This window comes from Pinus tabuliformis, chromosome 9 (assembly GCF_031772625.1).
Source record: "Pinus tabuliformis cultivar Carrire ecotype Pingquan chromosome 9, CPIR1, whole genome shotgun sequence".
Lineage (NCBI taxonomy): Eukaryota > Viridiplantae > Streptophyta > Pinopsida > Pinales > Pinaceae > Pinus > Pinus tabuliformis.
The window spans coordinates 1,507,549,846-1,507,621,934 of NC_142307.1; the positions used below are offsets into that span (position 1 = coordinate 1,507,549,846).

Here is a 72,089-nt window from a genome sequence, read left to right on the forward strand (position 1 = left end):
TGATCTTCAAGGTTCTTTTTGGGCTGAATTCCACATTCTTAACTCGGAGGTAGGTCGGATCAGCCACATAGAGATCAACTAAAGGATTTTCTTGGGTTTCCTCCACCAGCTCTTCTAATGGCAACACACTAGGTGGTGGATTCTGGATCAATTTTTCAATAAGATAATCCTCGGTTTGTGGGGCGCCCACGGTAGCTTCTATTGCACATAGTGGTATGGAAGAGATTTCACCCTCATCTTTCTCCTCCAACCAGAGAGGTAAATCATGGTCTAACAATGGTTGGGCAAGAGGATATAGGACTAGCTGCTTCGACATATGCCCATTCTTGATTGTCATGTTCCCAGCTCGATAACCAGTGTAGGCATCTGTAGTAGCCAACCAAGGTCTTCCCAGGATGAGAGGATACTTAGTGAGCTTTTCCTTTGGTTGGAGAACTAAGAAATCAATAGGGTACTCCCAAGAATCGATGGAGAGCATTACATCTTCCATAACCCCCTCAGGGGTCACGGTGGAGCAGTCTGCTAACTGTAGTACAATTGTGGTCTTTCTCAGGGAGCCCTGAAGGTTGAGCTTGAGCATAGTGCCATTGGTCATCACATTAATGGCAGCCCCTAGATCAATCAGGGTATCGGGGATTATGGTGCCATTGATGTGGACATCAACTATAGGACTCCTAGGGTCTAGATATTTCAGATAGATTACCTACCCCAACATCAGGTTGGACAGTTGTCATATGACATTGATAGTTGGGGCATCTCTCTTGCGCATGCCTCGGTGCCTGAAGCACTTCTCCTTGATCATCTTGTTGTATATAGACACATCTTTTATGGCTTGGAGAAGTGGTATTTTTATACATAATTGTTTCAATTCTCCTGGAAGTTCAGTTTCTTCTGGGGTAGGTTGTGTTGTTCCAGTTAATCTCTCAAGAAAGGGTGGAGTGGTCTTTGATTCAATTTCCTATTTTTCTTCCTCATCCTCCTTAGGGGGAGGTTGGTTATCTGGGAGAACCTTCCCGAATCGTAGGTTAATCTCTTGAATCTCCATGGGGTAGGTTGGGTGTGATGTTTCCCCACTATATACCTATTGCGCCTATCCGTTATTGGGGTTTGGGTTCGATTGAGCAAGTATTTGAGGTTGCCTTGGTGGAGCAGGAGGAAATGGTTGTGGTTGAGCAGGTGGTGGTGGCAAAAGAGCGGGAGGAGAGTTGTACTGGGGCCTCCACCCCTAATGAGGTGCATTCCTCCTGAGAACATGGCTGAAAACATAAACATTAGAGGAAATGGGGAGAGTAGAGAGTACCTTTCCTATCCGGGAGACCAATGGGGACACTAAAATTAAAAACATAAATCCTTCAGCCTTACCTCACTTCCATGGGTTGACTACCGAAGATCTTGGTACCCTCTTGTTTGAATTTGTTGTTCTTTGTCGAACCTATGACTATGCAGAAGATGAGAAAAAGTTGAAACTGTTTCCTTCTACCCTTAGGGATGTAGCAATGCCCTGGTTCATGGGGTTACCTAGAGACAGCATCACAACTTGGGCTCAGATGCAAAGCCTTTAAAAAATACCTCAGGAGTTGCAAGAGTTGTCCCAGGAGTGTCACGTGGGTGAACCAAGTTCGATCCCCGGCAACGACGCCAAAAAGAGTGGTGAGCACCAATATTGCAGCGATAATGCTGCAACTCCTAGGGCTTCCTTCTTTACTTTTATCAACCCGGTAGTTTGTAACAAACTTGGAAGCGATGGTGCTATATGTACAAGTACTAGCTCTTACTACAGGCTGTCACTTGGTCAGCTGGTGCAAGTTCGCTAGGAGCTCAAGCCAACCTCTATGAGTTCTCAGAAGAAGCTTTTAACTGTGATGAAAGAAATCTAACTCTACAGGGGCTATTCTACTTGCAGAAAGAGAAGGAAAACTGAAATGTAACGCAAACCCTAGCAAACCGTACTTTTGAAAGGAAAGAGATGAAAACTAAAGAAATGAGTGTCATTGACTATTGAAAAGGTAAATTGAATTTATTCAAGCTAATTTTGAAAAGAAATGATAATAAAACATCTTTTTGTGTTTTTGAGTGTTTTTATGTGAAATTAATATGCTTGTGATTTATTGGGCTGTGAGTGTGCAGAGGTTTGGTGGCAAAGGAAGATGGAGTTGACTTTGGCAGAGTGTGAGGGAAGTGTGGAGAGGTCCTAGGAATCCCATAGTACCCTTCTAAAGACTTACATAGCGATCGGACTTCGAAAAATCACTCACAAGAAATTCTACAGGAGGCTGCGGGGGATCTACAAGAGGAATGGTTTCTTGCTCTTCTTTTGCTATAGGATCTTCATATATCTCTGGTGGTTCACCTATAGGTTCTTCTGAATCACGGCCACTGAAGAAGAGAGAAGGGTGACTTAGTGATGTGGTGGGGGTGTTATGTAGGAATTTTCCTGAATTGTCTCTGTTCCTACAAGGCATGAAAGGAAATATCTTTTTGGGTGATTTTTGTTTTTTTTCTTCTGCTTGTACCTACAAAAATGAAATGGATTGAACAACAAATTGCAACTACTGAAATGAACTTGCTGAAATGAAATTGTAGAATTAAAATGAAAGCAAGGAAACGATTAATCTACTTTGTTGGAATGGAAATTGCAGAATTGAATGAAAGCAGGAAAGGTCTAATCTACTTTGCTGAAATGGAAATTGCAAAATTGAAATTAAAGCAGGAAAGGTCTAATCTACTTTGCTGAAATGGAAATTGCAGGATTGAAATGAAAGCAAGAAATGACTAATCTACTCCTGCAGAAATGCAAATTGCAGAATTGAAATGAAACAACTACTTTACTTTTACTGAAATAAACTACTTAGCAGAATGTTGTAGTAGAAAATAGAAGTAAAGCAGTAATCACAAAATACTCTGACACTTCCCTAGAAACAGCGCCAAAAAGGGTGGTGAGCACCAGTATTGCAGCAATAATGCTACAACTCCTGGGGCTTCCTTCTTTACTTTTATCAACCCGGTAGTTCGTAACGAACTTGGAAGCGACGGTGCTGTATGCACAAGTACTAGCTCTTATTGCAAGCTGTCACCTGGTCAGCTGATGCAAGTTTGTTAGGAGCTCAAGCCAACTTCTATGAGTTCTTAGAAGAAGCTTTTAACTGTGATGAAAGAAAGCTAACTCTACAGGGGCTATTCTACTTGCAGAAAGAGAAGGAAAACTGAAATGTAACGCAAACCCTAGCAAACCCTAATTTACCTATTAACCCTACTTTTGCAAGAAAAGAGATGAAAACTGATGAAATGAGTGCCATTGACTACTAAAAAGGTAAATTTCATTTATTCAAGCTACTTCTGAAGAGAAATGAGAAGAAAACATCTTTTTGTGTTTTTGAGTGTTTTTATGTGAAATTATTATGCTTGTGATTTATCTCATTGTGACTGTGCAGTGATTTGGTGGCAAAGGAAGATGGAGTTGGCTTTTCCAGAGGGTGAGGGAGGTGTGGAGAGGTCCTAAGAAGTCCCTAGTACCCTTCTAAAGACTTCCATAGCGATCAGACTTTGAAAAATCACTCACAGGAAATTCTAGAGGAGGCTGCAGGCGATCTACAAGAGGATCTACAAGAAGAGGCCGAGAGGTATTTTTGGAATTTTGAAGGTGGTAAAATGATGGGAAAGGGGAACTGAAGGCTAGATGAAGGTGTTGAAGTGTCTATAACTTTTCAAGGAGGATCAGGAATGAACGTGATGGTTGGATTTGTTCAAATGGCAAGAAAACAAATTTATGGAGAAAAACACAGAAATTAGGGCAGATTGGCAAAATGTTGTGAATTACTTGGGAAATCTATGAGAAGTGAGTTGGTGCTGGCTGATTTATTGATGTATGGTGGGTTGAGGTGACCTGCAAGAGATCTGCACATCTACTCACACAAATTGTTCAAAGAAAGGACAAAAAAAACTGAAATTTCTCTAACTTGACCTAATTTCTCACCTACAAATAGAAAATGTTGAACAGTAACCTGTGAACAGGAAAACATGCAGATAGATCTATGGTAAAATAAAAAGAAATGATCTAGGCAACTGAATTTGAAAAAATATCAATCTTTCCAAAAAAAAGTATCACACTAGCAGTTGCATGGATGAGCAAAAATTGTGCTTTTGGTGTCAATAGTAGTGCCTTGACCTCAAATCATAGTCCCGAGAAGGGAGAAAGGAGATTAGGGCCTGCTGTTGGCCTTTTTGAATCTTATTCTGTCACTGTAATAACCTACTTGAGCAACTTAAACAAAAACAACTACGCTAACCATAAAAAACAACCTAATCTAACAAAGTAAAATGAATCTATGCAACAGAAATTAGCTCATGAACTGAAGCAAAAACATACAAGTACAAAGTAGGAGGTGTTGGGCAGTTTGAGTTGGGATCTAACCCAAGAGCTTCAGCCCTATGAGAGAGATCAATTCTGGCTCAAAAAATGTTTCATCTTCATTATCAAAAACAACAGTCACATTACATAAAATGTTCTCAAAAAGGAACTGGAAAATGAGCTGAACACAATACTGCACCAAAGTGCGAAAATATACTAATAACTGGCTAACCTACTAAGGCTCTAAGCCTCCTTATTTATACAAATGGATTCCTCCAATAGTCCTCCTAAAATCAAGGAACTCGGCTTCCTAGAACTAGAGATAAATAACAGTCCTACTTTACTTGCTCGGCTGCCCCTTGGAATCATCAATGTGGACCTTTGTGCTCTGAGTTGCTGATGGAGGATTCGAGGAAAGAGGTCATAAATGAAGGAGACACCCCCCCTACAAGTTCTCTTCCCTGTTTTCCTCGAGTTTTGGCTGCCATTTGCTGATAAATCCCTTGACTCTGTCCAAAATTAACCAAAAAATCTGCATGAGGCACATATTAGACTACATGGCAAAATGACTAACCCAATTCACTATATTAGCATAAATATATTTAAAAAAAAGCAATAAACTAATCAGAATGGTAGATTAAGTCAAAATAAGAGACAGAATGAGCCAATATAATTACCCATTTCTGGGGCTCATCACTTTCCTTCACCTCTTTTGAGTTTTAACCTTGTTAGTTTGAAACAAAACTAGCGAACAATACTCCTTCTTTGCACAAGAAAATCTAGTAAGCAAAACACCAGTGCTCTCATACCAACTTGATCTGAAATGGAGAAGATTAGTAGTGTTGTGCTAATTCCCCATTCAGAATAAAACCCAAGATGGTTATCATTTTCTTATTAAGTACTTAAGGATTCACCATTTGCTTCATTAACTGATTCCCATGAGAGTTTCTTATGTAAATGTTATAAGCAATTTAACATGAAACATATGGTGAACATTAATAAAATAACAACAAAGAACATCAAAATACAACACACAACATAGAGATTTGATGAGGAGTTCACCCCTCCTGGGCTACGTCTCATTAGTCTAGCTTTCAATGATTGGGCCTCTCTATTATGCTCAAAATCACAACAAAAGTGTGTTTACAATGCTCAAATGCCTATGAAACCTATCTCAATGACTTCATAAATCCTAAAAAATGGCTATCTAGCCTCTTTTTGCAATCAATTTGGTAGAAAATTGAAGAAGTTATGACTTCTCCTAGATTTCCCACTATTTGTTCCACAATTTGCTCCACATCCAGCATGATCCTACAAATATGCCCCACAAATCGCTAATTGGGCGAAAATTTCGTCATGCGGCAGGCCATAATCTATCAGCCGAATCACAAATCACAATCGGCAAGGACTGGGAGGCTTAAGGTCTGTGAACATGATGGCAAGGTGTGATTATGATTGCAATGTGCGCGGACCCGAAGGGAGTATTAACCAGAGCCTATAACCTTATCGCATTTGGAATATCACGATCAGAGGAAAACCAATGGTCTCGGAATGCGGGATTGTGCATTATTGTGATTTGCGATTACGATATCGCATCGCAACCCTGATCTCGCTGGGTCCCAATTCTGTCATACTTCACTCCCTTCACTGATGTGTGATTATGATTTATCGCATCGCAACTCTTCCCTACTAGGGGGCCTATTATTTAACACGATCTTCCTACGAGCTTCAATTTTGATATGCGAGGGCCAATGGAAGCCTACCACTTGGCGCCTTCTCATTCGCTGAAGGGCTTGCCAAGTCATCCAATCTTGCCATGTAAGAAAGTGAAAAATGAACTTTGACTTGCTCTAACTTCTGCATACGAACTCATATTTGAGTGTCGTTCGCACCGTTGGAAACAGAATGATGGTCTCTTTAATATGAAGCCGAGTTTAACAAAATTCTAACACTTTGATTTTTGAACATAATTTTGAGCACCTAATTAGTAGTAGAGGGGTTGTGTTGAGTGGATTTTGGGAGGTAAATGCTCTGCACTTTGTCAGCCTATTACTATTTTGTTTTTAGTTAATTTGAACACATTTTTATCTAGCGTCTCCCTCGTCTTCTCTCTTTCTAATTTCTTTCTCTGGGCTATTGTCGTTTTCTACTAGTCCTAGTTGGGTTTGGCTGTGTTGGGTATATTAACTTGCAGAGTGGGGTGGTCAAGCTATTTGAAGTTTCTACTTTCCTTTTCTAGCGACGTAATTTGGCTAGGGTTGGACCAGCACACAACCACCCCTGATAAGTGTGGGTTCTGTCTTGTTTTTGTATGCAACTCCCCTCCTATGTGTTAGGACTTTGGATCTTTTAGATGGGCTTCAACGAGCCGCTTCTTTGGGGTAGTCGTGGTCCTTTTTGGACATTCAGTTTCGAATTGTTTTGTGCAATCAAGCATGCCTCGTCAGAGATGTTGACCTCACTATGGGAGAGGGCAGCAAGGCCCAGTGGTGCACCATGCTAATAGCCATAGCTTGTCCATGGTGGACTCGATAAGCATGGAGCATGAGGGGGAGGTGGACCATGCCCATGGGCAGCTCCCCGGGACATGTGGATACACTGACAACTTTGGAATCAATTGCTGAGCAATTTGAGGAGTTGAGGCCAGCTTGGATATCCTGAGAGAGCATAGATATGAAGATAGAAACAAGCTAGCGGCTTACATGCATGACATTCAATTCATCTTAAATGAAATTTTGGAATAGTTGGAGAACATTCATGGGAACCAACATTGTACTACTTACATGATTTGGAGGCCCGAGTAGAACATATTGATTTTCACATGCATGAGAGATCCAGTCTATTTGCAGCACATCTCGTGCTTCCTCATGAGCCACCTCCATGATATGATGCTCACAATTTTTTTGTTATTTTGTCTCCTTTTTGGTTTGTATGGATTATAAGCCTTCCAAAAATAAAAATAGTGACTAAAAAGAAAAAAATAAACATAAAAATACAAAACATAGAATACTAAAGCATAGAAGGAGAGAAAAGATTTAATCCTTCTTCCCATTGCTCATGTTGAAGCAAGTCAAACTTTCTCACCATTACAATAACAAATTTGCAACCACAAATTTCGCGCTGATCAAACCATCAATTTTTCTCGTCATATTTATGCTTCAACGTAAATTTGTGGAGTCGAGCTCACTTTTTTACGAATGACGAGGGTCCCCCACAAGCAACTTTTCGAAACCTTAAAATCATAATTGCTCTTCGTTCCTCTTCCGTGTTCTTCGCAATACCAAAAGAAAAGAACATGATGACCTTGTGATATGCATTATTGAACCCAAATGTTTTGCCCTACCCGAGATTGTTCTATGAACCTCGGCGCGCAGGGCATTTTAATTTTATCATGTTTTAAGTCAGTTATGAATATTAAATTAATAAATTGTTGTGACAGTAACAGCCATTTAAAAAAAAAAGCAGCAGCTGGAACACGGCAAGAAGCGAGAACCATCCATTCATTCATCGACCAAAAGGAGGACGCGGCTGGGACACGGCCAGAGGCAATGTATTCAAAATCATGTGGACCACAATAACTTTCAAAAGTTCGACCTTTGAACAATTTTATAGTTATTCTCCCATTGTTTATCTCTGCGCTTTCGACTTTTGAACAATTTTATAGTTATTCTCCCATTGTTTATCTCTGTGCTTTCGACCTTTGAACAATTTTATATTTATTCTCCCATTGTTTATCTCTGTGCTTTCAAATATGCAGTGGGAACGTACCTTTCAATTAACGACGGCTACCGTACACGTGAAGAAAGTAACGACGTTGCTGGGTTACTTCACTGACATTTCTGGGCTAATATTACGCCCCCCTTTAAAGTTTTAAACTTAAAATTTTATAATTTAAATTTTGAATGGTAAGTTATTATTATTATTATTTAATTTTAAGTTTACAACTAAACAAAATATAAAATTTGGATATGAGAATCCTTTGTGTGTGAGACAAGGGACTTATTTTTGGGTAGCTATTTCATTGTTAAGTCTAAGAAGATCTACATACTCTATCGCTCTTGTTTTGAAAGTTTCACCTCTTATAAAAAAGCATGCTCTTAATCATTAGGCCCACTCAAACTTGGAAAACTCTAAAAATAAAATAAAATTATACAAAATATAAAAAAAAATATTCAATTATAAGATAAAAATATAAATATAAATTGTAATAATATTAAATTATATCAAATTTTGTTATTTTTTTAATATATATTTGTTAAAAAAAATTATTAATTTTGAATTATAATATATATTTATATATTCAAAAATATATTTTAAATAATAATAATTATAATTAAAAAAATATTAATTACAACTACCAATATTATGTGGTTATAACTTTATTAATACATTAAAACAATATATTTCCAGCGTTAAATTTTGTACTTTATTAAATCTCATAAAAAACATATATGGCCCAGTCTATCGATGTACTATTTGTCATAATGACAATAAAGGAAGGTTCGTCGTCTTCGCCCTTTACGTCGTTCACCGACAATTAGTCTGTAAATAGCTTAATCCTGGTATGTTCAACTCCAGCGTTAAAATTTTTCCATTTTCGCTAATTCCATGCTTAGACCGAAAGGTTAGCAATACTGTGGAGAAGTAATAATGTATTTTTCCAAAAAACCATCATAAGGAGGTGCTCTCACAACGCATTTCCTTAGCTTTGAGGATGAGGTATGCCACTTCTTCTGCGGCACAAATGTCGTCTACACCTGCATGTGCTGCTTGCAAAACCCAGAGAAAAAAGTGTTCAGAAGAATGCGTGCTCGCGCCATATTTTCCTCCCGACAGTACCGACGAGTTCCTCCTGCTACATAGAGTTTTTGGTAATGGCCACGTCATCAAGCTACTCAAGGTTCGTTCCACTGCGCCAATGCAGTTTTGGTATTTATGTCTTTGATATGTGAGGTATACAGCACAGTAGGCAATATATAAATGTTAATTTCACAGAGAAGCATTCAGAAAAGCCAGATAATGGTCCGTCCATAGGAAGCAATAAACGGAAGTCATCTATCGATCCATAGGAAGCAATAAACGGCCTATTATCAAGCTTCTAATCCCTCGGGTTGGATCTCTTTGAAGTCCCATCCACTAGGACAAACCTCTCCAGATCCCATGCGTTTAATATTGATTTGTTTTCTTTTTCAGAGGTTGTAAGATTCATAGCTTTAGATGAGGAATTATAATATTAGATATTGATTATTTTCATACAGGCCAGAAGGCTCTAAGATATACTTTTCTATTTAGAAGAAGAATTGTACAAAGTTTACATTTACAGTTTTTTTAGTTTGTTTTATAAATGTTTTATAAAAAGTCTATCTTAAACTAGGGAGAAGAATTATATTTTTAAGCTATCTACTGAAAAGTGAAAGGGGTACACATCATGTTCATGTGGTAGAAATTGAAATACAATAAGAATAAGATTTTTTCTACTAAATAGTGAAAAAATTACAAATATGTTTTATATTTAGAAAGTATTTATAAAGAAAAAATAAATTATTTATTATCAATTAAGGTGGCCTTTTTATCAATAAAGAGGTTGCTGGCATAATTCAAGTGGGGGAGCTGTTGATGGTGTTGGACCCGCCAACATTCAGGGGATCTCTCTGATATGAATTCCCAACTAGATCTCACACCGTTTGATATAGGAGTCTCAGTCGGTACGATGGCCTAATTGTCATTCTATTAAAGATATGTGTTAGCTCTTGCTTGTCAGCACATGAGAGTGGTTTATTTAGTCTTAAAAGAGTGAGATCCGTGTGCCTGGTGAGTGCTTAGTATCGCTTGTGTCAAGGTTCTTTCACTATAGAGGGAGAGGGTGAGAGTGAGTCTCAGGTTGAAAGGGAATAGTCCCAACTCTATTAGAGACACACAACACAATAATACATGCGCAGCTTCCAGCGGAGTAGTCCACACGGATACGACAGTCGCAAACACAAAGTGAAGAGATAGCACGTACAACACCCAACAGAATAGTCCACACGAGTGTGATGGTTGTTATAACAATTTTGCGAGAATAAACATGTCAAGTGTCCAGCAGAATAGTCCACATGGGCGAGATAACATTAACCACTAATACAACACATTTCCAACAACATATGTACTAAAATATCCGAAATAGTTCAACTATTTTGATACAAGTTAAAGCAACATGCATTACAAGCGTCCAAAGAATAGTCTTACAAACGAATCGAATACATGTGTGAAAACGTGTTGGCCTGTAGTGGGGCGTTGGAGCCAATACTTGCTCCTCGAAGAAAAGACTATAAATTCTCAAGGCTATGTGGGAGGAGCTAAGGTGAAAATTCTTTTACATGTGCAAATTAGGGTTATATATAGCCAAGGGTGAACTTGACCCTTGTGACTCTTTGACTTCCTTCATAACTATTTGACTTACATGACCCTTCAACTGACATGACTCTTCAACTTTGTATGTGGGTCTCTTGGATTTCCATGTTACATTAAATTGATTACAATAGTATGGCCCACAATGGTGATGTGGTTGATATGACTCATGACATGACTCGACATGATAGTGTTGGTATGTTCATGTTGATGGTGGTGTCTATGTCGAGCTGAAGTGATGTTGAGTGATGAGTGTGCTCTTAGTGTATAATAGCTTCACCTCCGCATAGAAAGGTGTGCAGAGTCTTCAATGGTCTTGGTGTTCACTTAATTTTGCACGTGCATGTGTCACCTTCACTGGTGCTTTGGCATGCTTCATGTGTTCATACGTTTGTGAACGAGTCTCCTAGCATGTGCTCTTTGTTCATCCCATTTGTTGTCGCACCATGTCTCATCCATGTACTTGTATCTACAATCACTTATGACAAGACGACATCAAATCCAGAAATCTCCTATTCTACCATGATGCATCATCTTCCATTTTTGAGTGTAGGTGACCAAGAGTGAGGACAATGCTTTGAAACTGTGCAGAGCACATTTCAGTCTGGGATGTGGGGTTCCGGAGCACTGCCAAGGAAAATTGTGTATAGGCCACTGGGAAGCTAGGATAAGCAGTTCGGAACATCAGTGACATTCTGTGGGATCTGGCTCAGTTGGGAGGCAAAAATGCGCAATTTTTTCAAGGAGCCAGTGCGGGCAACTGTGAGGACATTGGCAGTGAAAACTGCATAGATTATCAGGGGAGGATCGAAGCATGCTACTGGAGCTTGCTCGTCAAAACTGCGCAGAACTGGGAGGCAGATATGCATGACATGCCTATGAAGCTTCCAGGCTAAGTGGGGTGTCATGCAACTAGCAGACAATCCAAGAGAACTGTGCAATTTTCGGGAGGAGGAGCAGGTCGGCTGGTATGGGGACAGTGTCACATAAGTGCACAATTTTTAGAGACAATGCAGTGACAAACAGTGGGTTCCTGTACCTCATTTCTACATAAATTTCTTTAGTAAACAGAGGCGGGCATGCTGATAGCTTATGCACAACTTTTTGGAGGAGTGAAGCCCGGGGTCGCTTTTAGGTCAAAATTTTCGGTTGACCAAACAGAGGCTTGATGGATTGGTTTGCGGGAAACACAAATTGAGATGGATTCTCAGGCAACTTCTGCACTTTTCGGGGTGACAGTCAGCCAGGTCGACTCTAGGATTGTGTAGAGCATGTTGAATTTCCACGACCTTGGGCCTAGGTTAGAGTCTTAAAATCACCGACTCTACCAAACCAAGAATCTCAACCATAAACTACTTTGCATAGCATAATAAAATAGCAACGAACACACATGCACATAATATAGGCAACGTTTTACAGTTTTCAACCCAACTTTGTTATATTAACAACATATAATACAATAGTATAGAGCTTTCATGCCAAGGATAATGGCCCTTAGTACAAGATACAAAAATGGGACTTGGTGTTAGTCCATCGACAACCAATCTATCCTCAAGAAGATACTCTGGTCATCTAGCTGTCACATGCTCTTTCATCTCCTCTTGTTCGTACCCTGTACCTTCCCGATCCTTTAGCTCCCAATCTACAACTCCTACCTCTATCAATGCTCCAAGTCCATCTGGCCTCTAAAACTTGGCTGCCCAATCAACTCTCTAGTTGTGCCTTTGTCCATCAAGGCCACAACACATCGAGACTCCTATCGAGTTGTTCACAGCTCCACCTATGAACAACTCTCGATCTGCCCACTGCTGCTTCTGAGCTACTCAGGGACTTCAGCCAACTATGGTCTTCCTGCGCTGCTCCGATGAAGACCAACATAGGGCAGGGAGGGTTGCCACCTATCATTTCAAGTTGTCCATCTCCCACAATGAACACGGGCTAGAAGGGCTTCCCATCATCTACTGTATAATTCCTTCTCCACACATAAGTCTCAAGCTCCACAACTTCTCCTCCGGTTTGTCAACCCTTGAGCTCAACAACTGCCTCTCTCACAACTACCTTTGTCTATCAAGGTGTTGCTCACTGGGCTCCAACTTGGGCAGTAGCAGGTTGTCTTCCAATAACCCATAAGTGCCTAATCGCATCCACACTTAGTCTTCTCTAACACTACCCTCCAATAGTCCATGAGAGACCAAGTCCACGTTGTAGCATACTCCTAGTTAGGGCATCCCCGCACTTAGGAAACCCTTACACATGGCTTCCCACAGACTTCACCAATCCACCCTTTGCTTCTGCAATAGAGGAGTTATTGCACAAATTTGGGCGCATCAATATGTCCTTCACCTAGGACATCATCAACTCATCATACAAGATTCCATCTGCAACTCCTTCTATTTCTATCCTCTTGCCTCTCTCTTCATGTTCCTGTTGTCACCTTGGCTGCTTGGTAGACTTCCCAATAGTCCACATTGGCTTCTCCAAACAACTCCTAAGGTCTCCTACAACTTCACATCAAACTGATCCAAGTTTGGTCATAAACTATGACCAATGCTTTCTCCACACGCTTCCCTCCAAGTCTATTGCACCTGCTATCTTTCACTATGACTGGTTAGTGCTTGTTTTTGCTGCAACAACCCTTCATTCAACCCACAAATCAGCCTTGAGTTTAATGCAGCCTAGGAAAGTAATAAATCATTTCTTGTGAGTTGTTGTTATGGGTGTATGGTAGCCCTTAAAAACTCAATGCAGGCCTATTTTGGGAAGCCAGGCCCGCGACCTACCTCGGTTGGCTACGACCCTCCAACAGCCCACCAAAACAGTCCCCTTCTAGCCCTCAAACAGATCTGCAATACTTCCTAGCAAGCTTGATCTTCCTCCAAGATAACTCGACCCCTCTACTAGCAACTTGAACTCCCAAAATAGTGAGCCTTGACCCTTAATACAGTCGCTCTTATAGATTGTTCCTTCCTCCTCCTTACTACTGCTAAGGCAAAAGAGAATCTCTCCTGTTGAGCATGCGCTGCAAAAAATGATGATTCAAATGCCTCACACTCACCTCTTATTTATACTCAATAAGAGGGCTCCAAAATGTCACTTTCTAGGGGTTATCCAACTGTCACATGCCTAAAATATCCTTAGGTCGACCTTAAACATAAGTCATAACTTGAACAAATTACTTCAAAAATTCATAACTCCTCAACGACAACTCGGAATCGGTGATTCTCGTTGTGTAGAATCATCTCGTCGGGAGCTATCATCTTCATCCATCACATGTCAAAGACTCTTCATGGTTTTGGCGCAAACATCTATGGGTGAAAAACCCCAAGCTTGGGTCTCAAGCCCACAAGCCCATTTGTAGCACTTCGACCTCCAACCCTCAAACATCAGGGCTTGGAGTACCTCCCAAGTTACAAAAAAATCAACAGTGTAGACTTCCTAGGACGCAACGTCAAGCTCTGCGCAATTATGGGCAGCAGTACTTGGTCACTAAGGGATGATATTGCACAGTACAGCTTAGTGGAGGTCTGGCTGATGGAAGGTGGTCTGATCAACAAGTCTTCAACAAAATGACTAAGTGTGTGAGTAAGTGGACTTGTGTATACATGACCTTGCAAATACAAACTCAATATGACATGAAGACAAGACACCTCGAACCAACAAGACCACATATACTCAGTGTGACTGACTAAAGGGTGAGAATGACAAGTGAGACACTTGAGATAGATCGTTGAACAACCGTGACAACACTTGTGCTACATTGCATACAACTTCGTGTGTGAGTGCGACAGATGCTTACATAGCAAATACAACTTGTACACACAAAGACATACCTTCAGCATAGCCATAACATGACTATAAGCATGACATTGTGACCAACATGCTAAAAGATGTCTCATGAACAGATATCCAGAGTATGAGTTTTCAACGAACATCTTATACAGTCATAAACACAAGGTGAACAGCTAACATGTACAACACCCAGCAGAATAGTCCACACGAGTGTGACGGTCATTATAACAATTTTACGACAATAAATCTGTCGAGTGTCCGATGGAATAGTCCACAGGGGTGAGACAACTTTAACAATTGATGCAACACATTGTCAACAACATTTGTACTAAAACAACCGAAATAGTTCAATTTTCTAAATGCAGGGTGAGATAACTTTAACAATTCATACAACACATTTCCAACAACATATGTACTAAAACAACCAAAATAGTTCAATTGTCTTAATGCAAGTTAAAGCAACATGCACTTAGACAAGTGTCCAAAGAATAGTCTTACAAATGAATACAATACATGTGTGAAAATGTGTTGGCCTGTTAACAGGCTTTAGAATTAAGTGAAAGTTCCTAGACACAATAGTACACCATTACATCACTAGGCCTAATAGTGGGTGTTGGATCCACTACTCACTCCTCAAAGAAAAGACTACACACTCTCAAGGCTCTGTGGGAGGAGCTAAGGCGAAAAGTATTTTTCATGTACAAATGAGGGGTATATATAGCCAAGGGTGACCTTGACCCTTGTGACTCTTTCACTTCCCTTAGGGCTATTTGACTTACATGACTCTTCAACTTTGTATGTGGGTTTCTTTGACTTCCACGTTACATTATATTGATTACAATAGTATGGCCCATAGTGGTGATGTGGCCAAGATAACTCATGACATGACTCGACATGACAGTGTTGGTATGTTCATGGTGATGGTGGTTTCCATGTCGAGTTGCAGTGCTACTGAGTGATGAGTGTGCTCTTGGTGTATCATAGCTTCACCTCTGCATGGCAAGGTGTGTAGAGTCTTCGATGGTCTTGGTGTTCGCTTGATGTTGCACATGCATGTATCCCCTTCGCTGGTATTTTTGGGATGCTTCATGTGTTCACCCATTCGTGAACGAGTGTCCAAGCATGCACTCCTTTTTCATTATGTTTGTCGTCATGACATGTCTCATCCATGTACCAATATATGAAATCACTCATGATGAGATGACATCAAATCTAGAAATTTCCTAGTGTACAATGATGCATCATCTTTCATTTTCAGGTGCATGTGACCAAGAGAGAGGATAAGGCTCTGAAACTATGCAGAGCACATTTTAGGCGAGGATGAGGGGCCTCGAGGCACTGTTAAGGAAAACTATGCAGAGGTTACTAGGAGGCTTGAATGAGTAGTCCAAAACAACAGTGACATTTTGTGGGATCTAGCTTAGATGGGAGGTAGAACTGCGCAATATTTTCAAGGAGGGAGTGTGGGAAACAGGGAAGACAATGGCAGTGAAAGCTATGCAGATTCTCAGGGAAGGCTGGGAGTAGACTGTGGGAGCTTGCTGACAAAAACTGCGCAGAACTAGGATGTAGACATGCAGGACATGTCTGCGTAGTTTCTAGGCTGAGCGAGGTGTCGCGCAATTGGTGGAAATTCCAAGAAAACTTTGTAATTTTTAGGAGGAGCAGTGGGCCGACTGGTAGGGGGATTGAATAATAGAGCTGTGCAATTTTTAGAGATAGTGCAGTGACAGGTAGCGGGTGCCTATCCCTCATGCCTACACAATTTCTTTAGTTAGCGGAGGCGGGCATGCTGACAGCTTCTGTGCAATTTTTTGGAGGAGTGAAGCCTGGGGTCACTACCAGGTCAAACTCTTCAGTTGGCGAGTGAGAGGCTTGATGGATTGGCTTGCAGGAAATGCAAATTGAGATGGGTTCTTAGGAAACTTCGGTGTTTTTTTGGGTGACAGTAAGCCAAGTCAACTCCAATATTACTCAGTGTAGATTGCTTAGGAGGAAGCCTCAAGCTCTGCGCAATTTTGGGCAGCAGTACTTGGCCACTGAGGGTTGAGATTGCGCAGTGCACCTCAACAAAGGTTTAGCTGATGGAGGGTGCTTCGGTCGATAAGTATTCAGAAAAATTACCAAGTGTGTGAGTAAGTGGACTTGTGTATACATGACCTTGCGAACACATACTCAACATGACTCGACGAAAAGACACCTCAAACCAGCAAGACACATATGTACAATGTGACTAACCGACGGGTGCGAATGACAACTGCAACACTTGAGATAGATCATTGAATGACCGTGACAAAACTTGTGTGACATTTTATATAAATTCGTGTGTGATTGTGACATATGCTTACATATCGAATACAACTTGTACACATGAAGATGAACCTTCAACATAGCCAGAACATGACTGCAAGCATGACATTGTGACCAACATGCTAAAATATATTCAGTGAATGGAAAGAGGGTGTCAATACTTGACATGAGCTCATGGGATGAGCTCGAGTGTTTGCAACATCAAGGAAAAAAACCACGGAAGGCTCTGAAGTTGGATGTAGGCCAAAATTTTGGAGGGTGTTACAGCCACTACAACACATGAAAACACACTAGTTGAATACTAGTTTCTCTGCTTTGGTCCATTGACAGCATGGGGAATTGGTTTATCAGGAAGTATTGAATCACTGTGCGGGTTACTTCGGCTTCCCCACTTACCCCATGGACAGACATAGTTCACCTTTTTCCAACTTAGTCAAACACAATAACATGTTTCAGCTTGGTCACAATGTTTCGAAATCGGGAAGGGTAGTTTGGCTCGCGATTTTGAAGTTTTCAGAGTATAAGTTTTCATCTCTGGTGTTGCTCCGCTGCTAGTAGGCTTGGAAAGTACCCCGATGGAGTCATGCTAAAACACACACATTGCTCCACTACTGGTGAGCCTGGTCAATACCACAGTGGAGTTGCATTCTTCACCTCTTTGCATAGGAATCCTTTCTCTTCTTTCACCTTTGTATTTTTAAAAGAGGTGTTGCACAAAAAAATTTCACCATGAGTTTCTGCAATCTATGTGAGTCTATCACCACTCATACTTACCTCCTTTGCAAGTCTTAAGCCTCAGTTCCCCAGTGGAGTCACCATTTTTTTGGCCGGATAAATCGTTCTTGCGGACAAGACCGATCTCCCTAGTATCAACTGATATCTAACGACAAGCAAAACAAGAAAATCTACCTTTCTCTAAATATATTGCAATTTATAAATAGAAGCCAAGAGGTGTTTTAGACCCTACCTTAAGTCCAACGCTAGTTTGTGGCAGCCACGCTTCGACCGTCCGAACAAGTTTCCTTTTAAGAACCTACAAACACAAACAAGCACGCATCAAATAACACTTGCATAGCCAATATAATAAATCATATTCATCATGATGATCAAGGAGTCCATTAAATAAACCATAGAAGACAACTTATTGAGAAAAATAAACTTGATTGTATTAAATTTGAAAATAAGAAGAACTTTACAACCATGGTGCCTTGATGTTGTACAAGCTCCTCCCAGGATCCAGACAAGAATCTCCTCTACTTTGACAAGCTTCACTCTCTTCCCAACAAGATCAAAAGGTATGTAATCTCTCCTCTCAAGCTCAATTAGGAAGTCTAAATTCCAACAACATCCGTCCGTTGGAATCGAGAACCGTCACCTCCAGGTAATCCACATCACTTTAATCTTGCATTTCAACTGTTTGAATTTTGTTTTTAGGTTTCTATTTTGATTTTTTAGAGAAAAATTAGGTTAAAAGGCCACTCAAGGGGGTCCGCAGGCACAACATGCAAAACCTGCGGACCCCGAATTTTTCCCACATAGGAAAGAGCCAGGGGCCCGCACCTGTTGTTTAGGCAGAGTGTGGACCTATGCACTGTCTCTAACTTAGAGAGTGCGGACCCCGTGACATAGGTTTTATAACTTGAATTTTTCAATTTTCGCCCAAAATCTTTGAACTAAGATACATGTTCTAATCCGCTTTTTCTTTCAATGTAGGATATACAAAATGCTCAGTTGGCGGGAATGGGAGCACGAAGATGTGGATGCTGTCGCACTAAATCATCAACCCTCAATAGATGCATTGAGGGCATGCGGGCTATATAAATTCTAGGCCTACCTAGCATGAGGGCCCAAGTAGACATTTTGCAGTGGCTGGTAGACAGATGGAATATACAGGACCAATGTTTCATTATTGGTGGCCACCGGCTCGAAATGGAGCTAGAGGACATTTACTTCTTAACTGGTTTGCCCAAGAGAGATGAACGATTGTCTCTATTTAGGACTAGGCCAGGTGGCCAGTCTGTCGATAGTCTTCGACTAGATTTTTGTAATGACCAAATAAGGGACAAAGGGATTGATATCAAAACCATCTCCCGTCCTAAACTCATAGTGATTGCATTTACTGTCACCAAACTCTGCGGAAGCACAACACTGCATGTAGCCACTGGATCCCAAATGCGTATGGCAGTAGACTGTTATCGAGGCACCATCTTCAACTGGTGCGAAGCTGTGTTGGTGAATGTAAAAGGCCAACTGACTAGAGCAAAGAATGGACAACTAAGAAACTTTGGATATGGTTTCTTAGTTGTGAGATTTGGTCTAGAGAGGGTCCCGATGTTGGTCCCACAACATCTTTCCGTTGGAGCTGGACTTCCCCGAGAGCCCAAGCTGATGCGTTGGGTTGCAGTTATGGCCTATCATCCTGAGGAGGGTTCAGAGGTTGTTCAATTTCCTCCTGAGTATTTTCATTGGTTGGAGAACCAAGTTTTCGCGATTCAGGATTTTCCTTATGCTGGGATAGATTATCGTGGTGACCCAGACCTGGCTCTTGCACCAGGAGAGCAGTGGGATGACTCAGGTAAAATCATCCTCAAAATTTTCTAAGTTGGACTCATCCGAAGGATGAGCTTATAATCAAGGAAATGTTATCCTCCTTAAGCTTTTCAAAAATAAAGAGGTACTTGCCAGAAATGGTGGGGGAAAAGAGAGAAAAATGAGCCTGTTTGTCATACTTTGTGTCTCAGGAAAGCATTCAACCACTCTTGAACACGACACTTTTTGTTCACCTGGGATGGGAAATCCTTTGCCTAACAGTTAACCAAACCATATTGAAAGTCTTCAGTCGGTTTATGGGTATTAGCTTTGGATCAATTGTCACCAAACCATCTGCAGTGTCATTATGTGTTCAAGAGGTCAATGAAAATAAACCATTCATCTGCAAAATATCTGTCATCCATCTTGGCCATCCCTGAGTTAGTCCTTGCATATATATTTCTTCAAACTTGATCTATGATTTCATGTTGTGGTCTTGCCTATGACAGATCACTTTCTATCGACTTCAACTCATTATCTAGAAAGATGATCTAGAAATCGTTAGTACCTTGGAATCTGCATGCCTCAATGGTAGGTTTCTCGCCTTCGACGACAGGTTGCATCATTGGCCTTCAATCAAAGGATTCTGTGATGTGTTCGACATCAACTCATTTATTCACATATCATGGATTGTAATGAGTACTTGGAGAGCCATTGACATTACTTGTGGTTTCTCTCACACTTGTTAACAGTTTACATCATTGACTGGTAATCAAGTGGTTTCTACCATGTTCGACTTCGACACATTCATTCACATGGATAGAATTGTACTATTTTGGGAAGTAGAAATCAAGACCCTGGATGTAGTTTCCACCATCCAGGCTGCGAGGAATTTTGTTATTCATTAACATTGGACTATTCATAAATAGATGGTTGCATCCATACTGTGTCTACATATGTCTATACTTGTGATGTATTACAAAATCATTCATGTATCAGAGAAGTTTAGTTAGTTTTCTAGTAAGTTTTGATCTGAGTATGGGAATGCCTACCTCAACGATGATATGTTCACATATATATATTTTGTATTGAATGTTTTTACAGGTTCCAACCAGGCTCTCCACTCGATGATCTTCGAAATGATAAAGTATTTCACTCTTCTTAGATGAAAAATACTATCCTCATATACTACAGACTTCACACTTTAGGGGGCAATCTGTTGCACAAACAATTGTCACCATGACTTTCTGCAATCTGTGTGAGTCTATCAACACTCATACTTACCTCCTTTGCAAGTCTTAAGCCTCAGTTCTTCATGTAAAGCCTTGAAAATGAGAGAAAGCCCTTAAAAGGCTCTAAAACTCTGGGCCTGAACTTTCTCTTAGCATTGCCTGCGGTCCCGCACCCACTGGTCATGTCCCCTGTGGACCTACCCATTCTGTTTCTAAAGGAATGGGTGTGGACCCCTGTAAAAGTAAAAAAGGTGGAAGTTTATTCTTAAAAACTCACTTTGGGTGAAGCTTCTAGAGGGAATCTTGCGATGGCAAGTTCGCTCCTTGGTGGTTCATGCATCACATTATGGAAGGAGCTAACCCCTTGATGTGAGGAGCTTATCCCTTTGAAGGAGGACTCTATCCCTTCATTGGTGGCCCTTGTAACTTCCTTCCTCTGCACTATAAAATGAGGCATTGGGTTGGTTACTAGGGAGGTTGAAAGCTGAATATTTCTTAGGGTAAACATTTTTGGAATTTAGACTTCCTAATTGAGCTTGAGAGGAGAGATTACATACCTTTTGTTCTTGTTGGGAAGAGAGTGAATCTTATCAAAGTAGAGGAGATTCTTGTCTGGATCCTGGGAGGAGCTTGTACAACATCAAGGCACCAAGGTTGTAAAGTTCTTCTTATTTTCAAAGTTAATACAATCAAGTTTATTTTTCTCAATAAGCTATCTTCTATGGTTTATTTCATGGACTCCTTGATCATCATGATGAATATGATTTATTATATTGGCTATGCAGGTGTTATTTGATGTGTGCTTGTTTGTGTTTGCAGGTTCTTAAAAGGAAACTTGTTTGGACGGTCGAAGTGTGGCTGCCACAAACTAGCATTGGACTTAAGGTAGGGTCTAAAACACCTCTTGGCTTTTATTTATAAATCACAATATATTTAGAGAAAGGTAGATTTGCTTGTTTTTCTTGTCGCTAGATATCAGTTGATACTAGGGAGATCAGTCTTGTCTGCAAGAATGATTTATCTGGCTGACAAGAGGACTGTGCATAGGAACTTATTTATTTTTTCAGGCAGAAGAGGAACCCGACTTATTGAGAGTAGAAGAGGGTGCTCCTTCACAAAATCATATAATACCTCTGATATAGGTTTTCTCATTTATATTTTCCCCTTCTCCATTTCTACTACTTGGATGAGCTTGAACACACATAGCAGATGACTGAGTACAAGCATGGGATTTCCGAGTGTGGACAGAAGCTCATGGTTGGACCCCAACTTCCCTTGCAGACAACTCATATTCAAGAATTCATCAGCCGAAGGTTATGACCAAGCATAGAGAAGGTAGATGTAGGATTGGCCAAGTGCCGCAGTGTCACAAGTCTCTTTGGATCTCAGCCACATACTCATTCAAAAGATAGAACCTAGTAGAGGGAAACACTTATTGAAGAGACCAAAAATAGCATGATACCAAGCAAACAAAACAAAATGGAGAAAAAATACTAAAGCAAAGAGAAAAGACAACAAGTAGTAAGTAGACTATGTACATGGCACGTGGTGTGGCCCCGACTTATTGAAAGTAGTGTTTTATATCACGCCGTTGACAGGAAGGTTGTCAACCATCCTGTTAAGTGATTGCAGATGGTATGTGTGTGGGCCAAGCTTCTCCTTAACAGTATACAGACTAATCCACAGGGACTGGAACTTCGTATGTTTGCCTTTGTCTTCATGGGGTTTCTCCCACTTCAAGACTAAGCAACCCACATTGAAGTTAGTGTTCCCTACAGACTTCTTGTCGAACAATCTCTTGATACGGTTCTGGTGGAGTGTGAATTTTTCTTTTGCTTTCCTCATTTCTTCCTGCAACTTGTGAAGTGTATCCATCCTATGTTGAACTAGCAGAGAAGGCTTGCCTTGGGATTCTCAGGACAATTTGAGTGAAGGCAAGTAGTTGTTTGGTGAAATGATGGCTTCTTTCCCATAAACCAGAGAGTATGGCAAAGTTTTCATAGAGGGTTTGGGTTTTATATGGTCACCCCATAAAGAATTCGTCAAAGTGGAGTGCTAATTACGTTGTTTAGAGTAAATGGTCTTCTTGATAATGTGGATAAGGTTTTTATTTGTATATTATGTGATACCATTTCCCTATAGCTAGTAGTTAGATGAGTGTTTAAGCATGATACCATATTAAAATGAAAAATGATAAAGCTTTAAAGATGAAAATAAGTTTCATTGTCAAAGACAAGTGATACTGTAACGCCAAATCGTGAGATGATGTTTTGTTGGAGGAAGCTGATGACTTTATAGTCATTTACTTGCTTAAGAATAACTACCTCTGTCCACCGCATGAAGTAACCTGTAGATGTCAAGATGTAGCGGTGTTGTTTTGACGAATGTGGGAAGATTTCGCCAATGATGTCCAAGATCCATTGTTGGAATAGTTCCATTGTTGTAGTAGGAGGCAACAGGGCTGTTGACCTTCGCGTTCTATCAATGCATCGCTGATTGACCAGGAACTTGCGAGCATAGGCATGTATATCCTTAAAAAATGTGGTAATTAGAAACCAGCTCGCATAACTTTGTGTGTAATGGTATTTCCCACGAAGTGGCCCCCGACCGGTCCGTCACGTAGAAAATGCAAGACCTTCTCTGAATCATGTGCCTCTAGGCACGTGAGAAAAATTTCATTACTGTGCTTTCTATAAAGCACTCCATGCACCAACTGATAAGTAAAGCTTTGAGGCGAAGTGACCTCTTGTGTATCATGGAGAAATGAGAGGGTATGGTTCCATGTTCAACGTACTGGTGCACATCTTTGTACCAAGACTTTTTTCATGAAGTGGGCAATGCTCGCTCTACATCGTACATCTTGATTTATTGCTCCTAGCAGGCGAGCTCTTTTTCTTCCTCTTGTGTATGGATTGCTTCAACTGCGAGTTTGCAGATACCATGACCATTGAAAATGTGAATTGGCTTGATGTCAAGATCATACTCTTGCAATCCTGTCATCTAGTTCACATTTCTTTCACCCAACTCTTGGTGTACAAGACGTGATCAGACTGCTGGGTGTGGCACAAAGACTATGCAATGGTTCTTTAGCAAGTAGGGTCTAAAGTGTTTCACCACTTTGTATACTGTGCATTCTTGTTTGTCAACGGTGGGGTAGTTGAGTTCAGGTTCCTGCATTCTTTCTCTCATGAAGGAGATGAGACATTCGTCATTCATCTCATCCTTCTAAGTGAGCACTAGAGAAAGCAAGTTATCTGAGGTGAAGATGTATAACAAGAAATCTTAGTTAAAATCTGGGTTGTAAAGTGCAAGCACATCTGCTATACCATGCTTGATACATGGGAATGCATTATTTTCCTTCTTACCCCAGTTGTAGACTACATCGTTCTTGATCATGTCTTGCATAATTTTCACTATCTACGCATAATCTGAGATGAACTTCCAGAGGAAGTTTATCTTTCCCAAGAAGGACTACATGGCTTTCTTATTGGCTGGGTGAGGAACCTATGTAATGTTCTGAACCCAGTTCAGATCAACTTTGATCCCACTGTCGGAAATGATGTGCCCAAGGAGGTTCCCCTTAGACACCGCAAATATGCTCTTTTTGGGATTGAAGGAAATCCCATATTTTCAGCATCGGTCGAATATCTTCTTCAGATGACATATGTGGTTTGACCATTTTCTAGAAATACAGTCACGTCATCAAGGTACACCACTACACTCTAGCCGATAAGTCCACAGAAGGCAATGTCCATGATGTGCTGAATGGTTGCGCTTGCATTCACGAGCCCAAATGGCATGATCTTATAGGAGAACATACCCCACTTCGTACAGAAGGTATTTTTAAGTCTATTAGGTTATGCTACTAGAACTTGGTTATATCATGAAAAACCATTGAGCAAGGAAAACATTTATGCCCCAGATACTGTCTGTAAAATATGCTCCATTGACGGCACAGGGTAGTTGTCTTTGTCTGAGGCGCGATTCAAGTTTCAGAAATCAACGCATAAGAGGATCTCCCTGGACTTCTTATGTACAGGAACTAAGTTAGAAACCCACATGGAATGACAAACTCTGTAAATGATCTGTGCATCCAACAACTTAGTCAGCTCTTTTTGTATGAGGGGTTCAAGTGACAGATGTACTTTTCTCAGTTTCTACTGAAATGGCTTGACCCCTTCTTTGATCGGAATCACATGTTGTATTATTCGTGTGTCGTATGTTTTCAGATAATTCTATGTCCATACGAGCACATCCTGATACTGTTTGAACAAGCAGACAAAGGCTTGTCACTCCTGCTGTGTGCAACACGTACAGAGATTGAAGCAATTCCGATCATTTTTTGTTCTCAAGTTGATCTATTCGTGCATCATGGTGGAACTGTGGGTTTTGTTGTTCCTTGGCCCTTGGAAGTTATTCTGCAAGTCATAAAGTTTTTTTAGAGATACCACACCCTTGGGGATGAGGTTTCCTTTCTTGTCATCAGCGGTAGCTTGCAGAGAATCGTGCTCATCTCTATCAATCGCTGCATCCTTGAAGACATCGACATTTGCAAAGAAGTGTAGTATCTATTGATAATCATAAAAAACACATAGATTGGTTATGTGATCAGGGATAGAGGGCTTGCAAAAAATTTAAGCATTAAACCTATCCTTAAGTGGTGACATCCTAGCAGTTGCGCTCGCTAAGGCATCAACGGCTACATTACACATTCTTGGCACAATAGTGATATTGAATGCTTGGAACTTACAGAATAGTCACCATACCTCTTGCCGATAAATTTTGAGATGAGGTGAAAAACAGTGTATGGTGTTACGTACTTTCCGTACCATAATTTCTGAATCACCTAACACTTTGAGTGCAACAACATTGGGGCTAATGGCTTTGTGCAAGCCCAATATGAGTGCTTCATATTCAGAAGTGTTGGTCATGCACTCAAACACCAAGTGGATTGAATTCGAATGTTTCATGTGATTTGGGTCTATCAAGACACACTTGGCTCCAAATCCATCTCGTGTCTTTGATCCATCAAAATACATGGTCCATAACTCTTCTGTGCATGGACTGCTTGATGCGCTAGTACTATTGCTGCTACTACCACTACTACTAGTGTTATAATGTACTGTAAAATTTTCATTTCCATCAGTTGGGAAAGGAAGGAGACCCAACTACTTGTCTCGTAGGGTTGGAGCTTGTTATGGGAGGTAACACCCCAGAAGTGTTTCCAAGAGGCAGTTGCTGAACATCAGTTCTGCGAAAGCCAATTGTTCGTTCTCAATATTGATGGAAGTGACATTGTGTTTCATGTATCTCTCGGATAATAGCTAGATCTGATCTATTTTGCCCTAGTACAGAAGCCATAAGTGTGACCAGTCTGTAGAAAAGTACCCATTCAACTTGCTATACCAGTCTCTGTTAAGCAGTAAGCCATACGCTTCTGGTATGTCCACAATGACAATGTTGATGCATTGGTGAACTCGACCATCATGAGATAATCATATGATCACATCCCAAAGTTCACCAATGGTAAGTACGCACGTTCAATTTGGTTGGATGATCTCCACAGATGTCTTCCCCATTGCGCATCGATCTACTTGGAAATGGAGAGTAGCATGGCATTGGCTGATGCACTAGAATCAACGAAACAATTATGAACATTGCAGTTAAAAATTTCAAATGAAAGAAAGAATGGAGGGCAAACAGAGTTTTCTTCTTCCATCTGGAGTGTGTTGACCATAATTGTAAGTGAACCGGGAGATGTGCTAGCTCTCTTTCTAGTAGAGGTTGTGTTGTCTGCGGATGTTTTCCCCAATGCGCACAGCATAATATCCTGCTAATGTTGGATCTTAGCTAACTCAAACAAAGATATGTTTGCACAAGTTTTCTTCATATCTTCCACAATATTTTAATCGAGAGTGGGTAAACTCACCGAGATGTCCAGGGTTAGACTTGCGTTTGTATTGTACGGTGGAGTGTTCTAAAGTTTACGACTCATGGACGTACTCTTGTTTGTAGCTATCTTCCTGGGCTTTGTTTGTGTTTTTTGCTTTGGTATGGCTGGTGGATCAACCTTCCTCAGCAGTTCAAGTTTTTCTTTCATCCCCCCCAATCGTAGGGGGGCCTTGATTTATTGCTCCTAGCAGGCGAGCTCTTTTTCTTCCTCCTGTGTATGGATTGCTTCAGCTGCGAGTTTGCAGAGACCATGACCATTGACAATGTGAATTGGCTTGATGTCAAGATCATACTCTTGCAATCCTGTCATCTAGTTCACATGTCTTTCACCCAACACTTGGTGTACAAGTCCTGATCAGACTGCTGGGTGTGGCACAAAGACTATGCAATGGTTCTTTAGCAAGTAGGGTCTAAAGTGTTTCACTTCTTTGTATACTGTGCATTCTTGTTTGTCAACGGTGGGGTAGTTGAGTTCAGGTTCCTGCATTCTTTCTCTCATGAAGGAGATGAGACGTTCATCATTCATCTCATCCTTCTGAGTGAGTACAAGAGAAAGAAAGTTATCAGAGGTGAAGATGTATAGCAAGAAATATTAGTTAAAATCTGGGTTGTAAAGTGTAGGCGCATCTGCTATACCATGCTTGATACAGGTGAATGCATTATTTTCCTTCTTACCCCAGTTGTAGACTACATCCTTCTTGATCATGTCTTGCATAATTTCCACTATCTACGCATAATCTGAGATGAACTTCCAGAGGAGGTTTATCTTTCCAAGAAGGACTACATGGCTTTCTTATTGGCTGGGTGAGGAACCTATGTAATGTTTTGAACCCAGTTCAGATCAACTTTGACCCCACTGTTGGAAATTATGTGCCCAAGGAGGTTCCCCTTAGGCACTACAAATATGCTCTTTTTGGGATTGAAGGAAATCCCATATTTTCAGCATCGGTCGAATATCTTCTTCAGATGACATATGTGGTTTGACCATTTTCTAGAAATGCAGTCATGTCATCAAGGTACACCACTACACTCTAGCCGATAAGTCCACAGAAGGCAATGTCCATGATGTGCTGAATGGTTGCGCTTGCATTCACGAGCCCAAATGGAATACTCTTATAGGAGAACATACCCCACTTCGTACAGAAGATATTTTTAAGTCTATTAGGTTATGCTACTAGAACTTGGTTATATCATGAAAAACCATTGAGCAAGGAAAACATTTATGCCCTAGATACTGTCTGTAAAATATGCTCCATTGACGGAATAGGGTAGTTGTCTTTGTTTGAGGCGCGATTCAAGTTTCAGAAATCAACACATAAGAGGATCTCCCTGGACTTCTTATGTACAGGAACTAAGTTAGAAACCCACATGGAATGACGAACTCTGTAAATGATCTGTGCATCCAACAACTTAGTCAGCTCTTTTTGTATGAGGGGTTCAAGTGACAGATGTACTTTTCTCAGTTTCTACTGAAATGACTTGACCCCTTCTTTGATCGGAATCACATGTTGTATTATTCGTGTGTTGTATGTTTTCAGATAGTTCTATGTCCACGCGAGCACATCCTGATACTGTTTGAACAAGCAGACAAAGGCTTGTCACTCCTGTTGTGTGAAACACGTACCGAGATTGATGCAATTTCGATCATTTTTTGTTCTCAGGTTGATCTATTCATGCATCATGGTGGAACTGTGGGTTTTGTTGTTCCTTGGTCCTTGGAAGTTATTCTGCAAGTCATAGAGTTTTTTTAGAGATACCACACCCTTGGGGATGAGGTTTCCTTTCTTGTCATCAGCCGTAGCTTGCAGAAAATCGTGCTCATCTCTGTCAATTGCTGCATCCTTGAAGACATCGACATTTGCAAAGAAGTGTAGTATCTATTGATCATCATCAAAAACACATAGATTGGTTATGTTATCAGGGATAGAGGGCTTGCACAAAATTTAAGCATTAAACCTATCCTTAAGTGGTGACATCCTAGCAGTTGCGCTCGCTAAGTCATCGACGGCTACATTACACATTCTTGGCACAATAATGATATTGAATGCTTGGAAGTTACAGAATAGTCACCATACCTCTTGTCGATAAATTTTGAGATGAGGTGAAAAACAGTGTATGGTGTTACGTACTTTCTGTACCATAATTTCTGAATCACCTAACACTTTGAGCGCAAAAACAATGGGGCTAATGGCTTTGTGCAAACCCAATATGAGTGCTTCATATTGAGAAGTGTTGGTCATGCACTCAAACTCCAAGTGGATTGAAATCAAATGTTTCATGTGCTTCGGGTCTATCAAGACATACTTGGCTCCAAAGCCATCCTGTGTCTTTGATCCATCAAAATACATGGTCCATAACTCTTCTGTACACGGACTGCTTGATGCGCTAATACTGTTGGAAATACTGAGAGGGGGGTGAATCAGTATTTCTTTTTCTCACTATTGTTTTACTAGTTAAAACATATATGTTGAGAACACAAAAAGAACAACAGGAATAAATACTTTTATTAATATAACTGTGCAGAAAAATAAATACAATAAATAGATTGTCACAATTGGTTGCCAAGCTCCAACTTAAACTTTGGTGAGGCTCCAACCTCTTGAGCACCAACTCTATTTTGCCAAGACACCAATCTTGGACTTAGAAGCACCAACTCCCAAGGACTTCAATCCTATTCAATTCTGAGGCTCCAAACTCTTTGGTATACAGTGGGGTGCTGTTGTGCTCTTTTCAGCTTCCACTGCATCTACTGCCCCCTTTTCTTCTGCTGCTTTCACTATCTCATGCTCAGGTTATACCATTCACGAACCACCACTACAGTTCTCTGTTTTTGCTGCTTCTATATGCTCCATGCCCCTATCCATTCGTTTCCTCTTACATGCTGGCTCTTTGGCTTCCTTCTCGTCTGCTTCAACTTCCTCATTGTTGGCTTGTTTGTCGCTGTAGCTTCCTCTGTCCATTCGTTTTCACAGGACACATGGAATCAATGGGCAAGGATCGAGTCATCCATAGAGAACACAAGTTCAAAAACTTGTAACAACACTGTTTTGCCAATGATAGTGCGCATACATAGGGATGGCTTTATTTAACGGATAGCCACGTCCTTATCACAATCATAATCGCCATGATTTTCTCTCCCACACTATTGGGACTGTTCCTCACAGTATTTTCGCCTCCACACTATAGAATCAGAGCCACCCTTTTATCGCCGCTTTTATGTCTATTGGAAGCCACCGCCCAACCGTGTCCACACATACAATCAACACAAGCATTTCAATATATGTCTTAAGGCTTAAACCCACAGCCACATATAATATATGGGAAACATTATAAAAACCCCTTTATAAAGATTTCGGTCACATATACATTACTACACAGGAACCCATGTAAATCCGCTCAAATGAACATTCGCGGATTTCAAATCTTATCTGCCCGCCTTTATAGTTATCAGCGGGTCCGGATTTCGGTGATCACAATAAATCCCTTAACTTCGACCTCCGACGCCCTTGCGGACCCGATATGCCAATTACATCCCTTCCTAAAATGACTTCGGGTCCGGGATGTCAGGGTTATCGCGGCCTCTTGCGATGCGATAGTTCTGCGGACCCGACGGCCCTCTATACTCTGCTTCTTAATGATTTCGGGTCTGACTTTTCGGGAGGTTTGCGTCGGCAGTTTTCTAACGCGAAGGTTTAGCGGACCCAATCGACCCATTAACTTCCTTCTATATCGGTTTCTGATTCGTCATATCGGCGGATTCATATCGGCGGGATTGTTATAACAGAACGGGTTTGCGGACCCAATCTCCCATTCAACCATTCGCAATATAATTTCAGCTCCGGATGCTTCGGCGATTTCGCTGATCGCTACCTCCGAAATGATACAAGTTCTCCATGAACCCGATATGCAATGCACCACAGTTTATATTTTATCGCATCTGCCTCGCCCAATGGTAATTCTTCGGCGATCGGCGATCGCTCGTCGCGGGTTATATCTGTATGCATCTGCCAATACAAAACTGGACCCGATCTCCCTTTAGGCTGCTCTCTAATATGACTTCGGCTCCGGATATCGGAGCTCTCCACTTCGCAGTCCCGAAAGGCTCCACTCCTCCGATCTCCCGATCGCCGATTAGATCTGGACCGTCGATCCGAATTAGTGATCTGATGGCTCACAGCTCATGGCACTATTCCCATGTCTCCTGGACCGTTGATCTAGAAGGTCAAATGGCTCCTGTGTATGCTCTCGTCGTTCTGATGGAAAGTCTGGGCATGTATATATTAGTAGCTCATTTGATCGCCATCAAATGAATTCCTATATGCTCCGATAGCTCCTCCGATGGCTCCTCTTGCTCTGATATGCTCCGATAGCTCCTCCAATGGCTCCTCTTACTCTCGCACTTCTCCGATATGACTCCTATTGCTCTGATATATGTGGCTCCTCTGATATGGTCTGCTCCTCCTGGCTCCTTTTGCTCCTCTTGGCTCTGATATGCTCTGTCTCCTCCTCTTGAATATTGCCATATTGACATCAATGACAATCTGTGTCCAATAATCTCCCCCTTTGTTATTGATGGAAATATTCTTCTGCCTTCTCCCCCTTTGACATCAATGGCAAAGGAATGCATACGAGCTCCCCCTGTCAAGCTGCTCCCCCTGTCCTGCTGCATCTTTATGAATAAACTTGAGCGATGATAAAGAAATAACCCCCATCTTTTGTCACAGGTGTTCGAATGCTTCCTGAGGAAGAGGTTTAGTGAAAATATCAGCGATCTGCTCCTTAGTACTTATATATTCCAGAGCGATATTTTGTTCAGCTACTTGCTCACGGAGGAAATGATACTTGATTGGTATATGTTTGGTTCTTGAGTGCATCACTGGATTTTTACTGAGACTGATAGCACTAGTGTTGTCACAATAAACAGTAATTGGTTGATCTGTACATATGTTTATATCCTTTAGTGCTTCCTTCACCCATAGTATCTGAGTACAACAGTCTACTGCGGCAATATACTCGGCTTCGGTTGTGGATAATGATATGGATGACTATTTTTTGCTGAGCCAGGATACCAAACAGTCTCCTAGGAAGAATGCATTTCCACTAGTACTTTTCCGATCATCTATATTTCCAGCCCAATCAGCATCAGTGTATGCAGTTACAGTCAGTGTTGAGTTCCTTGGGTACCAAAGACCGAAATCAGAAGTTCCCTTCAGATATCTGAGGATTCTTTTTACAGCTAATAAATGGGATTGTTTGGGAGCCGATTGAAATCTTCCAACCATTCGTACTGCTTGCATTATGTCTGGTTGTGTAGCTGTTAAGTATAGAAGGGCTCCAATCATTGACCTATAATGAGTTGCATCTACTAGAGGGGAGTCATCATCTTTGCTCAGTTTGCAGTTTGTGGTCATGGGAGTGCTCATGGGTGCACAGTCCTCCATTCCATATTTTTTGAGCATGTCTTTTAGATATTTGGCTTGAGATATACACAATCATGCTCTGGTTTGAGATACTTGAAGTCCAAGGAAGTGGGACAGTTCACCTATCATTGACATCTCAAATTATTTTGCCATGCTTTGAGAAAATTCATGGCTCATTTCATCATTATTACTAGCAAAAATCAGATCATCGACATAAACAAGAGCAACTAGTAAATTACCTTGATCTATCTTTATGTATAGATTGCTTCCAGCCACTCCCTTTTTGAAGCCTTGTTGTTGGAGATAGTTATCCAGTCTCGCATACCAAGCTCTAGGAGCTTGTTTCAACCCATACAAAGCCTTTTTCAACTTACAGACTAGGTCCTTTCCTGCTGTCAGATCAAAACCTTCTGGCTGCTCCATGTAGACTTCCTCCTTGAGTTCGCCATTTAGAAATGTTGATTTCACATCCATTTGATAGATTTTGAATCCTTTCGAGCAAGAAAATTCTAAGAACATCCTGATAGCTTCCATACGGGCCACTGGTGCAAATGTCTCTTCAAAGTCAACTCCTTCAATTTGTGAATAGCCTTTGCAGACAAGTCTTGCCTTATTTCTGATAACCTGTCCTTCCTCATTCATTTTATTTTTGAACACCCATTTGGTTCCTATTATGCTTTTGTCCTTTGGACAAGGTACCAACTCCCATGTCTTGTTCTTCTCAATTTGGGACATTTCTTCTTCCATTGATTTTACCCAATGAGGATCCTTACTTGCTTCTATGAATGTTTCTGGTTCTATCATAGATAGGAGGCCAATGGCTTTTCTCTTGGGTGAGGTTGTTATCCTTCTTCTAGTCTGCACACCTTCATCTTTATCGCCAATGATCCGTTCTTCTGGATGATATCTTTCTACATACTTCATATTTGAAGGGGTATGAGGTGGTTCTCTTTCATCTTCTTCTTCTTCATCATCTATCTTTTCTTCTTTATATTCTTCTTCTTCAATGAGAAATTCATCTTCTTGTTCTTTAATTTCCTTTTCTGGAAGATCTTCATCAACCTTTACATCGATGCTTTCCACTATTTTCTTCAGTCGAAAATTGTAGCACTTGTAAGCCTTGCTCTGTGGAGAATATCGAAGAAATATCCCCTCATCAACCCGAGAATCAAATTTTCCAGCTGAACCATCATTTATTTTTATGAAGCACTTGCTTCCAAATATTTTGAAATACTTCACTGAAGCAGGTCTCCCTTTCCATAGCTCATAAGGAGTTTTGTCACAATTTGGTCTCAATTGAGTCTGATTCAATGTATAGAGAGTTGTCCCTACTGCTTCCCTCCAGAATTTAGGTTGTAGGTTTGCTGCTAACAGCATGGTTCTTGCCATTTCTTGGACAGTTCGGTTTCGTCTTTCAACTACCCCATTTTGTTGAGGTGTTCTAGCAACCGAGTATTCCCTTCTAATTCCATGAATATTGCAGAACTCTTTGAACTCGTTTGATGTGAATTCTCCTCCTCGGTCTGTTCTGAGACACTTAATTTTTGAATCTTTTTCATTTTCTACAAGGGCTTTTAGATTCTTAAAACACTCAAAAGTTTCAGATTTATACTTTATGAAATATATCCACATCATTCTAGTATAATCATCAACAAATAATACAAAGTACCTTTCTCCTTGGAGTGCTTGATTTCTAGTTGGCCCACACACATCAACATGTATGATCTCCAAGGTCTTTGATGTATAGTGTTCCTTTCTCTTGTGGTTGGTTCTGGTCTATTTTCCATGTTTACATGGACCACACACTGCTTGATTTGGTTTGGACAACCTTGGGATGTCTTGTACAGCTTTGATCTTGCTGATATTGACCAGATTTTCGAAGCTGGTATGTCCAAGTCTCTTGTGCCACAACCAACTCTCATCTGCCTGACTCAAGTAGCATTTGTTTTCCTGAATCTTTTTCAGAACGCAAATGTTGTTTGGTGTTCTCACTCCTTTTGCCACAAGTTTCCCTGAGGCAGAGTTCCTTATTTCACAGTCTTTGGTGCTGAAAACAACCTTATGTCCTTGATCACAAATTTGGTTGACACTCAGAAGGTTGTGTTTGAGTCCGTCAACCAGCAGAGCATCTTGAGCTTTTCCTTTTCCATTGATCAGAGTAACTGTTCCTCTTCCTGCAATTTTGCCAATTCCGCTTCCAAAGGACACATTCCCTTCCTTTTTGGTCAGTGAGATAAATTTCCTTCTGTCTCCTATCATGTTTCTGGAGCACCCACTATCCACAAACCACTGGTTTCCATTATTTTGCGCAAATAGAGCCAGGCCGCATTTGTCCATTGTAGAGATCTTGCTGCTCGTCTTTCTTCCTTTGAGTGGGCAGTTTTGTTCATAGTGTCCATTATTGTAGCAAAAAGAGAAAGTCAGATCAAATTTAGTCAAGGGATCGAATGAATTGAAGGTTTTAATTTGTCCATGTCTTTTGGGAGCATATGAGTTGATTACTCAGTCCTTTTGCGTTGTCTTCTCACTTCTGCGAGCCATATAGTGTCTAGCTTGGTGATCGAAGTTTTTACAGTGAAAATAGTGTCCAAGAAATATGGTTTTGAAGTAACCACGGTTTAATTCACTTTCCTTTCTGAGAATTACTCCTCCCTCGTCCTTTGGATTTTTGATGGGCCCTTGGTGGGGTACAGATTTGTATTTGCTGTAGTGTCCACGATTCGACTCCACATTCTTCTTTGGAGTAACTCTTTCTTTATTCTTGGAATCTGGGATGCACTTTTGATAAGATACTTTTTCATCTTTTGGGTTGCAGGAAAGTGCATTGGCATAGCTTTTCGCACTATTCTTAGTGCTTGAGGATTCTCCCTTGAGACCTATTCCAGACTTATCATGTTGAGGTTTTTGATTTTTCAGAATAGTATCATGTATTTGAGAGCTTTTACAACCCTTTTTAATTTGCTCCAACTCCTTTCTCAGAGATACTACTTCGGCCTCACGTTCTTCACAAGTCTCTTCTTTTTCCTTAAGATTTGTTTCCAAGAGATCTTCTCTCCTTCTTATTTCCTCGTTTTCCACTTTGAGAGAGATAATTTTGTTCCACAGTTTCTTGTTCTCTTCAATGACACTTATTAACAGTTCATCCACATTTCCTTCTAGCCCCGAGTCATCATCATCTGTGAGTGCCATGAATAATGCTTCTTGGCCTTCATCATGATCGCTTTCCTCATCTGATTTCTTTTTTATGACCATAAACACATCCTCATCAGACTCACCTTGCTTGGAGAGAAGTTTTTTCTTATTGAACCCTTTCTTTTTGTATGTCATTCTTTTAGAATTTCTTTCATCATCACTGTCTTGTTTATGAGGACATTTTGTTGCATAATGACCTATTTTACCACATTTAAAACAAATAAGAGGATACTTGCCTTTAAGCTTAGATCCTCTCTTCAGCTTTCGTACATATTGAGCCAATTCAGATTCCACATCTGACTCATCACTACAGTCATTCCTTTCTTTCCCTTTCTTTGACTTTGAGGCCTTGAATGCTGCATCTTTGGAGCTAGGTCCACCTTTCCTCATTTCATAGGCAGTGAGAATTCCATGGAGTTCATCCATTTTGAGGGTGTCAAGATCCTTTGATTCTTCTATAACACTTATTTTGGAGTCAAATCTGTCTGGAAGGGACCTTAATACCTTTTGTACAATAGTATTTTCTTCAACCTTTTCATCGAATCCTTTTAGGGAATTTACCACTTCAGCTACTCGGAGGAGGTATGCTGCAATATCTTCTTCCTCTTCCATCTTCAAACTTTCAAATTGTCTTCTATGATTTTGAAGCTTTGCCTTTTTGACTTTTGAGTCTCCATCGTACAAGCTAACTAGCTTCTCCCACATTTCTCTGGCAGAGTTACAGTGCATGATTTTTGTAAACTCGGAATCAGTGATTCCACTGGCGATAGAGTTCATGGCTTTTGCATTTGCAATGTAGGCTTTCCTCTCATCTTGGTCTGTTGGAAGAGTGGAAGTCGCTCGGTATTCAGTTTGACAAAAATGCCAGACTTCAGGTCCAAGGGACATTAAATAGTAAGTCATTCTTTTCTTCCAAAACCCAAAGTTAGTGCCATCAAACAGAGGAGGTTTTCCTGATGCTTCATGATTTATCATCATGGTTGCTGATCCTTCTTCAAGCTGTTAGGCTAGAATGAAGAAGCCGGCTTTGATACCAATTGTTGGAAATACTGAGAGGGGGGTGAATCAATATTTCTTTTTCTCACTATTGTTTTACTAGTTAAAACATATATCTTCAGAACAAAAAAAGAACGACAGGAATAAATGCTTTTATTAATATAACTGTGCAGAAAAATAAATACAATAAATAGATTGTCACAATTGGTTGCCGCTCCAACTTGGACTTTGGTGAGGCTCCAACCTCCTGAGCACCAACTTTATTTTGCCAAGACATCAATCTTGGTCTTAGGAGCACCAACTCCCAAGGACTTCAATCCTGTTCAATTCTGAGGCTCCAACCTCTTTGGTATACACTGGTGTGCTGCTGCGCTCTTTTCAGCTTCCACTGCTTCTGCTGCCCCCTTTTCTTCTGTTGCTTTCACTATCTCATGCTCAGGTTATACCGTTCATGAACCACCACTACAGTTCTCTGTTTTTGCTGATTTTATATGCTCCATGCCCCTGTCCATTCGTTTCCTCTTACATGCTGGCTCTTTCGCATCCTTCTCGCCTGCTTCAGCTTCCTCACTGTTGGCTTGTTTGTCGCTATAGCTTCCTCTGTCCATTCGTTTTCACAGGACACGTTGAATCAATGGGCAAGGATCGAGTCATCCATAGAGAACACAAGTTCAAAAACTTGTAACAGCACTGCTTTGCCAATGATAGTGGGCATACACAGGGATGGCTTTATTTAACAGACAGCCACGTCCTTATCACAATCATAATCGCCATGATTTGGTCTCCCGCACTAGTGGGACTATTCCTCACAGTATTTTCGCCTCCACACTATAGAATCAGAGCCACCCTTTTGTCGCCGCTTTTATGTCTATCGGAAACCACCGCCCAACCGTGTCCACACATGCAATCAACACAAGAATGTCAATATATGTCTTAAGGCTTAAATCCATAGCCACATATAATATATGGGAAACATTATAAAAACCACTTTATAAAGATTTCGGTCACATATCCATTACTACACAGGAACCCATGTAAATCCGCTCAAATGAACATTCGCGGATTTCAAATCTTATCTGCCCTCCTTTATAGTTATCGACAGGTCCGGATTTCGGTGATCACAATAAATCCCTTAACTCCGACCTCCGACGCCCTTGCGGACCTGATATGCCGATTACATCCCTTCCTAAAATGACTTCGGGTCCGGGATGTCGGGGTTATCGCGGCCTCTTGTGATGCGATAGTTCTCTATACTCTGCTTCTTAATGATTTCGGGTCCGGCTTTTCGGCAGGTTCGCATCGGCAGTTTTGTAACTCGAAGGTTTAGCGGACCCGATCGACCCATTAACTCCCTTCTATATCGGTTTCGGATCCGTCATATTGGCGGATTCGTATCGACGGGATTGTTATAACAGAACGGTTTGCGGACCCGATCTCCCATTCAACCATCCTCTATATAATTTCAGCTCCAGATGATTCAGCGATTTCGCTGATCGCTACCTCTGAAATGATACGAGTTCTCCGCGGACCCGATATGCAATGCACCAGAGTTTATATTTTACTGCATCCGCCTCCACCCAATGGTAATTCGTCAGCGATCGGTGATTGCTCATCACGGGTTATATTTGTATGCATCCGCCGATACAAAACCGGACCCGATCTCCCTTTAGGCTGCTCTCTAATATGACTTCGGCTTCGGAAATCAGAGCTCTCCACTTCGCAGTCCCGAAAGGCTCCACTCCTCTGATCTCCCGATCGCCGATTATACCGGGACCGTTGATCCAGATTAGTGATCTGACGGCTCACAGCTCATCGCACTATTCCCATGTCTCCTGGACCATTGATCTGGAAGGTCAAATGGCCCCTGTGTATGCTCTCGTCGTTCTGATGGAAAGTCTGGGCATGTATATATTAGTAGTTCATTTGATCACCATTAAATGAATTCCTATATGTGCCAATAGCTCCGATAGCTCCTCCGATGTCTCCTCTTGCTCTGATATGCTCCGATAGCTCCTCCGATGGCTCCTCTTGCTCTGGCACTCCTCCGACATGACTCCTCTTGCTCTGATATATGTGGCTCCTCCGATATGGTCTGCTCCTCTTGGCTCCGTTTGCTCCTCTTGGCTCCGTTTGCTCCTCTTGGCTCCGATATGCTCTGTCTCCTCCTCTTGAATATTGCCATATTGACATCAATGACAATCTGTGTCCAACAAGTACTATTGCTGCTACTGCTACTGCTACTACTACTAGTGTTATAATGTATTGTACAATTTTCATTTCCATCAGTTGGGAAAGGAAGGAGACCCAACTACTTGTCCCGTAGGGTTGGAGCTTGTTATGGGAGGTATTACCCCAGATGTGTTTCCAAGAGGTAGTTGCTGAACATCAGTTCTACGAAAGCCAACTGTTCGTTCTCAATATTGATGGAAGTGACATTGTGTTTCATGTATCTCTCGGATAATTCCTAAATCTGATTTATTTTGCCCTGGTACAGAAGCCATAAGTGTGACCAGTTTGTAGAAAAGTACCCATTCAACTTGCTAGACCAGTCTTTGTTAAGCAGTAAGCCATACGCTTCTGGTATGTCCACAATGACAATGTTGATGCATTGGTGAACTCGACCATCATGAGATAATCATATGATCACATCCCAAAGTTCACCAATGGTCAGTACGCATGTTCAATTTGGTTGGATGATCTCCACAGATGTCTTTCCCCATTGCGCATCGATCTACTTGGAAATGGAGAGTAGCATGGAATTGGTTGATGCACCAGGATCAACGAAACAATTATGAACATTGCAGTTAAAAATTTCAAATGAAAGAAAGAATGGAGGGCAAACAGAGTTTTCTTCTTCCATCTGGAGTGTGTTGACCATAGTTGTAAGTGAACCGGGAGATGTGCTAGCTCTCTTTCTAGTAGAGGTTGTGTTGTCTGTGGATGTTTTCCCCAATGCGCACAACATAATATCCTGCTAACGTTGGATCTTAGCTAACTCAAACAAAGATATGTTTGCACAAGTTTTCTTCATATCTTCCACAATATTTTAATCGAGAGTGGGTAAACTCACCGAGATGTCCAGGGTTAGACTTGTGTTTGTATTGTACGGTGGAGTGTTCTAAAGTTTACTACTCATGGACGTACTCTTGTTTGTAGCTATCTTCCTGGGCTTTGTTTGTGCTTTTTGCTTTGGTATGGATGGTGGATCAACCTTCCTCAACAGTTCAAGTTTTTCTTTCATCCCCCCAATCGTAGGGGGGCCTCCTTGACTTTTGTGGTTGTATCAACCACCTTACTTTGGGGTTGCTTCTTAGTGTTCATTTTTTGTGTTGCTTGCAAGCATTGATACATGTTGATCACTTGCCTGGTGTTGGGTGCCTCATCAGATGCAACATTTACTCATCATATTCGTCTTCTAGCTGACCCTGCGCATTGTTTACCATGTTTTTCATATTGTTTCATACCGAGTTTGCAACTCATTTCCATTTCGGATAAGTTCCTTCCAGGTGACGGTCGAGATGGAATGAGAAAAATGTGGAGTTGGTGCACAGTTCCCTCTAGAACACTGAGCTGGAGCTTTACGCAGTTTTGGCTAGGAAGCAATTGCTTCTTCATGACATGCTCCCTTCTATTGTCTGGGATGTTGGCTGCTTGAAGATGTCTGGACCATTCATTGCTTTAGTTCATAGACCTTTATTGTCAAGTTCTTGACAAGACGAGTGAGAGCTTCAATGTCACTTGCTTCCTTGTCTTTACCCTTGCTCTTTGCAGCCTGGGGCTTCCTGCTCACATATTTGGAGCCTTTTGCTGGTTCATCGTCCTTGATGACTCCAATCGCGTGTAGGTATTTTTCCATAGTGATCGCCTCTTTGCAATTCTCAAGTAATGTTGGTTTCACAGCTCACTTGATGAACTGTTCAATACTGGTTGGAATTGTAGATGTATAATAGTTGACAGTGATTGATTCATGAGGTTTTTCTTACTACTACAAACTTGTTCAATATGCATAAAAACCTCTGATTAAAATCTTTCACTTTCTCTTTGAGCAACATGGCAGGGGTCTTGTCATCAACAATTTTTTTCAAAACATTCTTTTAAACATACCCCATTTATGGATTTAATTGACAGGAAGGTTGTGATAGCATACCACTACTCGGCCATCTAAGGTACACAAAAGAATCTGCATGCAACATCATCATGTCATACCTTGAGTGTTTTCAGTTGCAAGTAGAAGTTGTCCAACTGGTCTTCTGCCTTCATTATTCTTTCAAGGTCATACTTTGTCAACATCCTCTCTAAATGATTTGGTATCCTATGCAAAGAACCTGGGAGAGCCAATGGTCCCTGAGATATCCATTCCAAGTTTTGGTCAGCCATGTCTTCTTCTTCTTCGTCCTCCTCCTTTTCTTCAAAATTTAATGGTTCCAACTCTGGGTCTGTCGGTTCGTCTCCACCTCAGCCTCCTCTATTGCCTTCCCCTGCATCTCTTGTACGAGAGCTTAAGACCAAGATCAGGAGGGTGTCCTATTCTCCCTGTCGAAAGACTGGAGGTTCCTCTCTATTCTCAACAAATTTTGCCAGACCTTTGAGCGTGGCAAGAACTACGTTTTCCACGGATGAGACAACAACTCCTATCGGAGTGGTCTTTGGCTTCTTTGATGTGTATGGAAGATCTTGTATTCTTGGTATCAGTCCGACTTCTTTTGGAAACTGATGGGTGATGGGACGAACAGAGCGGAGGTGCTGATACGAAATTTTTTGTTCACATCTGGGAGGTTTTAGTATACCTAGGGGGGATAATATAGGGTACAGAGGGAGGTACCCAAGGGAATAATGTAATAATGGGATGGGCCATAGTAATAAATAAGGTGGTTAACCCATATCATGTAAGGGACCACAAGTAGTTCGCAATAATGTAATAAACCCATGGTATTAGATAGATGGTATTGAGGGAACCATGGTAATGATCCATGGTATTGTATCTATGAGGCCTATATAGAGGCTAGAGACTCCCAATTGAGAGAGGTCAAGGAATATTGTATGAACAGGCATATGGCATGTGGAGCGTTCTCCTTCCTTAAGGAGTTAATGTATGGTGTTGCCCTACCTTAAGGGTTTGATTAATAAAGTGAAGCATTTCTATCTATTTCTATCTTATTATTTCTAGGTATATTTGTATTTTCATACATTTTCAGGTCATATCTATAAAAAGTTGTATCAGAGCAATTTCTTGGGCAAAACAATTTTTTTTTAATTTTTTGCAGTAATTTTTTGGGTGACGAGTTTTCAGATCAGATCTATACATTTTGGTGAAAATTTTGTAGAATATAATTGCATATCTTGGTTTTTTGTGAAAAAATACCCAATTTGAAAAAACAAATTAGCTGAATCGGAGTCCGGATGAGGGAGATATCGTTGATTTAAAAATCAGCTGTGTTGTAGACATTTTCCAGGGTGTTGAGTTCGCAGATCATACCTATACATTTTGGGGAAAAATCTACAGAATCTAATTGTATATCTAGGTTGTTGGTGGAAAAATAACCATTTGAAAAAAAAATTGGCCGAATCAGAGTCCAAATGAGGGAGATATTGCTGATTTAAACATCAGCTGTGTTGTAGATATTTTTAGGGGCGGCGAGTTTTTGGATCAGATTTGTATGTTCTAGTGCCAAATATGTAGAATCTAATTGCAGATATGGTTTTTTTGTGAAAAAATACACAATTTGAAAAAAAAATCGGCCGAATCAGAGTCTGGATGAGGGAGATATCACTGATTTAAAAATTAGCTGTGTTACAGACACTTTTTCGGGGCGACGAGTTTGCAGATCAGATCTGTACGTTTTGGGACAACATTTACATAATATAATTGTAGATCTAGGTTCTTTGCAAAAAAATACTGAACTTCAAAAAAAAATCAGTTGAATCAGAGTCCAGATGAGGGAGATATCGTTGATTTAAAAACAACGCTTTTTCAGAAAGTTTTGTGATGGCAGGACAACTGAAGCGCGAATCTGAAATTCCAATGCCTAGATCAGAATTTGATGAAGATGCACAAATTTGATGGCTATGAACCAGAAATATGGTTGGCACAAATGGAATGATATTTCACGTTTGAATCACATTATAGATAATGAAACTAAACTACATGTGGCAGCCATTTACTTGGACCAAGAAAGATGGCAATGGTGGTAGTGTCATTAAAAATTCTATCCAAGGAAAATTACTTGGAAAATATTCGCAAAATCCACTGGTGACCGCTTTGACCCTAAATCTAATTTTTTGGGTCCTCTTACTAATCTCAGACAGACAGACACACAACCTAGCAAAGATTTTATTTTTACAGGAAATAAGGAAAGCAAGAAACTTGAAGGGTTATTTTCTGTTGGTATCTCCTTATTGCAGGTTCATGGATGTATTCAGAAGGAGAAGATCATTGTGTCTATAAATCCTAGCTGCAAGCATAATTTTATCAATGTTATTTTGGCAAAAAAATTGCAAGTTCCAACAAAACACATCGAAAACACACAGGTAGATGATGAAGATGTTCAAGTTTATAAAGATTTGAAGCTTTCTATGGATAAGTATGTGTTGCATTGTGATTTTTATATTTCAGATATGGATAACATGGATGTTGTCTTGGGATATCCTTGGATGGAATCTGTGGGTACTGTTAATATTAATGTGCAGTAGAAATTCATGAAACTCTGTTATAGAAAGAAGAAAATAACATTGCAGGATATTTCTATTAAGACCCAAGCAAAGACTATGGAAGTAGAAGCACAAAGATATAATGACACTGACACATCAGTTGATGAGCATTTAATGGTTGACAACCAAACACAAACATCAAACCAGGTACCAAAAAAACATGGAGAATCTAAGGAGGCTGAAACAGAAAATTGTACAGGTACTAATACATCAGATGAGAACTCAGCGGTTGAAGTAATATTGGAAGATAAGAAACAATAGCAAGCACCACAACATGTACCAGATACCAATCAGGCTCCATAAGGTGGTGAATTAAAGAAAGATACACCGTTGGTTAATGCTTTAGCATATCACCACCCACATCACCCTGCAATAAAACAACCAACAAGATGGCAACAAATTAGCCACAGGGACAAGAGCCCCTACATGACAGATAGAGAGGGGTGACGATCCACCTACTACACATCAACATAGAAGAGCTGCCAGGGTCAACTTCCATCTTAAGCGAGCGAGGAACCAGCTAGATCGAGGGTTCACCTTTCTCTTGGATTGCTAGATGCACATGCGTGGTACCAGTGGACTACTCTTTTGAGTAGATCTTATTATTTGTGTCCTTCTTATGTTTAGGGGCTGAAACATGTTAAGGGGGCTGGAATGTAGTATACCTGGGGGGATAATATGGGGTATAGTGGGAGGTACCCAAGGGAATAATGTAATAATGGGATGGGCCATAGTAATAAATAAGGTGATTAACCCATATCATTTAAGGGACCACAAGTAGTTAGTAATAATCTAATAAGCCCATGGTATTAGATAGATGGTATTGAGGAACCATGGTAATGACCCATGGTATTATATGTATGAGGCCTATATAGAGGCTAGAGACTCCCCATTACGAGATGTCAAGGATTATTGTATGAACATGCATATGGCTTGCGGAGTGTTCTCCTTCCTTAAGGAGTGAATGTATGGTGCTGCCCTACCTTAAGGGTTTGATTAATAAAGAAGCTTTGATACCATTTGTTATAGATCTGACCTGAAAATGTATGAAAATACAAATATAGACAGAAATAATAAGATAGAAATAGATAGAAATGCTCCACTTTATTAATCAAACCCTTAAGGTAGGGAAACACCATACATTCACTCCTTAAGGAAGGAGAACACTTCACAAGCCATATGCCTGTTCATACACCTCCCTAGGTATACTACAGAGGTGAGGAGTAGCCAACTTCAGAGTTATGCGTAGGTGAGAGAGAGAGAGAGTGACTGCCTTGACTAGATGATTGATGAGTGGGGCGAGAGGACATTCATCCATAAACAACTGGTGGACCTCCTTCTAGCACCAAAAAAGTTGATGGTGATGGACCTGCCAAAATTTAGGGGATCTACCTGATATGAAGTCCCAACTAAACCTCACACCATTTGGGGTAGGACTCCCATCCGATACGATGACCTATTTTCCATTATCTTAAAGATATTCCTTAGATCTTGGTTGTCAGCATATGAGAGTGGTTTACATAGTCTTCGAACAACAAGGTTTGCGTGCCTAGTGAGTGCTTAGTGTCGCTTGTGTCAAGGTTCTTTCAGTGGAGAGGGAGAGGGTGAGAGTGAGTCTTAGGTTGAAAGGGAATAATCCCAAATTTGTTAGAGAAACATAACACAACAGGACATGAAAATCTTCCCGTGGAGTAGTCCACATAGATGCGACAGTCGCAAACATAAGGTGAACAAATAGCACATAAAACACCCAGCGGAATAGTCCACACGAGTGCGACGATCGTTATAATAAGTTTACGAGAATAAATCTGTCGAGTGTCCGAGTGAATAGTCCTCAAGGGTGAGACAACATTAACAATGGATACAACACATTTCCAACAACATATGTACTAAAACAACCAAATATTTCAATTGTCTTAATACAGGTTAAAGCAACATGCACTACAAGCCTCCAAAGAATAGTCTTACAAATGAATACAATACATGTCTGAAAATGTGTTGTCCTCTTTACATTCTTTTGAATCAAGCAAAAGTTCCAAGACACATCTGTACACCATTACATGACTAACCTTGATAGTAGGGTGTTGGAGCCACTGCTCACTCCTAAAATAAAATACTATATAATCTCAAGGATATGTGGGAGGAGGTAAGGTGAAAATTCTTTTGCATGTAAAAATGAGGGGTATATATAGCCAAGGGTGACCTTGACCCTTGTGACTCGTCCAATTCCCTCATGAATATTTGACTTACATGACTCTTCAACTAACATGATTGTTCAATTTTGTATGTAGGTTTCTTGGACTTCCACGTTACATTATATTAATTACAACAGCATGGCCCACACTAGTGATGTGGCCGAGATGACTCATGACATGAATCGACATGACAGTGTTGGTATGCCAATGTTAATGGTGCTTTTCATGTCAAGCTACAGTGTTGTTGAGTGATGAGTGTGCTCTTAGTGTATCATATCTTCACCTTTACATGGAAAGGTGTGTGGAGTCTTCAATGGTCTTGGTGTTCGCTTGATGTTGCACGTGCATGTATACCCTTTTTTGGTATTTTGACATTCTTCATGTGTTCATCCATTTGCGAATGAGTCTCCTAACATGCACTCCTTGTTCATCTCGTTTGTCATCCCACCATGTCTCATCCATGTACCTGTATCTGCAACCACTCATGATAAGACAACATCAAATATAGAAATCTCCTAGTCTACCGTGATGCATCATCTTTCTTTTGTTGGGTGCAGGTGACTAGGAGAGAGGAAAAGGTTATGAAATTGCGCAAAGCACATTTTAGGCCGAGATGAGGGGCTTCGGGGCACTATCATGGAAAATTGTGCAGAGATCACTAGAGGTTGGAATGAGAAGTCTCGAACAACAGTGACATTCTGTGGGATATGGCTTGGCTGGGAGGCAGAACTATGAAATTTATTCAAGGAGGCAGTGCAAGCAATAGGGAGGACACTGGCAGTGAGAACTACGTAGATTCTTAATGGAGGCTGGGAGTGGGCTACTGGAGCTTGCTGGCCAAAACTGCACATAACTGGGAGGTAGGCATGAAAGACATGTCTACACAGTTTCGGGGCTGACCGAGGTTTTTGGAAGCTGGTGGAAAGTCCAAGAAAATTCTGTAATTTTCAGGAGGAGCAGCGGGACGGCCAGTAAGGGGACTGACTGATAGAACTACGCAATTTTCAGAGACTGTACAGTGACAAGAAACTGGTGCATGTACCTCATGTCTATATAATTTATTCAGTTAGCCAAGGCGGGCATGCTGATAGCTTCTACGCAGTTTTTTGGAGTGGATCCTGGGGTAACTATCGGGTCAAACTCTTCAGTTAAGCAGCGGAAGGCTTGATGGACTGGCTTGCAGAAAATGCAAATTGAGATGGATTCTTGGGAAACTTATGTGTTGTTTTGGGTGACATTTAGCTAGGTTGACTCTAGGATTATGCAGTGTAGACTACTTGGGAGGCAGCCTCAAGCTCTACACAATTCTGGGAAGCAGTAATTGGTCACTGAGGGTTGAGACTATTCAATGTAGCTCAACGAAGGTATGGTTAATGGAGGGTGCTCCCATCGATGGGTCTTCGGAAAAATGACTAAGTGTGTGAGTAAGTCGCCTTGTGTACACATGACCTTGCGAAAACACACTCAACACAACTTGGAGACAAGAAACCTCGAACCAGCAAGACAACATATGCTTAGTGTGACTGATGGAAGGGTGCGAGCGACAAGTGAAACACCTGAGATAGATCATTGAATGATCGTGATGCCACTTGCACGACATTGCATACAAATTCATGTCTGATTGTGACAGATGCTTACATATCGAATACATCTTGTACACACGGAGACAAACCTTCAACATAGCCACAACATGACTGCAAGCATGACATTGTGACCAACATGCTAAAATATTTTCGGTGAACGGTTATGCAAAGAGGGTGTCAAGACTCAACATGAGCTCATGGGATGAGCTCGAGTGTTTTCAAACATCAAGGAAAATAACCAGGGAAGCCTTTGAAATTGGATGCAGGCCAAAATTTTGGAGGCTGTTGCAGCTGCTACAACAGGAGGATAACAACTATTTTGCACAACGACCCATATATTAAGCCAAGTGGGGAGGATAAGGTAATATTCTCTTTTCTTGATGCGGTCAAAATGGGACGAAATTTACCCATGGTACTTATCATGGTATTTGGCCATGGATCTGCCCATTGTATTTGCCTTCCTTTTTCTACGGAAAATAATAAAATAAGGTTTCTAGAGAATCCCTCAAGCCTATTAAATGGGATATGATCTAGGCATTTGAATCATCCTGAGTTTATCTTTTTTATTGTGTTTTTATTGAGAACATGGCATGATCAGTTTGAGTTTGAACCCACGAACGAAATCCCCGTGGTTGTGCTTTAGCGTTCAGTTGGTTGAGTCTTTATTGAGAAATCGTCTTGGCATACAATTTCCTATAATTATTTATTAAATAAAGTGGTTTCCATTTTTGGGTTAACATGTGTTCCATGTTTTGGAAAATTGATTTTCAGATGTTTAAATTTTAAATACATGCACTATAAAAAGATCTAATAATTGCTATTAATTGGAACATTTGATAATCAGTATCCCTTTAGAGGTCGTGAAGCATCACATGAGCCATTTTTGAGTAGGAACAAACTACATAAGTATAAAAGGATGGGTCTTTATTCCAAGCCAAGGAAGGACACTTACAATGAGAATAAGTAGTCACTTTCCATGCATGATTAATGACCTGATTTGAAATTACATGTGAAATAAATTTAAGGCGGGGTTGTCTCCAGATCAAGGGATCGATCTGCCAAAGTTCCAAAGGATTTTCCATAAACAAGAGGCCGACTATATATTGAGGAGGGAGTTGAATTAATTTGAGCATGCCATAATGATTCCAAGGTCGAATCTACGGTGTTTAGCAAATTCGAAAGGGAAAAAAATTATTCTCCACGAGGGCTGAAAATTTTGTCATTAATCCAAGTCATATTTTCGTTCAAAGACTAGTCAACTTCTATTCCTTCACCAGGGACCATGTCACACAATTAAGGAGGTCGAATTTTTGGTGTGACAACAATGGATTCAATGGTCAAGTTATCTGTGTATTGATAATAAAATAAGAGGCCACATGCTTGTATTGACCATGGTCGATTTATCCCAGATCTAAGAGAGCGAAATTATTTGTGTCTAGCAAGGGTGTCAAAGAGCCGAGTTATAAAAGGAGAGGGACACGTTATTTTGGGAGCATCAATAGACCCAAGGACGAATACTAGGATTGATGATCAAGTGTTGAATTATTGCATAAGACCCACATACTGTTAAATCAATCTCAGAAAATAAATGTATCATTGGGTTGTATTATTGTTGTTATTAGGAGACAATTCCTTTATGTCAACAAAGAATCTAAATAGGGAAACTTGGAGGAGTATAAGGCATTGAATCACTGCATAAATTTCCAGAAAAATTGTTCCATGTGTCGTGACTTCTGTATTGTAACTGATTGGCCCTTTTAAAGAATTGAGTATGTATCTCAAATATTCATCAATTTATATCTGAGATTCCTCCTTCTTGTATTAGCTTGTTGGAAATAATTGGAGCTTAATCATCAAATACTTTATTGATATATTTTCTCATGGTTTATTAGGAGGGTTGTTGCCAAAGGTTATAAAAAAAGAAGAGAGAGAATAAAAGTGGGGAAGAGAGGTGTATGACATTTTTTGGGGAGAAATTTTGTGTCGTTTATATTTTCCCCGCTAATTTGGTATGTAAGGCGATGAGACCTTCACTAGAAAGGGCCATAAAATTTTGGACAAAATTCTATAAGGGATAGAAGAAACATGGGGGCACTTTCATAGAAATACCGCTTTAGACCAGAATAACATGTCTTTCTCGAGAAGATTTTATGCCATTCTGTAGTAACAACACCCATGTGAAATGAAGCGATGATAGGAAAAAGGAGTTAAGCTCGTCACACTTGGATCCAAGATACAAAAAATGAATTCAGTCATAGACCGTCGTAAATTTGAAGAATTAGACACATGTATATCTAGGGTGGTCATCCGAAATGGAATAAACTTAGATGGGATCTCAAGTAATCCATGCTTGCATTGATACAACCCAAAGTATGGGAGAATCCATGTGAATAATTCAAGGTCACATTTTCCTGTTGTCTTAGTAGGATGATAGCTTTAACATCACCTCTACCGCATTACAATAATGGTATCATGAGGGAAATATTTCCGCTGATGGTAGAAGCCCTTCAAGGGTTGAAGATGATCATGCTTCCTACCTTTTAGAAGTGGTGCAGAATCTTAGAACTCATGGAAGAGTTCAACTTTGGCACATTCATGTTGAATCTGGGATGTGAGGACTGAATCTTTTAGGTTTTCTAGAACTTTTACACCAACATTACATCAACTCATCTAGACCTTGTCAAAAAAAGCATGAAAAAGATTATGTCATTGTTTTTAGAAGGAGATGTCGACATCTATAAGATATTAAGATCCAAATTGTTGATTATTTAGAGAAAGAAACAAGTTGGATCACTAGCTACTTATTATCAAGTTGAAAAGTTGGTCATGCAAAACATCAAAATTGCTCATAAGAGTGTTGACTAGGAAGGAGTTGAAGAGGATTGTTGGAGGAAGAAAGCAAAAATAAAATAAAACCTATAGTAAGAATGAAATAGGAAGCAAAGGGATATGCTTTATCTGGAAGGGATCTTGGGAACTTAACCATTCATGTCAAGGTGAAAGGAAGGAGGCAACAAGGACATAACAAAAGGAGATTTCTTCAGATCACGAGGATTGATATGAAGTATTTGAGAAGTCAAGTACATATGTTGAGCAACAACACAATGTTATTTAGAGAGACTTGTAGGATAAGTCGATCATAATCAGTCAACTTAACAAAGTACATAGGGAAAGGAAGGAGGTAATTCTTCCTAATGATGTGGTTTACTCTTGTACAATTTAGTCCATAGATATGCAAGAGGACGTCCATAAAGAGTATGGGTAATCAAGTGTAGATAACAGTGCAGCAGGGCATCCATGTTTGACAATGAGAGAGGGTGAGCAATAGATTGTCCCCACACATGGAGGAGGCTAGGAAGAAGACATTCAAGGAGACTCAAGTATGGAGTTAGTAGTAATAAACCGACATGATGAGCATGATCATGAGGGGTAGCATGACAAATATAGTATGCAGGATGAGCTATTTCTGGAGAGTCGGTCAAAGGTTCAATCTGGAACTATCATAGTTGAGCATCCGGTGCTGAGAGATATAGAGGCATTATGTAGGGCACCTGAATTGACATTAGAGGAATTTCAAAAAAATATCATGCATTTCAAGACAGATCTTATAATGTTGAAGTAGAGAGTTTGGAGAGTCAGAGACATTGTCTTACAGGAGAATAGAAAAATTGAGGAGCTCATATGGGTAAGTGTATATCAATGACCATGCAGTCTAGTGTTGAGGAACAACTGAAGTCCCTCACAAGACAACAAGGGGAGTACAACTGGGAGTTCTAGAGAGGCACTCTATAGGAGTACATAGATAAGGCTTCCATCACTACTAAACCACCTTTATACATTGGGGAGAGTAGGGAATATTTCTCCAAATGGATCATGATGGGTGACTGAGTGGAGCAGTAGGAGTTGAGCATCAGGTAACATCAACATAGTAGACTTATTCCATGTGTAGGAATTCTTGCATTAGATCATTTCCACGGGATGGATAGGTAAGAGATTACGAGTTGGAACTCTATCGATGAGATGATTACTAGGAGGATACACTTAGCCAAGGGCATATTGCAGCTTGGGCCCTTAGGCACGGGAAATGATGGAGGGCTAAAATGGTATCATAACCTACAAGTCCATGTTACTTACCATGGTTTTCTTCCATGGGATCTTCCCATAGTATTCGCCTACACTTTTCGAGGGAAAATAATAAAATAAGCTTTCTCGTGAGTCCCTAAAGCCTATTAAAGGGTATAGGAGCTAGGCATTTGAATCATCCTGAGTTTATCTATTTTATTGTATGTTGTTGAGAACTTAGTGTGGCTAGTTCTAGCTTGATCCCAAGACGAAAATCATGTGGTGGATCAATCTAGGATTCACAACTAGGCTTCAATGTCTTAGATTAGTCGTCGATGAGAAGCCATACATGCCATTGCCTGGGGCTTCAATTTGACTTGTATGGGGCATGTAACAATTTTACAGTTATTACTATAAATAAGTAGTTGTATTTTTCTTCTTAGATCTCTTTGTGTTATGTTTTTTGTATTGAAGCATTTTTATGGCACTATAATGTGCCAGATCTACGGAAAATTTAAGTGTCTGTGATCTTAATGTTTTTTGTATTGAAGCATTTTTAGGGCACTATAATGTGCTATATCTACTGAAAATTTAAGTGTTTGCGATCTTAAAGCCAAACTTAATCGATATAAAATAATACTATTTATATGGAACATTAAATTATTTTATTTATGATTGCAATTGAATTTTCTTTTGTTATTAACATGTGTATTCTATATGGATTTTTTTTTCCACTTTTGTTTAATACAAATAGTATTTTAATTTGTTTAAATCTATTTTATAATAAATTATAAAATGTGTCTAAATAAAAAAGTTAAATTGTAATTATATATATATGAGAGACCCTGAGAAGGGAAAAAAATTCACTCTTTATTTAATAATATTTATCTTTATCATTTCTCTCAAGTTTAAAGCCATTCTTCATCATTTATTTTTTTCATTTTTTCTAATAAAAACTTAAAATTATATAAATTACCTAATAAAATATAAGCCTTTAACTATTTATTATTTATTTATTTTATTTTTAAATTTATTTCATCTACTAACCATAGAAACCTTTTTATAAAATTTTATGTTAAATTATAATTTTGATGTAAGATTATAATTTACACTTCCTTTTTATATATATATATATAACAATTTTATAATTAAAATATAGAATTTGAAAACAATACAATAAAATAAAATAAAAACCAAACAAGGAAATTGGTTTTTTCCCTCTTTATTTAATAATATTTATCTTTATTATTTCTGTCAAGTTTAATGCCATTCATCATCATTTATTTTTATCGTTTTTTCTTATAACTTTTTTCTAATAAAAACTTAAAATTACATACATTACCTAATAAACTATAAACCTTTAATTATTTATCATTTATTTATTTTCGTTTTAAATTTATTTTATCTACTAACCATAGAAGCCTTCTTATATATATATTTTTTTTAATGTTAAATTATAATTTTGATGTAGGATTATAATTTATACTTCCGCATCTATCTATCTATATATATATTACAGTTTTATAATTAAAATATAGAATTCAAAACAAGATATCTATATTTATTGTTTCTCACATTCCATTTTCATATTTAAACTTATTTACGGCTATTTTACATTTTTCATAAATCTTACTGGCAATCTCTTTATTTACAAATCGATACTAAATTTTTCAACAATTATTTTGCATAGAATATTGCATAGACTAAATAATGATCGTGGTCCTGATGCAAGTTTCTGAATCCTGTTATGTAAACGAGAATGAAATTCAAGGACCACACATTCCACTTTCATGTTCACGGCATGAAGATGTGTTTTGAGTGTAATAATTAAACTCTACGTATGCTTTGACCTGTTTGTAGCTCTCAGATTTGTAAAAGCTATGTGTGATGCGTTGCGGTGTTACAGGGTCTTCCGTTGGAGAAGAGAGATGAAGCAGTAAGAAGCATGGTGTACGAAGCAAGGGAAAGAGTCCGAGATCCTGTCTTCGGCTGCGTAGGAGTAATCAATGATCTCCAGACTAAAGTGGCAGAGCTGCAGTCACAATTGGCTTGCGCACAAGAAGAGGTAGCCACCATTACTCAGCAACATGCCAATCTCTTAAACATCATCTCTGGATATCATGAAATCTCAGAATCCAACTTCTACATCCCGTCACTTCAAGAGACTGAAAACGCCTGCATGGACGGGCCTATCGTGGACGACGTATGTCCTTCGCAGTTGTGGGAGCCACTCTGGACATAAAATAAGAATGATTCGATCTGGCTTAATTTGACAATAATGTATCTTAATAAGAGAAAACTCTGGATGTCCTCCTTGCCGCTAAAGTGCATTCTCCTAACTGATGCAGAATATGATTATGGATCAATAGCTAAAGGTATTTTAATTTTTCTTTAGTTCAATGCCAACTAAAACTTTTGATCGTTGAAACTGTCACTGGATCTGAGTTTTTATCTCAGAAGTTATATAGCCAGAATTTCTTCGATCGTTTTCATGTTATAAAAATATCAGTTTTTAAGTATTTGTAGCTTTAATATTTAAGTGTAAATAGAGGATGGATTGAGTACATTTGCTTGCAATACAGTACATCGCATTGCTTGTGGCAAACATGATGTAGGCTGATGTGGGCAAGCGAAGTTTCCCAACCAAGCGAAGTTTGTGTATCAAAGTGCTTACTTCAGCATTGTTTCATTTCGTTATAATTAATTTTCTTTACCAGCTAAAGATTAATGTTTTCTTAAAATAAGTAGAATTTCTAACTAGAAAGGTTTTAAACTAATATTTAACATTTTAAGTTTGGAATTGATAAGACTACATTATGGTCATGTCCAATAATAACATTTGAATAGAGTGGGGAATTGAACCAATAACTTAACATCTAGGACTGTTTTAATAGTGCACGCGAACACCGTCTACCGAAGACCCCGTGGACCACAAGTCCTCCTATAATCACATCAAGTGAGCATTGGCAAATTTCTTCTCCCATTAGTTACTCACTTTTTGAGACGAAACCCCATCCCTGCTATTGTTAAAGTATTATGGCCAAGCGCCCTTGTGGCATGGTCCAACATAAAATTCACTCCCTTGGTCATGGAGTTTTATAGTCAAGGTGTCTTTATTACTTGCACCCATGAGGTAATGAAGGTGTCGCATAGGGCTACAATGTCACCACAATGGCCTTGTTCTTTCTTATTTCCACTTCCACTTTTAGATATTCTTCCATCTTATTTCTCCCTCCTATACCAACCTCTAATGCATGTATGCATGCTTTTTTCATTGAAGTAGTCTCTTTGCCATGAGATATTTGCATGCTTGCATGCTTCTTATAAGCCCAGTAAGGAAGCGTGTGTTCCTTTTGGCAGCCCCTATAACAACATTAGTTTAAAATTTCATTTAATAAAGTTAATAAAGACAAAATAAGACAAAGGTCATGAGGCATGTATTCCACCTCAGTTTAAAATTTCATGTAATAAAGTTAATAAAGACAAAATAAGACAAGGGTCATGAGACATGTATTCCAAACTAAATGTTAGGAAAAACATTGTTGTGGGTGTTTATTTCGATTTATTATAGCTAAGGGGAAATTGGAAAAGACAAAGAGGCATTGATTGACATTTTATTTATAAAATAATGGAAAATAGGAGAAAATGAAGGTGAAAGTTAACAAATTTGCATGAGAAAGAAATTCAAGGAAAGTAGAGGAAATTGAAGAAAATAGAGGCCTTAATAATAATCCTTTGCTTTCTTTTCCTCTTTCTAGTTGGGCTTTGGAGTTGGTTTCAGAGAGAGAAGAGCACCAAGAGGAGGAAGCAAGTAAGCAAGCAAAAGAAGGGAAAGGAAGCAAAGAAAAGCAAGGGGCAAGTAAAGAAACATTTGATCAAACAGTTTTAGCGGGAAGAATTGCAGGTAAAAGGTTTCATGTGTGATTTCCTAGATGGTTAGTGAATGCATGGTACATGCATGTATTTATTTTGTTCTCTTGTTGTCATTGGTATTGGTTTTTCCAAGTGTGATTGTGGTTTCAACCTTGCCTTGCCATTTCCAGATAGTCATGGTGTGATTGGGTTATTTTATTTGGTTAAGCTTCGGATTGCCGGATGGTTTTGGAACCGGATGAGGTAGTCTAAGGAAAATTCCCATTGGGCCTACGAATCCCTTGACTTGTTTTTACGGATTACGGTAAAGCCTAAGGGTGGAGACAAGAAAATTCGTAAAGGTATTGGTGAAGAAATTCTGAGGCATCCAAGCTTGTTTTGGGCCTAGTAATCCCTTGACCATATGGTGGAGCTGGTATAATCTTCGGGAAGCTCTGGTGTTTATGTATTTATTTTCTCATGTGATCTATTGATCGGTTTTGGCGGGAACATGAGATCATGATGGTGGAGGTGGTTTAATCTTCAAGAATCCATGCTTGTTTTTGTTTTGAGTCCCACATTCATGCTTGGAATATGGCATGGAGGTCATTCGTTGAATGAAAGAATTGGTTCAACCCAATGTATGGTCGGGTGGTACGTGGAAATCCCTAATTTGGTTGGATTTTGCATATGTTAATAACAACTCTTTTCCTATTGTATTTCATGAGTACTTGTGCTTGTTATTATGTGGATTTGACGGTTGTTCTATCATGGTTATTATTCTAGTTATATGTTGGTTATAAGTATGGTTCCATAAGAGGTTCTAGCCATGGCTCTTGACATGTTTGGATTAATAGATGAATGGTTATTGAATGCATGAGCTAATAAGTGTTATTGCAGCTATTCTATGAGGGTATCAGACTTCTTGATTATTTTCATATAACTATTTGACCCCTGTGTTCAAATATGCATTCATGACCTATAGATTACATCTTTTCAATATGTTTGATGAAATACCTGGCATATTCTAGGAATTCTAGGTCAAATTATGCATTTAAATTTCTATGTCTAGCAATCTTGTCACGTCATTACTGATTTTGAGAAGTTACAGGAAATTTTGGTTACTGGTCTAGAGGTTGACCTAGAATCTAGGCTTATATATCGGGGCCCCATGCTCCTTACTATAAAATGGGTTTGTAACCACATAGATGTAAGCTTGTGCATGTGGTTGGAGGCTTATATCCACATGTATGCCATTTTGTGGGTGCAGTTGAAGGCCCCGGTGTTATAGACATTTTTGTGCCTTACAGCATTGAGCATGAAATGTCCATAATCTAAGGGATCCAAAGTCCCTAAACATGTTGTTCCTACCCCTAGAGGAACAAGGCTAACAAACCACAGCAATTCACGGAAGTTCTCCACCTGAAAACTGATCAAAAACAAGTCAATTCAGGATCATTTCAGTGGCTACACTAGCTATTTTCGCTGAATGTCAAATCCAACACTGGCTACCTGCATTGAATGTCAACTGGAACACTGGCTACCTGCCCTGAACGAGAGTGGACAAGTGGCAGGCTCATTTCTCAAGGTGTCAAAACCCAGGAAGCTTCCAAAATGACACTTGCCTCAAGGAATTCGACTGGTGATGAGTAAGAGGTTCCAAATCTCCAAGTGGAAGCAAGAACCTCCAAGTGGACTCAAGAACTGATAGAGGGAGAGGACACTAGTCACATCTCAAGCTGACTCATCCTCTCTCCAAACATCTATATATGGATCTCTCCTCCATGAGATCTAGAGGATGGAATTTTGTTATTGCAAAGAATTGCTGTTGGTTTGAGACTGGAACTATTGGGTGCTTATTGCTTTGAAGGGGGTGAAGATAGGAATTCCATTTGCTGGGAAGGAGATGCTGGATTGGAGCCCTCTGGGTTGTATCTCTTCCTGAACCTTGTTATTCATCAATAAAGCTATCTTGGTTTCTCCTAGATGCTGATGTATTCTTGATGTATGATTGCATTAGTATGTTTAGTTTATTTCTAATCTTGAACTAGTTATGAATATGAATCCATGTCTTGTGTAGTGTTCTCTTCTTGTGATCTTGCAGAAACCTCTTGAAGCTAGGCGAGCGAGAAGGCAAGTAGCTGGGAACTCTCCAAGAGAAGAGAAGCTGGATCGAGGGACAAACGGAAGACACCGGTTAGTCCATCTATCGCTCTCTTCATTCTTAATTCATAAAGGAAAGAATACTAGAATAGTTGTCTCTGTTTGTTGCTAAGGCACTGTCACACCTTAGGTGGATAGGATCATCCTGCATAGGCATTTTTCCCCACAACAAATTGGCGACTCCGCTGGGGAGATCTGTTTAGTCATTTTATTTGTGTTTCTATCATTGTTTACTTCATAGACTTGACAGCAACAATCGAACTGCATCTGCTTTTCCCGGATGCAAAGTAGACAGTTGCTGCTTTGATCCAATCACTGGACTTGTCTATGATCTGAACTATAGACTCACAAATGATTTGATGATCCTTTGTGATAGATCTTAGTACCCTCTCAAAGCATCCCTTTAGTTGTACCTTGCTTGTTGCTTTTATTTGGCCTGAAACAGTGAATTAAATAGCAATCTGTGACCCAGAACCTGTGGGAAACGAGAGTTTCTCCTTCAGCGCAGACCCAGTGAAGGGATTCTGCATTTCAACGCAGGTCCCGTGAAGGCTACCTGCGCTAAATGTCAAAACCCCTGTGTTGAGGTTGCGCTGAACCAGTTTGTCCTAGTGCAGCTGGGGTTCTCTGCTCTGTTTTGCCTTGTTTTGATCTCTGATTTTTGCAGCCTGTAACCAGCATAGGTACCAGTCTGATAACTCCTTTTCTCTGCTTAGATTCCACCTCCTTTTGTACAAAAAGACTGTGAGTGTTTTTATGTGTTTGTGGCATCATTTACAGTCTTCCTTTGCATGAGTGAAATAATCATCCTGTAGCCCTTGATTCAGATCTGTTGATTGTGATCTTAGGAGAGAGTTCATTGGCTGTTTACAGTTGATTATACATTTGCTTTTGCTTATTGGTTTGAGTTTGTCTCTTTTAAAGTGTCGAAACAAAAGTTTATTTCGAAAATCGTTAAGTGTTGTAATCTCTTCTACCCTTTCTGATTTCGAAAAAGTAAACTTGTTTGTATTTGTCATTTAAAAGCAAATTCAAAGTTGTGCAAAAAGCTTTCTTTTGTAGGCATCAACACTAAGAAAGCGGAAAACAAACACCTGCATTGTGCATTTGCATTTTGATAGTTTGCATGCTTGATTTAGGAAAAGTGCATTAGAGTGTGCTGATTGCTCTTTGAGAAAAGATGGTGTCTTTCTTTTCCCTTAGTAGCTAGGATTTTCAAAGTTGAAAAGATATAAAGCTTGCTTATCATCTTTAGACTGCATTTAGGAATTTGTATCGTACATCTCGTGGTGAACCTTGAAAGGCAAACTTTAAAAAGATCAACCTAAAATAAACTGAATGAACTTAACAACGCTTTGTAACATAACGCACAACATACAGGTCTAGGCTAGAGATGTGTTCCGACGTCGTTAAGCCTGGTGACTGTCGATCTCGTGGATGGTGGGTGATTCCTCTTGAGGGACGATAGCGCCAGTACGGATTGTGCTCCCACGTACCGTCGCGTATATATTGGGAGACCCCTATAGGCATAAAACCTTTATCCTTAGGAAACCGTGTTGGCCGCCCTACTGATCGCAATGCACTGAACACAGCATTCAGGAAGATCGACTGCCCGTACCCTAAAAAGTATTCTGCGGTTTTGCGAAAAGTTTGGCACACCCTCTGCCTAGAACTCCAGAGCAGTTCCTTTTGGCCTTTTTCAGACTCTATAACAGAAAAAGTCCATCCGAGCATTTGTCACTTCGGGCTCGTTAAAACATCGAAGGAGACTAGAGTCATCTTTAGCTTTTTCTCGACTCTTTAAAAGTGAAAAATCAAGTTGTGTCTAAAAGCATCTAAAAAATTCATTTAATTCGAAAACACACTTTCCCCTTTTGTATTTTGGTTGATCAAGTAATCCGCAATCGTGGAAGAAAGTCAATTGAAACCCCGTCGTTCGCGGAGGCTTACGAGTCAACCGTCTTTGTCTCCGAAATCGAAAACAGTACGGACAAAGCGAACTCGTTTAACCGGTTCGAAATCTCCTATCAAAGTTAGAGCAAGCGTTCCAACAACATCTAAGATTTCGGTTACTCCAAACATTTCTAGAACCCCTGCCTCTACAGAAGAAGTTCAACAGCCGCAGAGGGACAGTAACACTGATCTTAGTCTGGGGGCAAATACTTGCGTTACTGAACCAGTTCCATCTGTGACCGGTTCAGAGAGTCTTGCTCCCCAAACAACTGTCACTGTCGATTCAACCCCTTCTTCAGCACCAGAAATATTTTACGGACCTGACGGTCTTCCTCTTCCACCTCGTTTGATTGCGATAGAGGAAATTGTAGAGGATCCGCAAGCAAGTACTCCAACACAGTTTGGAGTCGGGATCACTCTATTTCCTTCATCAGAAGTTAGCCTACCACAAGTGGAAGTTCCTGTAGAATCGCTAGGCAATCTATTGGATAGACTCAAAATGTCTGAAAAACTGTCAACATCTAGGTCTGTGTCGAATGACACAGCGACAGCAGAAGCCCCTGCCATCACTCCAACAATGTTTGCCGACATACCATCTGTCTCGACTAGCTCACAACCGCTAGAAGGAGTCCACCAAGGGACTATTTCGACAGTGTGGTCTATTCCAGTTTGTTCATCTCGAATAATATCCGACAACTCTTATGTTGAGACTCGCCAGATTGATCCATTTGGAGGTCAATTTGGGCAATCCAGTCCCCAAGGACAAACAATCCCCTTGAGTTTCGGATTGCTACCGTATGGGGGGCAGTATGCCCTTTCATTACCCCCTCCGGGAGGGTATCCATACGGGAGTTCACAACAGTATTCAGGTTATACTGGAATTACATCAAGTGGTTGGGTACCTATGCTACCTCAACAACCAAGGGTTGTGTATTCTATGCAACAATGTGTACCTATGTCGAACATCCAAACCACACCAGCTATTGTAACTGTGTCGCAAGTTCAAACGTTGCCTGTTGTATGTCAACCTCATATTTCTTAGGTTGTAATGCAACAACCCCTTGACCTTGGGACACAACCACAATCGCCAACTGGTGGGGCGACGCAGGTCCAAACGGGTACAATTACCCCACACCTTGGTCCAACGGTTAGTATAGCACAACAGAACATGGCTTCACAACCGTGGCCGGTGCAATACCAACAACCACAATTCCAGCAAGTGTACCAAGGTTCTGAGCAGTAGATCTTTGCGAATAGTGGACAACCGTATATTCAAAATGGTCAAAACCAACCGCTTTACAGTGGTCAAGTCCACCAACCGTATTAGTCATACCAACATCAGTTGCATTATGCTAGTATGCAAAGGCCCACTACTCAGGCGATTCCATCGTACCCTGGATATGCTTCACCTAACCTGAATCAATAGTTACCATTCGTGGCAACTTTAGAGTTACCCGATTTACACCGGTTAACCAACGATTCGATTGCTTACGCCCCTTGGTGGCCAGCAATTCCTCACAAACTTCCATCTGACATTCCTAAATTCAATGGAAATCCAGGTGAAGACCCATCAAATCACGTGATGACCTTTCATCTATGGTGTTCATCAAACACCCTGAATGATGATTCGATAAGGCTTCGCCTTTTTCAGAGGACGTTAACGGGTCCAGCGGCTAAATGGTATATTGAATTACCTAGAGCCTCGTTCGACAATTTCAGCTCCCTAGCCACGACTTTCTTAACCCATTTTCAATTACCGATAAGGTATGAAACGGGAACGGAAATATTAACCAACTTTAAGCAGACAACGGCCACTCATATATCTGATCATATACATGAGTGGCGACATCGTCGTAGGATGGTAAAAACGTATGTTCCCGATCAGCTATTAGCTGAATGGTTTATCAAGTCGTTACTTCCTGCCATAATGGAAGATGTGGCCAAGGGGGGAGTCGTAACGGAGGAGCAAGTTATTGCTCGTGCACAATATCTAGACTTAGTCTATACTCAGTCTCGCACGCTCTACGACAAAATACCTGACGCCCGTAGACCGGAATTCTCAATTCCTCCTCCTCCTAAATCAAATAGTGACTCTAATGCCGGCGATGGTGTGATTGGCACGGCAAACACAAAATCGACAAAGGCTTCGTCTAAGAAAGCCCGTAAGAATTCGGATCAAAATGCAAAAGAAGAATTTTTTGCTTCAGAAGTAAATGTCGTATCAGCAAATAAAGGCAAAGAAACCAATCAACCAGGAAGCAAGAAGAAGCAAAACAAAAGGAAGAAGAAGAAACAAGGAGAGTCATCTCCTGGGAAAACCTCTTCAAACCCTCCTGGAAATAGGAAATATCCGTGTCAGATATGCGATGAGGAGGATCATTGGACAACAGATTGTCCGTTAAGAGCTGAGCTTAAGAGATTCTTTAAGAGTTCTAAAACCTCAGCTGTGTTGACTGATCCGTTTCCTAATCCAGGTACAAATCTGGTTGATAGTGGAAATGCTTCCCCGTCACAAGTGCTCATGTTGTCGGTTTCAAAACAGCAGAATGATGCTTTGATTTCGACAAGGAACAAAGATTACGGGAATCCGCAGATGTCGAACGGCAAGGATAAAGATCAACCAAGCAGTTCGACAACAACTTCGACAGAAGTTGTACCGCCCATCATTCCTGAATTAACAATAAAACCGCAAAAGGGAGTAGTACACAAGTCGACATTTAATTCTCGTGCCAGAGCAGCGCAACATTATAACATAGTGGAAGATTTGGCCCAATCGCCATCCGCTATGTCGACTCTTGAAGTACTACAAAATTGCCCATCCCAAAGGCAGGCTTTGTTATCGGCTATTGGTGGGGTTGATCCTAAGGATTCCAATCTTGTATCCTTTGACCACAAAGGATACGATCCTCAGCTACCAGCTCAACTAGCTTTCCTTATTCAAGTGAAAGCCCTCAAGAAAATTGTTCACCGAACAATTATTGATGAGGGGGCATCTACATGTATTATGTCGATGAGTTGCTGGAAAACTTTAGGATCTCCGACCTTGTCGCGATCTTTGACAACATTGAAAGAATTTGACGGAAGGACGTATACCCCATGTGGTATCCTTAATAACTTGAAAGTTGAACTAGGAGGAAAAATAGTAGAAATAGATGTTGAAGTCATCGATGGGAATTTGGACTACAACATCCTACTGGGAAGACCGTGGATATATGCCATGGCAGCTGTAGTGTCGACTTATTTTAGGAAGATCGCATTCCCTTTTCAAGGAGGGATTACAATCGTCGACCAACAAGACTTCCTCCCTAATGGTTCACAAGTTATGGGAAGCATTCCCATGATCCATGAAAGCAACCATTCGCTTCAAGATATCGGAGTAGGCTTACTGAAAGACCCCACATTAATGGGAACTTTCGCACTTCCACCTCCATTCTATATAGGGGAAGTAGCATTGGTAAGAACCTGCAACATGATATCTTCCATGAAGATCTCAGAAGACGATATCAACATGGATCATGCAATGGTTTTGCCCCCAAGCCCTATAGAAATATTGTAGCAATCAATGTTTCGAGCATGGGAGGCGAACCCAAATCAATGCTCATCAAGCGTTTGGGTAGAGAGGTCTAGAGAATATGGTACCCCATTAGATCCTTGGTCGAAAGTGCATGGGACTGACGAAGGAATTCTACAATCAATGTTGATTGAGGGGGCACCATGGAATGATTGCCACCATCGTTCCCTTCTTCCAGAATATGAAGAAGATACTCAACATGACCTTTATTAGCCTTCAGTTTTTGAATTCCTATCAAATACTGTAAATACGGTGGATTCTGAGCGAAACTTATCCAATATAGAAGAGACTATAGCCATAAATATCTCGACTAAGACAAATGTTGTAGAGAATATTTATGTCAGCAAAGGTTGTTCTCCTTCAGAAATGGAAATATATAACGCTCTTTTTCGCGAATTCAGAGATGTCTTTGCTTGGTCATATGATGAAATGCCAGGCATTGACTCGAGTATCGATGAACATGAAATTAAGATGTATCATGATGTCAAACCAGTAAGACAACGACTTCGGCAGGTGCACCCCAAGAAAGCCGCTACCATTAAAGCAGAAGTTGAAAAGCTCCTCCATGCTGGTTTCGTCTACCCGGTTCCTCTAACCGATTGGGTATCGAATATTGTCCCTGTTATGAAGAAACAAGGGACAATTAGAGTGTGTGTCGATTATAGGGATGTAAACCAAGCTTGTCCGAAAGACAACTACCCTACACCCTTCATCGACCAGATAATTGATGAATGCTCCGGATGTGAAATCTTTTCATTTATGGATGGGTTTTCCGGTATAATCAAATAAATATCCGCCCACAGGACCAGTCAAAGACTGCATTCATCTGTCCATGGGGCACATTCGCTTATCGAAAATTACCCTTTGGTTTAAAGAACGCAGGGGCGACATTTCAGAGGGCAATGAATTATGCCTTCCATGACATCAAGAACATCGTTCAACCATATCTCGACGACCTTCCGGCTCATTCGCAAAAGAGGACTGATCATCCGCAACATTTAAGAGCGATATTTCTACGTTGTCGACACTACAAGATAAGACTCAATCCACACAAATGTGTGTTTTGCGTTGGTTCTGGTCGTTTACTTGGCTTTGTAGTCTCGAAGGATGGGATTCGTCTCGACCCTTGCAAGGTTCAGGCAATCATAAATTTGCCTCCACCTTCAAATTTGCTTCAGATTCAGAAACTCCAAGGGAAAGCAAACTTTCTGAGGAGGTTCATTCCAAATTACGCAGAACTTGCTAAAGGTTATACTCGTCTTTTGAAAAAGGATGTACCTTTTGTCTGGGATCAGGTGGCGCAAGCTTCCTTTGATGCTCTGAAAGATTCTCTAGTAAAAGCATCATTAATGTATGCCCCGGACTATCAAAGAGATTTTAACCTGTATCTGGCTGCAGCAGATACGACCATTGCGATGGTTTTAGTTCAAGAAGTCGATGGAATTGAACATCCTATATATTATTTAAGTAAAAACTTAAATGATACAGAAAGCAAATATTCTTATGTTGAAAAGCTAGCACTTGCTGCTGTTCAAGCGATACAAAGATTTTGACATTATGTCCTCTTTCGGAAAACTACCATTCTATCATATTGCAACCCCATGACTTATATAGTGTCGCGACAGTTGCTGGGGGGCAAATATTCAAAATGGATAGCGATCCTTCAAGAGTTTGATCTGGAATTTGTAAAATCCAAATCAAAGAAAGCTTTAGTCTTCGCAGAATTATTGTGCGACCTCCCATTGTCGTCCAACGATGAAACTTCCGAAGAATCAATCGTGGACGAAAGTTTGTTTCTGATATCCACAAGAAATGAGTGGTATGGAGATATAATCATTTATCTCCAAACTCAAAAGTTCAGGCCTGACACCTCTCACTCAGAACAAAAACGTATACGATACCAAGCAAAAGACTACATGATCATCGGTGATATGCTTTACTGTCGTGGTATCGATACAATTCTGAGGAGGTGCCTCACCCATGAAGAGGCCGAAAAAGCCCTGAATGAGTGTCATTCAGGCGCGTGTGGGGGGCATCAATCTGGATATGCGACAGCACAAAAAATCTTACGAGCAGGATACTTCTGGCCAACCATGTTCAAAGATTGCATAACCGCAGTCAGAAGTTGCCATGCTTGTCAAATTTTTGATAGCAAAACCAGAAGACCACCCACACCTTTACAGCGAATAGTTGCTGTTGGATCTTTCGCCAAATGGGGCATTGATTTCATTAAATGTAACCCCACCTCGACCGGGGGGCATGGGTATATTATAGTCGCCGTTGACTATTTTACCAAATGGGCCGAGGCGATGCCTACATTAGATAACACTGGTGAAACAACTGCCATTTTCTTTTTCAATCATGTAGTCGCCAGGTTCGGCGTACCATAGGCTATAGTTACAGATCATGGATCGCATTTTCGCAATCACATGATGGTTGAATTAGCTGCCAAGCTAGGGCTATCTCACGACAGCTCTACCCCATATTATCCGCAAGCCAACGGACAAGTTGAAGCAATCAATAAGATCCTGAAGCGTATGTTGCAAAGGATGATCGGGGTTCACAAAAGAAGGTGGCACCTAATCCTGTACTCAGCCTTGTGGGCTTACCGAACGTCGGTAAGGAATGCAACCGGGTTCACACCTTTCCAACTGGTGTATGGCCTGGAAGCAGTCTTGCCAATCCAGTGTGAAATTTCGTCTCTTAAACTCGCGATTGACCTCCTCCCTGGAACTTCGGAAGAAGAGGCCCGTTTCTTGGAATTAATCCAATTGGATGAAACCCGTCGTGATGCCGCTTTGGCTAACGAAGCCCATAAGAAACGAGTCAAGGCGCAGTTCGACAAAAATGTCAAACCCCGTGTCTTCTCAGAAGGTGACTTGGTCTTGCTTTATGACCAAGAATCCGATAAATTGGGAGCAGGTAAATTTAATTCTTTATGGATGGGCCCCTATATTGTTAAATGAGTGTTAGAAAAAGGAGCCTACGAGTTAATGGATTATGACGGAATTCCACTGGCGCAACCCCGTAATGGGTTGTACCTCAAGCGTTACTATGCATGAATAGTGACCAATATGCATGCACCTCGATTTGCGTTATCATGCTGGGGGCATGCAAACTTATCATCGAGCAGTTTTAGCACAAAGTTCATTCTCGTTAAAAAATAAACGCAAGATTCGAGTAGTTTTAGAACACAGTTCATGCTCGTTAAAAAATAAACGCAAGATCCGAGCAGTTTTAACGCGGACTTCATGCTCGCTAAAAAATAAACATAAGCAATGAGCAAGTGTTTCCACCAGTGTTTAAGCTCATTTTAAAATAAAAAATGAACCTACCCGGTAAATAACCACTATGAATGTTATATCATCAACCATTAAAGCCTTGGTCGTGTTTGCACCATCACCTCCACTTTTCCATTGGCCGATCGTTCACCTCCATATGATTGTTTACCCATTTTGAGGAACAGCTGCGAAGAGTGATTTCACCTAGCCATCCTTGTGACACTGTTGTGATTGGAAAATTCCAACCTGTGCCTGGAATCAACTACTAACCCTGTTTATCACTCGTTCCTCAAAAGACGAGTCTTCTTTAAGCTCTTTTCATCTAACTCGTAAAATATGAAAAGATTGCCGAGTTTTGGCCTTCCAGCTCGTTAAAGCGACCGGAAGAGCTATCCCTCCTCTAGATTTTAATCTTTTTGGACCTGAGGGATTATTGCACAAAAAGATCGAGCGCTTGTTTTGTTCGGCTCGTTAAAACTATCGAAAAGTCATCCCTTCTGTATTGTTTTATACTTTTTCGGACTTAAGGGATTAGATGACGAAAAAGGACTTTTGGAGTTAACTTTATGTACCTTTTCAGACTCTGTAAAAATGAAAAGGACCGAGTTATCCTTGTCGTTAGACTCGTTAAAATCATTAAATAGCGACAAACTTGTCTTTAGACGAGAACGAGTTTCACTATCGCTAGGCTCGTTAAAACATAGCGATGGGCTTGCCCGAAGGGCAGGTTATAGAACAAGAATATGTTATCCTCCTCAAGCTTGACAAAAATAAAGAGGTACTGGTCAGCAATGACTGGGGAAAAATTGGGAGAAACTAAAGAAACCTTTGATGGTAGCAAGTCTCTCTTGAACATGACACTTTTCCTCCGTACCACAATCGGGTTGGGTTGTTTCATTCACCGGTCACATCCATGGTCTCGCCATACCATCCATATTTGGGGTAATGCTACCAAACCATCGCATCAGTGTCGCCATATGTTCAAGAGAAGTCGTTCAGAAAAGTAAACCGTGTCCCATCCGCTGCCATACATTATCCTTCATCCTTTCATGACCGCCACCCTGAATCATATGTCACAGATCGTTTTCACCTCCATTAAAATCATTAGCTCCGTTCCGTGTCACTGATGTGGGATTCATTAAGGCCCTCCTTTGACGGATCGCTTCTTGTTGACATCAGCTCATTATCCAAGAAGTTGATCTAGGAACAACCCCTTCAGTACTTTGAAGCTTGCATGCCTCAATGGCAAGTTTCTCACTTACGGCGACAGGTATACATCAATGACCTTCGACCGAAAGATTTTGCGTGGTGTTCGACGCCAAGTCCTTTATTCACACCACGTGAATTGTACTGCAGTACCTTGAGGGTCATTATCATTATCGGTGATTCATCTCGTGCTTGTTAACGGTTTACATCATTGACCGGTAATCAAGCGATGTCTTTCCATGTTCGACTCCAGAACATTTCTCACATGGATCGACTTGTACTTAGAGTGAAGATCGAACGAGTTTGAAGACCCCGGATCTAGTTTCATCTATCCGGGCTGCGATATATATTCAGGAAAGATAAAGACATTGACATGTACATCATTGCAGCAGATGATCATCCTACTCAAAGGATGATAATTTCATCAAAATTATCAGTCTACCATCAGACGATTGTCTGTTCTATGTACAGAAAAATGAATTTATAAAGCTGAGCATGGGAATGCCCGCCTCAGCTAGATCATGAAAGCAGTATGAAAACTAATGTATTGTATTGTATCTTATTACAGGTCTCCTCCCAGCATTGGATGAACTTCGGATCCCCCTGATAAAGCATTTCACCCGATAAACAACCTCATACTTTAGGGGGCAACTGTTATAGACATTTTTGTGCCTTACAGCATTGAGCATGAAATGTCCATAATCTAAGGGATCCAAAGTCCCTAAACATGTTGTTCCTACCCCTAGAGGAACAAGGCTAACAAACCACAGCAATTCACAGAAGTTCTCCACCTGAAAACTGCTCAAAAACAAGTCAACTCAGGATCATTTCAGTGGCTACACTAGCTGTTTGCGCTGAATGTCAAAGCCAACAATGGCTACCTACGTTGAATGTCAATTGGAACACTGGCTACCTGCGCTGAACTAGAGTGGACAAGTGGCAGGCTCATTTCTCAAGGTGTCAAAACCCAGGAAGCTCCCAAAATGACACTTGCCTTAGGGAATTCGACTGGTGATGAGTAAGAGGTTCCAAATCTCCAAGTGGAAGAAAGAACCTCCAAGTGGGCTCAAGAATTGACAGAGGGAGAGGACACTAGTCACATCTCAAGCTGGCTCATCCTCTCTCCAAACATCTATATATGGATCTCTCCTCCATGAGATCTAGAGGCTGGAATTTTGTTATTGCAAAGAATTGTTGTTGGTTTGAGACTGGAACTATTGGGTGCTTATTGCTTTGAAGGGGGTGAAGATAGGAATTCCATTTGCTAGGAAGGAGATGCTGGATTGGAGCCCTCTGGGTTGTATCTCTTCCTGAACCTTGTTATTCATCAATAAAGCTATCTTGGTTTCTCCTAGATGCTGATGTATTCTTGATGTATGATTGCATTAGTATGTTTAGTTTATTTCTAATCCTGAACTAGTTATGAATATGAATCCATGTCTTCTGTAGTGTTCTCTTCTTGTGATCTTGCAGAAACCTCTTGAAGCTAGGCGAGCGAGAAGGCAAGTAGCTGGGAACTCTCCAAGAGAAGAGAAGCTGGATCGAGGGACAAACGGAAGACACCGGTTAGTCCATCTATCTCTCTCTTCATTCTTAATTCATAAAAGGAAAGAATAGTAGAATAGCTGTCTCTGTTTGTTGCTAAGGCACTGTCACACCTTAGGTGGATAGGATCGTCCTGCATAGGCATTTTTCGCCACAACACTCGGGTAGAAAATGATGGGTCCAACTGAGGGTTTGGCCACCTGGGATGGTTTCTCAACTTCTAAGTGTCCTCTATCCCCTGTAGAATGTTGTGAGATTTTAGTTTATCATCATTAGTCGGCCCCACTTCCTTAATAGGACCTAGGAGGTTTGCTCATGTCATAGTAGCTTTTCCTCTCATGTTTACCCCGGCAGGCTCGTGAAATTGGGTAAATCTAGGAGGAGGCATTATAGATTGGTATCAAATCATGGCTCAATACTTTGACTAAATTGGCAGAATGTGTTTGTTATGCATGCATGCCAGTTCTCTGTATGGTTGTTATGCATGCATTTCCATGGTTATAGTTGTCATGCATGAGGTCATGGCATGTAGTTGGTTTTATCATGCATGATGTTGGTAATATATTGATATGATTATGTATAGACATGTATCATATTAATCTTGACCAATTTTGCACACAAGATAGCCTCCCCTGAACTTCACTGAGGTATGTTGATTATGTTTGTATTTTGTTTATCTGACATGGTATGCTTGCAGTAAGAAGAGGATCCAAGATGACTAGCAAAACACTGTATTACAGTTCATGAGACTCTCCTTACAAATCACATGAGAAGCCAAGAGATGGGTTCTCTCCTGACATAGCAGACACTTTGAGAAGTATAAAGGAAAAAATCAAAAGTTGGAAAGAAGATAATGACAAGATCATTCAGTCACAAGAAATACTTTCCAGGGCATAGGAGAAACAAACAGAGGTCATTATAATTATTCTTCGTATTTTGTCAGACTTACAGAGATAGAGACAACCAGAGATCAGTTATGGATAGGAGGACAAGAGTAATGGGGCATATGGTAGGAGGTCTCATGGTGGGAAAAGGTCAGACAAAGATGACATGGTCGGAGATGGTATCCTCTCGGATACACCTGATAAGAGAGGGAATGGATATGGTTTATACTCCATCTTTGGTTCAGATAGGTATCATGGTCATCATCACAGTCATCTTTATAGGAGTGGCATAGGTTATTTGTTGGACGAGGTCAATAAAGCCAAGCCACTTACATTTGATAAAGAGCTGAAGAAACAGGAAGATGTGAGCCATGGTTGCTTGGGATGAATAATTTCTTTGAGCTGCATGATTACACAAAGAACATGAAGTCCATGATAACTATGTTTAGTCTCAAAGGGAAAGCAGGCATTTGGTGGGAAGATGTGAGGTATTTCAGAGACATCAGGAGAGAGAAGTTGAGTTGGAATGAATTCAAGAGACTATTCAGGAAGAAATACTTTTCAAAGAGGTACTATGATAGTAAGGCCAAGGAGTTATATGAGTTGAAGATGGGATTGATGGAAAATGAGGAGTACACAACTAAGTTCATGGAGTTGTTGAGGTATTTTCCGTATCTTAAGGATGAGAAGATAGAATTTCAAATATTTAGCAGTGGATTTCCATTAGCATTTAAGTATCAAATTGAGTATGATGAACCTCGATCACTGGAAGAAGTCATTAGAAAGTTGAATCATTTTTATTAGAAATCAAATCATAAGACCAAATATAAGAAAGGTTGGAAAGGGAATGACAATACTAAAGGTAATGGCCATCGAAGTGAACAACACCTCATGAGGCAGGTGAGAAAGAGAATGTTTCTCCTTAAAATAACTTTAATGCAGTAGAGAAGGGACATGGACCTCAGCTCGAAGAGTAGAAGAATAGAAGTGATGGTAGGAGACAATTGTAGTGTTGGATATGTGGCTCATATTATCTCAATATGGATTGTATGTTGTATCAGGGTGGTAGGCCTCAGATATACAGTTCTCAGGAGGCACATAAATTTTGGGATGTTGGGCAGAGAATTCCTCATATATATGCAACATTTGATAACAAGCAAGAAGATCACCAGGCATCCATTATTGATATGGAAGGTAAGCATTGTGATCTAGTTGTTTTTATTTGTATTAACCCTAGATCTAATTATAGTTATGTTAATCCTGATGTGGTGGATAATTGTGGTTTGAGAAAAGAAGTGCGTGCAAAATCTTGGTTGGTGTAGTTGGATATAGGTACTAAGAAAATAGTTCATCATTGGATAAGAGCTTGTCCATTTGAGTTGAAGGATATTCCTACATCAACGTATTTGAATGTTCTTCCATTAGGTTTGTATAGTATGATTATGGGTATGGATTGATTATACCTTCACATTACTAAGGTGGATTGTTATGGGAATAATATTGAGTTCTTGTATGATGATGGGGAGAAGAGATTATTGTACGGTAAGAAGAATCCTGCATTAGTAAGAATGCTTACAACTATGCAAACAAAGTGTAGTCATAGAAAAGGGTGTGTATTTTTTGTAGTGCATGTTTCTAGTGATAAAGATAAGGATGTTGAGAATGCGGAAGTCTTGAAGATGTACTCAGTTTTGCAACAGTTTCAGGACGTATTTCCAACAAATATTTTAGAGTTTCCTCTTGAATCATAGGGAAGTGGAAATTTCAATTGATTTGGTACCAGGAGTAGCACCAACATCAAAGGCCTCTTACAAGATGATCACTTCAGAGCTAGTAGAATTGAAGTTGCAGTTGAAGGAAATGGTTGACAATGGATACATTAGGTCAAGTGTATCGCCTTTGGGTGCACCAGAATTATTTGTAAAGAAGAAGGATGGTACTCTGAGGTTGTGTATTGATTACAGGTAGTTGAACAAGGTGACGATCAAGAATAGGTACCATTTGGCAATGCTCAGTGACTTGTTTGATCAGCTAAAGGGAGAAACAATGTTCTAAAAATTGATTTGAGATTAGGACACCATCAGGTACACATCAAAGAAGAGAACATCTACAAGACTTCTTTCTGGACCAAGTATGGGCACTATGATTCTTTTGTTGGTTTCTTTTGGTTTAACTAATGTTCCAACTACTTTCACGTGTTTGATGAATAGTGTGTTGCATCCTTATCTGGAAACATTTGTGATTGTGTTCATTGATGATATATTGGTATATTCTAAGAAAGAGGAATATCATGCAAAACACATAGCAACAATATTAAGATTGCTAAAAGAGCATTAGTTGTATTCTAGGCTTAGTAAGTTTAGTTTCTTTTAGATAGAGGTACATTTCTGGGAAATTTTTCCAAGGAAGACATAGCAGTGGATCATGAATGTTGAAAATGTAATAAGAAAATCCTAATTTAATTTTGTCCTTGAATTAAATTATGAATAAAATTGTAATTCCACATCACATGACAACTTGTATTAGCTAACGAAGTGAATTGTACATAGTTGTCTCAGTTAATTCGAGTTGAGGGTATAACTTGAGTCATGTAGAGTGTCTCTTACATTATACGAGACCTAGTTGAGTTTATTTTGAGTGTTAATTAATTAATTCAGTTCAACTGAGTTAAAGTCAGTTAAACTAGTTCCAACTGTTGGAGGAACTAGTGGGAGGTCTAGTAGTGTGTTGGTGCTTGCAGTAATCATCTAGTTAACTCATGATTCACTCGTAAATAACTCATGCATGTCAGATATGAGAGTTACCCAGTTAAGATTGGAGTTTAGGGATAGTGTACTATCAGTTGTATAATAATCTAAATTGTACAGGTGATGCAGGAAGTGAGAGGAAGGCCTATGATGGATTGCACAATTCCTTTGAGGAATTTCC

At 40.2% G+C, this 72,089-nt stretch overlaps 1 protein-coding gene across 1 annotated transcript; it reads left to right on the top strand.

Moving 5' to 3' along the window:
- Positions 1 to 5,704: 5,704 nt before the first annotated feature.
- On the top strand, positions 5,705 to 52,948 carry LOC149154322 (LOB domain-containing protein 1-like). The gene is made up of 2 exons (XM_089444114.1): positions 5,705 to 5,791; positions 52,613 to 52,948. The coding sequence occupies exons 1-2, from the start codon at positions 5,705 to 5,707 to the stop codon at positions 52,946 to 52,948; spliced, it is 423 nt and encodes a 140-aa protein (XP_089300240.1).
- Positions 52,949 to 72,089: the final 19,141 nt, after the last annotated feature.

Excerpts from the sequence above, each read along its gene's own strand:
- LOC149154322 (XM_089444114.1), top strand. The coding sequence starts at position 5,705 with ATGCGGCAGGCCATAATCTATCAGCCGAATCACAAATCACAATCGGCA. Across the intron at positions 5,792-52,612 it reads TCTGTGAACATGATGGCAAG|GGTCTTCCGTTGGAGAAGAG; the intron begins GTGTGATTATGA and ends GCGGTGTTACAG.